At 41.4% G+C, this 72089-nt stretch overlaps 1 protein-coding gene and 2 pseudogenes across 3 annotated transcripts; all 3 read right to left on the bottom strand.

Moving 5' to 3' along the window:
* Positions 1-12213: 12213 nt before the first annotated feature.
* Positions 12214-13035, bottom strand: LOC308261891 (large ribosomal subunit protein uL15-like; annotated as a pseudogene). Its single transcript has 2 exons — positions 12886-13035; positions 12214-12500 (listed from the first exon to the last, which is right to left on the bottom strand). The product of its transcript is annotated as a large ribosomal subunit protein uL15-like (transcript).
* Positions 13036-24906: 11871 nt separating this feature from the next.
* Positions 24907-25450, bottom strand: LOC308261691 (large ribosomal subunit protein uL5-like; annotated as a pseudogene). Its single transcript has one exon. The product of its transcript is annotated as a large ribosomal subunit protein uL5-like (transcript).
* Positions 25451-69086: 43636 nt separating this feature from the next.
* LOC308262170 (U6 snRNA-associated Sm-like protein LSm6) lies at positions 69087-69284 on the bottom strand (the record flags this gene model as incomplete). Its single annotated transcript, XM_080694589.1, has 1 exon — positions 69087-69284. The coding sequence occupies one exon, from the start codon at positions 69282-69284 to the stop codon at positions 69087-69089; it is 198 nt and encodes a 65-aa protein (XP_080550715.1).
* Between the last annotated feature and the right edge of the window lie 2805 nt (positions 69285-72089).

Raw genomic sequence — 72089 nt, 5'->3', positions numbered from 1 at the left:
CAACATCTTTGTAGGCAAGAACCAGTGAGCCACATTTCCACTATGCTGCCCAATAAGGCATTCTACCTTTTTTCTAATGTGACAGTTACATTTCATTCATGTATAACTGACATGAATAAGAGGCTAACCTTCAACCTAAAGTGCAAGGATTTTAACTCATGTAGATAGACAGCTGTGTGTACTCAACAGAAACTACTCACAGGAGATAACAGAACCCTAATTCTTGAAGAAGATAATACTGAAATTGGCCTACAGGTATGAAATGATGAGGGCCTGATCTCATGGTAATGAGGACCAAATCACATAATAAAGATAAAAAAAAAAGACAACTGGAACATGTTGAGGGACAATTCACAAAACTTGGTGATGAATGAGATGAAAACGGAAAAGGAATCTAGAAGGACCCTCAAATGTTTGGATTTTAAAAAACACTAAATGAATAATGCACTCGTTAGCCAAGAGAAGAGAAAAAGAAGCAAACAGAATAAAAGCAAAAAAAAAAAAACGATAAGCAAAATTATGGACATGTTTTCTTCAAATTGCTGGTAAACATGCAAGTGAAGATGTTCAGTACCTAGTTGGAATAGGAGTCAAGAATGAGAACTGCAGCCAAAAGGCCAAACCAATAGTGCCAAGATTGCCAGGCACACAAATGCAGTCCAGCAAAGTAGGGTTTATTTAGTTTGTTGCAAGAAGAGGGAGCATGCACATGAGAGACCATGGGCATCTAGATCAGAAGGAACTTTTTATAGGACCAGGGCTTGTTCTTAATTTTTTTTTTTTTTTTTGGAGTGACTAGGAGAAATGGAGATCTGCTCTGAAATTGGAAGCTGTCTGAAATGAGGGCAATAGTAAGTGGGTATCTCATTAGCTTTGTTCAGGAAGCAGAAGAAATGGAGGGGGGCTTAGGAGTGATCAGTCAGGAACCAGTAATCACTCAAAAAAAGTGGGGCTGTTACAGCATCTTCTATCTGCAGTGTGACCTTGGGAGAAATAAAGTTTCTTGTTAATTTTGCAGTTAGCTCTATATATGTGCCTATTTCTACAGCCTGATTATTAGCAGGGTTCATGTTAACTCTCTCAGCTCAGGTCAGGCATTTGGTTTTCTAGACCTTTAGTGATTATCAATTTGTACTTGATAAACTCTAGAAGTCGGTGAGATATCCAGCAGAGTACTAAGTGTAGGACTCAGGCTCACCTTGCTCTCACTTAGCCACATTGCCCGTCTTTAATAAAGCAAATGACCTTTTCTCAGGCTAAAGTACACAGTTTTGACCCACCTACCCATTCTCTTTTGCCCAGATAAGAAAGTTGCTTCTATATAGAAATTCTGAAACTGAAAAATAATTTTTAAAAAAAAAACAGAATCTGAGAATACCCTCAGAAGAGATAGGTAAAGAAGTTGAAGATGAAGGTGTGTGATGTCACAAATACAAGAAGAGAATGGCTTAAAAATGAGGGCACAGCAAGAGAATCAGATGCTGCAGAAATAAAAACAAAAACCAATTCCTACTGAGTAGGAATAGGTCACTTAGGAAATCATTTGCAAAAACAAAAGCTAGATTTCTGGGTTGTGCTGCTATAAACATGGATATGCACGTATCACTGTAGTATTCTGACTTTAACTCTTTTTTTTTTTTTTGCGGATCTGGGGATGGAACTCAGAGATGTTTGATCTCCAAGCTACACCCCCTGCCCAATTTTTTATTCTTTATTTTGAAACAGGGTTTCACTGAGTTGCAAAGAGCCTCACTAAGTAGCTGAGGCTGTCCACGAACCACGATCCTCCGGTCTCAGCCTCACGAATGCTGAGATTACAAGCGTGCGCCACCACGCCCCGCTGAACATTTTTCCTTAAGTCATTGGACATTTCTATTTCTTCTTTTGAGAAGTGACTATTCAGTTTAGCTGCCCAATTTTATTATGTTATTTGTTTTTATAGACAAATTATGGAACTAATTTGGTTGTCCAAGAGAAGATTAATCAATAAATAAAATGTGACACCTATAATCTCAGTACTTGGGAGGCTAAGACAGGAAGATTGCAGGTTTGAGGCCAGCCTCAGCAACTTTGCAAGTCACTAAGCAATTTTGTGAAACCCTAATTCAAAATATAAAAACATAGGACTTGGGGTGTGGCTTGGAGGTAGAATGCCCCTGAGTTCAATCCCCAGTACCAAAAGAGGAGGTAGAGGAGGAAGAAGAGGAGGAGGAAGAGATAAAATGTGGTGCATGCACACAGTGGAATTTTACTCAGCCCTAAAGAACAAAATACTCTATTTGCAAGAAAATCGATGGAACTAGAGAATATTATGCTAAGTGATATCATCCAGTCTCAGAAGGTCAAGGGTCATATGTTTTCTCTCATATGTGGAAGACAGAACAAAAATAGGAGACAAAAGGGATTTCAGATAAATTTGGAGAGAGACTAGCAGAATTGTGGAAGGAAATTAGGAGAGGGAGGTGGGGAGGAGAAAAGGAAGGGCTGAGGAAGGAAATAGTTCAAATGATAATATGTTCGCACATGAAGGTATCACTACCAATCTCACTAATGTACACATGGAGGAGGAGTGGGGAGTGGGGGGTTGCAGAGAGAGATACACCAAGTGATGTGTGCATCTTTTCTATCACTTTTAACCTCAATATAATGTATAATTACCATGCATCAATAAAGGGATTTTTTTAAAGCTAGATTTTTATAGAAAGTGAAAGAAAGACTGAAAATGTAACCAAGGTCTGAAGGGCAATCCTGTAATGTAAAAGAAAAAGAGGAGTAGTTAGTTGTGGCCAGAGGTTAGAAAAGGCTTTTTGCTCATATCTCCAGACAAAGGGAAGGTGGACTTTATGTTGAATAGAAAAGAGCTAATAGAGAGACAGAGAGTGGAGATCCAGGGGAGAGAGATCATGAAAGATGCAAGTTCGGGAAGAGATCGAGGGGAGTCACCAGTGCACAGGCAGAGAGCAAGCTGTTGAGACCAAAGGGAAGATAAGATGTAGTGTGGACTTGAGCCAGTAGTGGGCAGGAGCTTGGAAGAGTTCCCAAGATTAGCTCTATTTTCCCTTGGAAGAACAAGCCAGGTTATCCGCTGCCCTTGAGGAACTTGGGTGTAAAATAATGACTCAGAAATAACAGTATTGGTGATATTAGATACACGTTATAATAGCAATAAGAGTGACTGTACAGTATTAAGCCACCATCAATTTCCATCATTATCCAAACCTTGATATAAAGAAGCTTTGAATAAACTTTATGTAAATTATTTAGATTATCTTATAATCAAATTGGTATTTCTCTGACTTCCCGCCCATGCTTTGGGCTGTACAGCCTTAATGTCCCAGTGATGTTTTGGGGCAAGAAACACTACAGAGGTCACAAAAGCTTGAACCACAGGGCCCACGCCAGCCCAGCGCTTCACAGCAGGAAAGGCGCTCTCTGGCTCAGATGCACCTGGCTCAGCCTCTGGCTCCCTCCCAGGGCTGCAGAGCAAAAACTCCCACTTCTGCTTTGCCAACTGGTTCGTCTCTCTTTTCTTTTCCTAGCTTCCAGGTCTATCTTTTTTTTAAATTAGAACCATCAGGCGTGACAGGAAACTCCTATGAATCAGTATTCATATGAGCTTATATAAAATGAGAACTGAAAGACTCACAGTTGCAGGACAATTTTATGAAATTAAATTCACAGGTACAGCTAGACATGGTGGCACACTCCTGTAATCTCAGACTTGGGAGGCTGAGACAGGAGAATCGCAGGTTTGAGGCCATCCTCAGCAACTTAGCAAACCCTATTTTAAAATAAATAAAAAGAGCTAGGGGTTGTGGCTTGAAGTAGAATGTTCCTGGGGTCAATTTTCAATACCAAAAAAAAAAAAATGATAGATGGTAAATAGGTAGAAGATCCACAGTAGAAATACTTCAGGAGAGGAGTATTACTGTAAATGCAAGCCAGGGATTCAAACACAGAATAGAGAAAGGAATAGAGAGAATCAAAGGAAAGAAGAAGAAACAGAATCCGTCCCTCTCTTTAAGCATTCCTGAAAGGTGCTTTTCTACCACACATAATACACATAGATTCCAAGGGGAGAAAAGAAGAAGGAAAATGTTCTCAGAGATTTGTTTTTCCTGTTAAAATCCTGGTTTTTTGCGAAGAGCAACCATGCTACTGTGTCTTCCAGCAAGATTAAGCAATCTGGTGGAAATCCACCAGATCCCAAGATCCCTACAGACATCAGCGACCCCTGTGGAGATCTAGCACAGAAGCCAGAGGGCACACCCAGTCACATCAACAAAGCCCACCTGCACCGCTGGGCAGAGCCCAGGGCAGAGCAAGGGGACTTACAGGAGGAAAAAAGAGCCTGGACAGGTGCTGTAGCAGTCCAATGAATGTTCGCGAACCCCATGTGCACCTCTGATGGGTGGAGAAACTGAGTCCAAATAATTTACCCAAGCTCATGCCCAGTCTATTTAACCTTTTAACCTTCAGGCTTTATAATAGCACCAACTATGCTGGTGAACAGCTTAAAATAAGGAATAACCTGAGTCTTCCCAAGCATGTGCTCTGTCCCAGGGAAGCTTTCCATTAAGCAAAGATTTGAACCATGAAGCCTAACTTTGGCATTACCTTACATTACAAAATTGAAATTTAATTCAACATTAAACAGCAACTTTTTAAGTCGCCTTTTTAGACAGTGAAACATGAAATTATCCTTGAAAAGGAAAATTTATTTCTTTCCTTCTATACACAGATTTCTCAAATCACTTTGAGGAAGGCTAAAAAAGTTTCATGGTGAATGAATACTACTCCAGATCACTACCATTGAACACGAATGGGGACAGGATGAAGATGAGTGTCTTAAAATGCTTCAGACGGAGAAGAGGAGAGGTCGGCTCCTCACAAGCTGCCTGGTGAAATGGAAGTCGACCAAGGAAACTAAAATCAGCCCAAGTCACCCGGCCAGGGGGTGCACAGTGCCCTGCTCAGGCTGCCTTTGTTTTATACAAACTAGTGGGACTTGAGGTGATACCGTCACACATGCACACACATAATTTGGTCCATTTCATTCCCCCACATGCACACACATAATTTGGTCCATTTCATTCCCCCACGTCCCCCTTCCTCTCCCCGCCTCCCTCCCCTGAACCCCTGCCTCTAGCTCCTGGTCTCTCTTCTGTTTTCACGAGGCTCCTTCCTTTGCTTTTTCATCTCTAGCTTCAACATATAAGACCTCAACATTCTGAGCCTGGTCTGCCTTCTGACCCCTTCCCAAGTAAGCTCTGTATCGGGGGGACTGACTATTTTTCAGCTGGAGGACAGGGCATGGCCTGCAGTGACCTCTGCGTTGGACTCTACCTAGCTCTCGTCTGGCCCTTCACTTGGCCCTGGGGTCCCATGGGGTGTTAATCATGGAGCTGCCCTTAATGCCAAGGTGAGATTTCTGCTTCTCTCTCTTGTCCTCAGATTTCTGTCTCCACCTTCCAATTTCACACTCTTCCTTGATATTGCAACAGCCTCTGGGATGACTAAATTAGATAGTGGCTCAGCTATAAGGAAGATCCAGTTGAAGTGCACTTATGGCTAAAACAGACAGAAGTCCAGGGTCAAAGAGACCTCGGCTGGTATGACAGCTCTCTTTGGGTAATGGAGCCCATCTGGACAAAAACTATAAAATAAATAGTAACATCAGTTATTCAGCAGATGCTACATGCCAGGCCCTGTTCTAAACACTTTACTGATATATTTAATCTTAGTTAACTCTCTCATCATCCCTCTGAAGCAGGTGTTATTACTCTTCCCATTTCACAAATGTGGAACCTGAGGATCAGCATGGTTTAAAAAAAAAAAAAGGTATGGGATTTAGAATTTGAACCCAGACTGAGGTCTTAACTAACTTCATTACTCTGCTACTACAGTAAATTGCACCCTTGAGTTGAGATCTCTACAAAAGTTGAAATCCCCTAAACATACTCAAATCAAAATATTTTTAAATTCTGTGCTAGCAAACCTAGATTCAGCAGTCAATGATAATTTGCCATTATTTGTTTTTTCTGTTAGATACAGAAACATAGTTCTTGGTGAAACACTTACAGATGTCATGGCATCTTACCTACCATGCCTAAATACTGCAGCCTGCACCTCCTAAGACAAAAGAAAATCCTCCTCCTCCTACATATCCACAGTACCATATCATACCTGAGAAAATTAACAATTCAACCTGGGCATGGTGTGCACGCTTGTCATCTCAGTACTTGGAGGCTGAGACAGGAGGATCGCAGGCTCGCTGTCAGCCTCGGCTACTTAAGCCCTCCACAACTTAGTGAGAGACCCTGATTCAAAATAAAGAATAGCCGGGCATGGTGGCGCATGCTTGTAATCCCTGCACTTGGGAGGCTGAGACAGGAGGATCGCACAGGTTAGAAGCCAGCCTCAGCTACTTAGTGAGGCTCTCAGCAACTTAGTGAGATCCTGTTTCCAAATAAAGTATAAAATAGGTCTGGGAGTATAGCCCAGAGGTAGAAAGCCCCTCGGTTCCACCCCCAGTACCATCAAAAAAAAAGAATAAAAAATAGGGCTGGGGATGTAGTTCAAAGGTAGAATGCCCTGGGTTCCATCCCCAAAACCACTAAAAGAAAAAAGAAAAAGGAAAATTAAAAATTCCTTGATAGCATTCAAATCATCTAAAGTTTGCCTAAATTGAAACAAACATTTTGCTAAATTGAAGACCTAATCAAAGTTCACGTGTTGCTGTTTGTTGTTTCTAATCTTTTTTAATCTCTTTTTTATTACATTGACATTTTGGAAAAAGGTAAACCTACTGTCTTATAGAATGACCTACATTCTGAATGTGGTATTATTGAGTTTGTTTGCTATCATTCCTTTTTTCTGCAAACTAGAAGTTAGGTCAGGATTAGAACCTTCGTTAGATTCAAGTGAAAGATTCTTGGCAAAAGCATCACAGGCCATCTGGGTGTTCTGTATTTTGTTACCTCGGCAGCAGTATGTCACATTATCCCATTCTCAGGGACAAAGATTGGGATCACTCAATGAGGGTGGTATCCACCAAAGATGTTTCCATGTTTTCACTTCTAAAGTACATTTTCCTTAGCAATTAGCAAGAATGTGGGTTGGTATCCCCATACTGTGCACATACCCTTTTTCACTTAAAGGTTTTAGCACCATTCGTGATCTTTGCTTTAATCAAGTACTTCATAGAAGATTGCAAAACAGCAGCTTTCTGTTTGCACCAGTATCACATCGCAACCTGCATCCTTCCTCAAAGAGAGCATTCCCTCCACGACTGAAAGAACCGCGGGTCCTTCTGAAAGGTCCGGGCAAATACTCAATACTTCACCTCTGATGATAATTCTAGAGTAAAACCTCACAATAATAATAATATCTGTGTGTGTGTGTGTGTGTGTGTGTGTGTGTGTGTGTGTGTGTAATACTAGGGATTAAACCCAGGGGCTTTCTACCTCTTAACCACACCCTCACTCCTATTTTATTTTGAAACAGGTTCTAGCTATATTGCCAAGGCTGGTCTCAAACCTGTCATCCTCCTGTCTCAGCCTGGGATTACAGAGGTGTGCCACCATGCCTGGCTTGCTTCTTATATTTCTAAAGCAAAAATATAATTAAATGTCCTCCAAAGCAGTCAATACGAACTAATACTTTACCAGATTACTGTAAAATAATTTCCTACTTTATTAACTAAGGTGCTGGTTGGATTTATATTATCAAAAATACATATTTGAAGTAGTAATTGTTTTTATTTTGTCTCTGATTTCTTTTTTTATTAATGCATTGTAGTCATACATCTTAATGGGGTACAAGATGGTAGAGGCATACATGCACACATCACTCAATTAGCCCTTCCCCTATTCCCACCCCATTTCCTCCCTCTCCCTCCTTCTCATGTTTGGCTTAGTGATTGACTTTGATATGTTTGTGAATGTACATCATGTACATTAGAAAATTTTCCTCTTACCCCCTCCCATCCACCTCAATTAGGTTGCCTTATTTGCTCATCTATGGTTTCTCCTTCATCTAGAGATCCTCCTGTGACCCTTTTTCTCCCTAGCATCCACATATTAAGGAGAGTATCTGATTTTTTTACTTTTTGTGACTGGCTAATCTCACTTAGCATAATGTTCTCCAGTTCCATCCATTTCCCCAAAAATGACAATTTTGTTCTTCTTTATGGCTGAGTAGAATTCCATTGTGTACATACCCCATAGTTTTGTAATCCATTCATCTGTTGATGGACATCTTGGCTAATTCCATAGTTTTGTGAGCTGTGCAGCTATGAACATAGTTACATATCCATTAGTTTGGTTTCCATTCTTTTGGGAAGATACCCAAAAGTGGATCATATGGTAGTTTCCTTCCCATTCTTCTGAGGATCCTCCATACTGTTTTTTGAAGTGGTTACTTTAATTTGCAGTCCCACAAACAATGTCTTAGAGTCCCCACTTTGCTACATCCTCGCCAGCATTTGTTGTTGTTTGTGTTTTGAATGATTGTCATTCGAATTGGAGTTAGGTGAAATCTCAGAGTAGTTTTGATTTGCGTCTCTCTGATTACTAATGATGATGAACATTTTTTCATTTGAATTTAGTTCACTTGCCCATTTTTTGACTGGGTTATTTGTTTTTTTAGTGCTGAGTTTCTCTTTTTAATTGTTTTATTGGTGCATTGTATTCATACATCTTAATGGGATACAAGATGGTGGAGACATACATAAACACATCACCCAATTAGCCCTTTCGCAGTTCCCACCCCATTCCCTCCTCTCTGTCCTTCTCATGTTTGCCTTAGTGATTGACAATGATATGTTTGTTAAAGTACACCATGTGTATTAGAGAGTTTCCCTCTTCCCCCTCCCATCCCCTCACTTAGGTCACCTTATTTGCTCATCTATAGAATCTCCTTCATCTAGAGTTCCTCCTTTGACCCATTTCTTCCTAACTTTTACATATTGGGGAAAACATCTGATTTCTTATTTTTTATGACTGACTAATCTCACTTAGCATAATATCCTCCAGTTCATTTACTCTAAGCCCTATTTTTTTTTTATTCTTTATTTTGAAACAGGGTCTCACTGAGTTGCAAAGGACCTCACTAAGTAGCCGAGGCTGGCTGCGAACCCAGATCCTCCTGTCTCAGCCTCCCAAATTCGGAGACTACAAGTGTAATTCTCAGTGGAAGTGTTTTCTGGGTTTCTTTTTCAGTGGATTTATGCTTTGCTGAATTTGTTGATCAGTTGTAGAAGCTTTTTGGTTGAGTTTGTTGGGTCTTCTTAGTATCACATCATCTACAAATAGGGATAATTTTAGTTCTTCTTTACCTATCTTTACTCCTTTGATTTCCTTTTCTTGCCTTATTGCTCTTGCTAGAGTCTCCAGTACTATAGTAGTGATAATGGACATACTCGTCTTGTTTCTGTTTTTAGGGGAAATTCTCACAGTTTTTCTCCATTTAATATGATGTTGGCTGTGGGCCTATTTTATAATACCTTTATGATATTGAGATATGTTCCTTCTATTCCAATTTTCTGCAGTGCTTTTAGCATGAATGAATGGGTGTTAGATTTTGTCCAATCCTTTTCAGCATCTATTGAAATGATCATGTGATTTTGTCTTTTTTTCTGTTTATGTGATGAATAACATATACTGTTTTTCATATGTTGAATCAGCCTTGCATCCCTGGGATGAACCCTACTTAGTCATAGTGTATGAATTTTATGAGGTGGTTTTCAATGAGTGTTGCTAGTATTTGTTTACCAGTTTTGCATCTAAGTTCATCAACCATATAAGCCTATAGTTTTCTTTTCTTGAGATGTCTTTATTTGGTTTTGGGAGAAAAGTAATGTTGGCTTGACAGAATGTATTTGAAAGAGTCCCATTTCTTTCTATTTCAGGGAATAGGTTGAGGAGTATTGGGATTAACTTTTCTGTTAGCTCTTCCACTAGCTCTTCTTTGGGATTTATAAAATCCACTTGGGAAACCATCTGGGCCTGGGCTTTTGTTTGATGTTAAGTTCTTTATTGCTGCCTCAAACTCTTTGCTTGCTTTTGGTTGGTTTAAATCTTCTTTATTTCTTGACTCCATTTGGGAAGGTTGTATGTATCTAGAAATTTGTCAGTTTCTTCTAGATTTTCCATTTTGTTGGAGTATAATTTTTCAAAATAGTTTCTGATCGTCCTCTGAATTTCCATGCTGTCAGTGGTAACACTTTTTCATATCTTATTTTAGTAATTTGGATTGGTTTTCTTTTTTTTTTTTTTTTTTGGTTAGGTTGGCTAATGGTTTATCTATCTTGTTGTTTTTGGTTTTGGTTTTGTTTTTCAAAAAACCAGCTTTTGGTTTTGTGGATCTTCTGTATTTTTCTCTATTTCATTGATTTTTGCTCACATTTTAATAATTTTCTGTTTTCCACTGGCTTTGGGGTTAGACTGTTCCTGTTTTTCAAGGACTTTAAAGCATCATTAGGTTAGCCAGGCATGGTGGCGCATGCTTATTAATCCCAGAGCTTGGGAGGCTGAGACAGAAGGATCGCACAGGTTCAAAGCCAGCCTCAGGTACTTAGTGAGCCTCTCAGCAACTTAGTGAGAGCCTGTTTCCAAATAAAGTATAAAATAGGTCTGAGAGTATAGCCTGGAGGGAAAAAAAAGCCCCTGGGTTCCACTGCTAATACCACAAAAATAAATAAAGTGTCATTAGGTTATTTATTTGGTGATTTTCTGTTCTTATGTGGGCACTCAGTTCTATGAATTTTCCTCTTAATTACTGCCTTAGAGGTGTCCCAGAGGTTTTGATATGTTATGCCTCTATTTTCATTTGTTTCTAGGAATTTTTTTAATTTGAGTTCTTCCTTCTTCTATGCCCCATTCCTCATTAAGCAGTTTGGTGTTCAGTCTCCACATGTTTATGTGGTTACTCTGGATCTTCTTATAGTTGATTTCTAGTTTCATTCATTGTGGTCTGAAAAGACACAGGGAAGTATGTCACATTTTTTGAATTTGCTAGTGCTCCTTTGTATCCTGGGATGTTGGGATGTGGTCTATTTTGGTGAAGGTTCCATGAGCAGCTGAGAAAAAAATGTAAACTCTGTTGTAGTTGGGTGGAATATTCTGTATGTGACTAATAGGCCCATTTAGTTTATTGTATTATTTAGGTCTGAGGCATCTTAACTGACCTGTTTTTTAGAAAATTGGTCTAGTGATGTGAGAGGGGTGTTGAAGTCTCCTAGTAGTGTTGTATTGAGATCTATGTGTGATTTAATGTCACAAAGAGTTTGTTTTAGAAAGTGGCTGCACCTACATTTGGGCATATCTATGTTGGCTATCTTTATTTCCTTTAGATGGATTGTTCCTTTTACCAGTTTAAAAAAAAAAAAAAAGTAACCTGCTTTGTCTCTTCTAATCAGTTTGGGTTTGAAGTCTAACTTGTCTGATATCATAGTTGCTACTCCTGCTTATCTTCGAGTTCCATTGGCAAGAATTACCTTGCTCCAGCCTTTCATCTTTAGTTTGTGGCTATCCTTACTTGTAAGATGTGTTTCTTGCAGGCAGCAGATAGATGGATTCTGGTGTTGTTGTTGTTGTTGTTGTTGTTGTTGTTGTTGTTGTTGTGTGTGGTACTGGGGTTCCTGGAAGCCCTTCTACCTCTGAGCTACACTCCCAGACCTATTTTATACTTTTTTATTTTTGGAAACAGGGTTTCTTAAGCCAGCACAGCTGGCTTCAAACCTGCGCGATCCTCCTGTCTCCATCTCCCAAGCGCGGTGATTACAAGCGCGATGATTACAAGCGTGCGCCACCACGCCCAGCTGGATTCTGGTTTTTAATACATTTTGCCACTTTTATTGGGGAGTTGAGGCCATTTATGTTCAGCATGATTATTGAAAGATGATTCTTAATTCCTAACATTTTGAGTTTTAACTTCTATTTGTGGTAGTGTTAGTTATTCTTTGCTTATTCCTTATTTGCAGTTAATCTCTTTGAATATTTTTATCTAATGCTGGTTTGTGAGACATAAATTTGTGAAAGATTATTTCCCCATTGAATATGAGAGATAATTTTGCTAGGTAAGAAATTTGGTGCTACAAGTTGTTTTCTTTCAGAGTTTTGAATATGTTGCACCAGGCCCTCCTGGCTTTCATGACTTGGTTTTGGAAATCTATTTGTTAGCATTTAATGAACTTCTGGAACTGTGTGGTTTTCAAGCCACCAGAACACAGCCACCCCCAACACCCTTAATCTCCTCAGCTCTTCTGCTGAAGAATTTGGCCTTGACAATGACAGGCTCCTTTGGGAGCTTTCCTTTCCCAAAAACTTTGTAGTAACCCAATTGTACTGCATCAATAACAGGAGCGGCTCCAATCTTGGCAGCATTTACTTGTGTCTGCTCACTGACCAGTGTCCACAGTTTATCAAGGTGGACAGTTGGGCAGAAGCTTTGGTTCCTCTTTAAGTGGTAATGCCTCATACCAACTTTCCCAAAGTAACCTGGGTGTCCCGTCCCTAAGGCTCCGACCTGCAGAGCCTTAGGAAAGAAGACACAAACGCCGAGTCTGCTGATGATACTTCTTCTTTAATGCTTCCTTCTTCAATCTCCTTCAGTGCGTACAGCAAGCAAAATATATATCAGCATCATAGCCCCTCCCTGGGCATGCACCTTTCTAACCCTCTCATAGGCAGGCTGGTGGTAGCACGAGGCACTGCATCACTGATCATCCTACAGGCATGTAATATGACACACTGCGCATGCTCAAGGAGACATCAGTCTTGTGAGTGAGTCTTATGACTTGGCAGCAATCCAAGGCGCCATCTTGAGTCAACGCTGGCAACAAGCCTAGACACCATCTCGGTCCAGCCGAGTGGGCCCCGACACCTGGGTGATAATTGTCAAAGTTGATCCTGTAGTGATGCATGCCACCACCATTACCCTGGCCTCCTGGGTGCTTCCAATACTTGCCAATGCAGGCTGGCCATAACTCACATAGCCCCGAAGTTTCTGCATCTTTCTGGGTCTGAATGACATGTTGACGGCCAGGACGAAAGAGCAATAACAAATTTTTATCTTCACTAAACTCATGGCTCCCTAAGGAGCCAAAGAAGTGATGGGTGAGTAAACCTGAACATGAGAATTTGATCCTCATGTAGAGAGCCAGGTTCATTTCATAACTTTATAGGCAGCCAAAGCACCAAGTCTTAATCTGATAGAGTCTTTCCCAGAAGACATATAAGTAAAATTTAATTTATTAGCTTGGTAACTGCTTTTTGCTGTCACCACTATTAAATCATGACATATTTATCACATTAACTCTTCTAAATCCTGACAGGACTTTGCTCTAATCCTACTCTATGCCCAACATATGTACACTGAAAAAAAAAATAAAAACAAAGCTGGTTACACAAACCAGAAAGTTCCACTTTGCCTCAAAATAAAGTTTTCATAAATCCCTAGAATTTCCCCAAAGACAAAACCTTCTAAGCATCTCTGAAAAATAGTCACATAGTAACTTAAAGCCAAGTTCACTTTGCATTAACTTATAAAGTGACAATTCTCTGAATAACCAAATTATTTAGAACATATTTAGGAAGCAATTGAATTTTGCAATCAAATCAAATGTAGGTTTGAATCCCAACTCAAACAATATGATATCTGAGTCCCAAGTAGAGTTCTTAAATTTCTTTATGCTCCAGTCTCCTCATTTCTTAAGTGGGTTTTTGTGGAATCTAAATAAGATAACTCAAAAATACATACGATGAAACCTGATCAGTCAGTATTGCTATTATTGGCTTTATTTTATTTCCTGTAATGACTACAATTACCTGTGCCATCTGTATCAGTCATATTAGGCAAAATGATGTTTCATTGACAAATTACTCCAAAATCTCATCATTAGAAATCAGTGCTCCAATCTACAGATTCAACGCAATACCCATTAAATTACCAAGATCATTCCTCACAGACATGGAAAAATCAGTCCTTAAATTCATTTGGAACAACAAAATACCCACAATAGCCAAAGTAGTTCTCAGCAACAAAAAAACAAAAACAAAAACCATGTAAAAGGAATCACAATATCTGACTTTAAACTATACTACAAAGCCATAGTAATAAAAACAGCATGGTACTGGCATAAAACAGATACATAGACCAATGGAACAGAATAGAATACTCAGAAACAAATCCACACAATTGATTTTTAACAAAGGGGCCAAAAACATACACTGGGGAAAAGATAGCCTGTTCAACAAATGATGTTGGCAAAACTGGTTAATCATATGCAAAAAAATGCATATGATTTCTCACTCTGCACAAGAGTCAATTCAAGATGGATCAAAGACTTGGAAATTAAACCAGAGACCTTGAGGCTCCTTGAAGAGACCATAGGTCCAATACTTCAACACACAGGCACAGATAAACACTTTCTCAACAAGACCCCAAGGCACAAAAAAACTAAAAGGCAAATCAATATGTGGGATTGCATGAAATTGAAGAGCTTCTGTACAACAAAGGAAACTGTCAAGCACCTCAACGGAGAGCCAACAGAATGGGAGAAGATTTTTGCCAACTATTCCTCCGATAGAGAACTAATATCTAGAATATACAAAGAACTCAAGAAACTCAGCATTAAATAAAAATAACCCAATCAGAAATAGTCAAGTGAAATAAATAGACACTTCACGAAGGAAGAAATCAAATGGCCAATAAATGCATGAAAAAATGCTCAACATCACTGGCAATCAGAGAGATGCAAATCAAAACTACTCTGGGATTTCACCTAACTCCAATTAGAATGGCAATCATTCAAAACATAAACAACAACAAATGCTGGCAAGGATGTGGAGAAGTGGGAACTCTAAAACATTGTTGGTGGGATTGCAAATTAGTGCAACCACTTTGGAAAACAGTATGGAGGATCCTCAGAAGAATGGGAATGAACCTACCATATGATCCAGCAATACCACTTCTGGGTATCTACTCAAAAGAAAGGAAACCAAACTACCAAACTAATGCATGTATATCTATGTTCATAGCTGCATAATTCACCATAGCCAAACTATGGAACCAGCCAAGATGTCCATCAACAGATGAATGGATTACAAAACTGTGGGATATGTACACAATGGAATTTTACTCAGCCATAAAGAAAAACACAATTACATAATTTACAGCGAAATGGATGGAACTGAAGGACAGTATGCTAAGTGAGATTAGTCAGTCACAAAAAATAAGAAATCAGATGCTTTCCCTAATATGTGAGAGTTATGGAACAATGGGTCATAGGAGGAACTCTAGATGAAGAAGATTCTATAAATGAGCAAATAAGGTGATGTGAGAGGATGGGAGGGGGAAGAGGGAAATTCTCTAATGCACGTGAAGTACTTTAACAAACATATTAAAGTCAATCACTAAGCCAAGCTTGAGAAAGAGGGAGGGGGAGGGAATGGAGTAGGAATTGAGTAAGGGCTAACTGGGTGATGTGTGCATGTATGCCTCTACCATCTTGTATTCCATTAAGATGTATGACTACAACTCACCCATTAAAAAAAAAAAAAAAAAAAGAAATGAGTGCTCAGGAAAAAGATGGAATTTTCAGATAGAGATTTGCATTAACATAAAGGTAGCGGCTGAGTGGAATAGAGAGGGAAATGGTCAAAGGAGGAGTGAAGGCTGAGGTCAGAGCTGTCACTTAAGGCATGGGTAGAACAATGGGCATTAACAAAGACTCTTAGGAGACACAGTGAGCCATTTATCCCTGGGCTCATAACTGCTACATGACTTACCAAACCCGTCCAGGCATGAGGCATGAGGAGGATCTTTGAATTCAGATCTTCTCTGCATAGTTACATGCCCCCCGACCCTAAGCCCAGTGATTATTCATTTTACCCTAAAAAAGGTCAAGGCCCAGGATTGTTCTTCATGCATCATAGCGTCACAAGAAATTATTCAATTGTCTCATCTAAGCTATTTTTTTCAGGTTAAAAAAAAAATGAAGCACCAGGTGACTTTGCAATGGGTCAGATTTCAACTCATGATAAAGTCTGGCCTTCAGCTCTCCAACATACAGCTGCATACAGGGAGAATTTTGTGTAGGAAATTGGAATGCATAGCCAACTCTTCTTCCCATTTTGACTTTGATGTGCTCCTGGAGGAGCATTTGCACTAAGGTTTCTCAACCTCAGCACCATCCCCGATATTTTGATCTAAATAATTCTTTGTTGTGGGAAGCTGTTGTTCTACCTTAGATGTTTAGAACACACCCTCTACTCACTAGATGCAAAAGAAGAATTAATCCCAGCCCAGCTGTGACAGACAAAAACACCACCAGCCATTGGCCACGTATCTTCTGGCACCATGGGGTTGGGCCACTTCTGAGGGGAAAAAATTGCCCCAGGTCAAGAAGTATTGTTATAACTGATTACAAGTTACTTTTCTTCATTAAATTATAAACTCACCCCAAGCCCCAGGTTATAAAGTACATGCTTGGATTAATAAAATAAAAATATGTTTTCATTTGGCTGGTGATCTTAGAATGACTATATGTGTCCTCCCACCAGGAATGGAGGAATTAGAGATTAGGTATCTTAAATCTCTTATTTGTGTGTGTGTGGCACTGGGGATGGAACCCACGGCCTTTCTACCTCGGGGCTACACTCCCAGACCTATTTTATATTTTATTTGGAAACAGGTTCTCACTAAGTAGCTGAAGCTGGCTTCGGACCTGCATGCTCCTCCTGTCTCAGTCTCCCAAGTACTGGGATTACAAGCATGTGCCACCATGCCCGGCTGGTATCTTAAATCTTAAGAGCCATTTTATAGCCACGTGTGGTGTCATATACTTGTAATCCTAGTACTTGGTAGGCTGAGACAGGAGAATCACAGGTTCACAGCCAGCCTCAGCTACTTAGTGAGGCCCTCCACAACTTAGTGAGACCCTGTTTCAAAATGAAGAATAAAAGATAGGGCTGCCATATGGCTCGGAGGTAGAATGCCCCTGAGTTTAATTCCCAATACTATAAAATAAAATAAAATAAAATAAAATAAAATAAAATAAAATAAAATAAAAATAAAGCCTAGGTTTTCTAATCCTCCTATGCCGGTGTTTTCCGAAATGTGTTTCACAAAGTCCTAGTTCCAAAATATATTAATAGGTGTTCAGTAGAAAAAGAGAAAGAGCTCTATAGTGAAGAAAGTTTGGGAAATGGTGGGTTAAAGTTAAATGATTCTTTTTCACACATAACTCATCAGAGCTTTTAAAATATTTATAAGCAGTGTAAATCTTCAAGAAGTACATGCAAGGTGAGCAGTTTCCCCATCTTATCTGGCTATGCAATGTCTTTCTGCCTGCTTCTCTCTTTATGGTTCTGGGGATGAATCCAGGGATATTCTACGTTTGCTCTGCATCCCAGCCCATTCTTCTGCCGTTTTATTTTGAAACAGGGTCTCACTAGGTTGCTGAGAGTCTTGCTAAGTGCCGAGGCTGTCCTTAAACCTGCTGTTCTTCCATCTTAGCCTTCCAAGTACTGGATTCCAGGCATGCACCACCAAGTCCAGCTGCAGTGTCTTTGTATACGTCTCTCAATGAATTAATGTTCCTCAAAATACTTTGGGAAGCACTGTGCCACCTCTCACTGCCTTACTTCCTCTCTGATCACCTTGAGCTCTGGCTGCATGGACCACACCATGTAGACCCAGAGGGTGCCCAAATTCCAACCAGGGAGGAGCCCGCAGGTTAGTACTGACCATTTAAAGCCATAAATGGAGAGCTTCTTTCTCTTGTGCAAAAACCACCACAATAAGTTTGCTAAGTCTGTTGTTGTTTTAATGATAAGCAATGGGACAGATCCTGCAATATTAAACAAATAAGAAAGGCTCTTTGGGAAATATTCTAAGGTGTCAGAGTTTTAAAAGGAAGCCCTAAACACCATAATCACAGGAAACACAGGAAGCTGTATCACTCCAGGCACCTGAGAAGTGATTTAGGGATGACTGCTGTGGCTCTGGCCAAAGATGAACCATTCCACACACTTCTCCCTGAGTATATGCCCTGAAAACTCAAAATTCCAGAAAAAGATGTTGACAGTTTAGCTTGGGTCAGTACCTACCACCTGTTCCCCATTTCCACTGGTCATAAGTGAAGTCCACTGGTCAACACAGAGAAGAAAAAGGATAATTCCTCCAAAATATGGACACTGGGAAGAAAAATAAGAAATGCACCTTAAACTTTCTAAGAAAAATAGGCATGTACTTTGCTCCTTCCACTACTCCTGGCTCTTCCAGTCAGTGTGTTGTATTTCTTGCACATGGCACTAAAGCATTCCAAATGGGCAGGTGTCAATCACCATCATCATCAGGAAAGCCTGTCTTTCACAGAACTCAAAGAAGTCCTCTGGGGCATTGATAACTAATGATTCCCAAGGAAACATCATAGCCTTTAATTATTAATTAAACTCATTCATTCATTTTGTGAGTGTGTGTGTGTGTGTGTGTGTGTGTGTGTGTGTGTTCCTAGGAATCAATCCCAGGGTCATTCTATCTTCAAGATACACTCCCACCCCTATTTTATTTTTTTTTAATTTGGAAACAGGGTTTCACTAAGTTGCTGAGGACCAAGTTGCTGAGTCTGATCTCAAATCTGAAATCCTCCATCTCAGCCTCCCAAGTACTGGGATAACAGGCATGTGTCATCACATCTGGTTCTCATTCTTTTTTTTTTTTAGTACTGGGGTTCCTGGAAGCCCTTCTACCTCCGGGCTACACTCCCAGACCTATTTTATACTTTTTTTTTTTTAAAAAAAACAGTGTCTCTTAAGCCAGAGAGGCTGGCTTCAAACCTGCATGATCCTCCTGTCTCTTCCTCCCAAGTGCGGGGATTACAAGCATACGCCACCACGTCTGAGGCTCTCAGCGACTTAGTGAGACCCTGTTTCCAAATAAAATATTTTTAAAAATAGGTCTGGGGGTATAGCCCGGAGGTAGAAAGCCCCTGGGTTCCACTCCCAATACCACCAAAAAAAATACTTATATATGGCTATGTGAGAAGGAGAGAAGAAGAGAGCTTAAAGACAAATATAAAAAATCGATTCTTCACAACCTCCAAGTAAAGGAATAAAATTAAGCATCTGCCTTTCCCCTATCCTCAGATCTATTTGCCATAAGTTTTTCTTAGTAATTCTAAAATTCATCTGTCAATTTCTGTAAAAACAGAATGAAGTCCATTGCGTGATTTTTTTTTTTTTTTTAAATCTCGGGCAAAGACTGCATTCCTAATTCCTTACACCAAAAGGGGTTTCTGGAGATCCACACCTTTGATTAAGAATCTGTTGTCAGCATATCATGTCTTGCTAAGCAAAGAAAAAAAAATTCTACACAGAGATGTTAGATTTTTACTTTATTTATATCCATCTTTTTTAATTTATGGGAAAAATTTTTATTGAAAAGTTCCTATTTGGGTTTAATTATTTGCTTCTTGTCTTTATTATAACACAAGTTTAATTAAAAAGAATGAAATTTTGAAATCATGATATTTTGGATACTGGGGTTGAACCTAGTGATATTCTACTTTTGAGTTACACCTCTATCCCTTTATAAATTGCTAGGTGTCTCAGCCTCCCAAGTACTGAGACTGCAGATGTACACCACCACATCCAGTGGAAAATTATGACTTTAAACCAAGATTTATTACCGCATTCTTTTTGTTGTGGTGGTGGTGGTACTGGGAGTGGAACCCAGAAGCTTTCTACCTCTGGGCCACACTCTTAGACCTATTTTATATTTTATTTGGAAACAGGGTCTCACTAAGTTGCTGAGAGCCTCACTAAGTAGCTGAGGCTGGCTTCGAACCTGTGCGATCCTCCTGTCTCAGCCTCCCAAGAGCAGGGATTACAAGCGTGCGCCACCACGCCCAGCTTACTGCATTCATTTTTATGAAATATGGCCTCCAGGCCACTGTCTTATAGGGCAAAGTAAGTTATATAATCTTTATTTACTTTTTATTTTATTTATTTACATTTTATTGCACAGAAAAATCACAGTCGAGGGCTGAAGATGTAGCTCAGCAGTAGAGCACTTACCTAGCATGGGCGAGGGTCTAGGTTCAATTCCCAGAACTACAAAAAAAGTAAAATTCAAATAAGACCAAACCGTGAGGCGACGACATGCAGCACATCTTATATTCACTTCTTGAAAAAGAAACATTTTACTTAGTATTCAAACCGCCAAGACAGCAAGTAAAATAGAACAATCCCACATCCAATTATAAAGAGACGAGACAACAGGATGCAGGCTCTGTGCTTTTATTTTTATTTTCTCCGCCTGTTTCTTCTAAGAACACAAAGACTGTGTACTTCAGGAGGAAGGGGCTCTGTGAAAAGAACACTCACCTTCTCACAGTTGTGAGAGCTGCTGTCTACAAACCCACTTGCCACCATTTACTCAAAAGGTGAAGAGAGAGAAAGGAGGATATAAACCAGAAACTGCCCACACCCAGCACTGACACTGCCTCCGGCGCACATGGACCTACCGAGTAATAGCTGAAGACAAGACTTGCAGAGGCATTTATCTTTGAAATAGATTTGATTAGATTTGATTTTTTTAATCTACTTTTTTTTTTTTTTTTTTTTTTTTTTTGCAGGTATGGGGATTGAACCCAGGGGCATTCTACCTCCCAACTACACCCCTGTCTTATTTTTTATTTTTATTTTGAAACACAGTCTCACTAAGTTGCAGAGGGCCTCACGAGGTAGCTGAGGCTGGCCGCAGACCACGAGCCTCCTGTCTCGGCCTCCCGAATGCTGGGATTACAAGTGTGTGCCACCACGCCTGCCTTTAATCTACTTTAAAATTTGTACTGAGCGGGGCGTGGAGCGCTTGTAATCCCCGCACTTGGGAGGCGGAGACAGGAGGATCGCACAGGCTTGAAGCCAGCAGTGCTGGCTTAAGAGACCCTGTTTCAAAAAAAAAAAAAGGTCTGAGAGTGTAGCCCGGAGCTAGAAGGGCTTCCAGGAACCCCAGTACCACCAAAAATAATAATAATAATAATTTTTTTTTGTACTGAGTAACCCTTGCAGAGCAAATCTCAAACTAGGAAGAGAGGTCACTTACATTCAAGGAGACAGAATCAGTTACTTACAACTAAAAAATTACAGCTCTGCTAGGCATACATTTTAAGTTGAACTGCTGTCTAGGGCATTGTTCTTCCAAACAATTATGAAACGAACCTATATACAGAAAGTCACCCTCTATGGTTTTCTTTTTAAGCCTTGGAGCATATTAATAGCAATCCTCTTTTATCATCCTCTGGATGTCCTAACAGCATAGCAAATTAAAGACAAAGTTTTTCTGGTACTTAGTAAACATCATGTGACTTTGGCAATGGTGAAATCCACAGTAATGAGTTGGAAATAATAGTTGAGTCTGCCAGTAGGGGGAGTGCAAGTCAAATTTAACAAGAGAACTCCAGAAATGTAGGAAAGGATTCCAGAATCAAAGGAAGGACTGGCTGATTGGAGAGTGTAATGAGGTGAAGAGTGAAGGCTCACTGCTCGTGGTCAGGCTTGTGCTGGTGCAGATGCACAGGTCTCAAACGCTCAGGGAGGACCCCGTGGAAGGTTGGGTGTGGTGCACAGCGGATGCCCGGCCACGTCCGTATCACATTTTATTCCCATACACACTCCATTCTTGTTATTGTTTTGATTTTGTTTGCTCTTGGTGGCACTCACAGTGCTGGGATTTCAGTCTAGTAGGAAGTTACTCATTTCTCTCTTCGACCTATATGTCACAAATCCTACAAATGTTTGGCCTCCATCTGATAATATCTGATTAACCCTTGCAGATCTTGATAAAGATATTTTTCTACCCAAATCATCTAAGTTTTGCTTTAAGGAACACGCCTTCTGTATTCTACTCTAGTGCAAATATACCTGCCTTTCCCTCAGGATATGCTCAAACTTTAGTCTAATCCAAAAAATAATAATAATAACCTCCCCCTTTCCTCTCTACAAGTTACAGATCCATCTATTTTAAGAGAGTCCTTCAAAATTCTATACCAGCTTTTCCCCCTATAAACAACAGGTCTTGGTCTCTTAAAATAGTATTGTACATGAAGGAAGATGAGGATTATGCCAAATGCTACTTTCAAAAACTCTTTTTGCATAACTGAGAAAACAGTTTTAAGGATTGAGGCTTTTTTAAATGTTACAGTATTTGTCTTTTGTCAAGCCAGGGAAGAACCCTTCAGAAGCAATGGCTTAGAGCCTCCAAAACTCCTAGATTCAAATCCTGTTTAATATACTGACTACATGACTTTGGAAGAGTAATCTTAACTCTCTAAACCTATTTCTTTATTTTTAAAAAATGGAGTAAAAATAACTACTTTTCAGAGTTGTTCAGGAGAAAGTGATAATATATATCATGTCTATGGCATACAGACAAATACTCAGTAAATGGTTATTATTCTTCATAAAATGAGAGCTAAAGCCTGATGTGGTGGTACACAGCTGTAATCCCAGTACTTGGGAGGCTGAGAAAGTAGGATGTCAGGTTTGAGGCCAGCCTGCAGTCAAGTAACTTACCAAAACTCTTTTTCAAAATGAAAAAGGTCTGGGGGTATAGCTCAGAGGCAGAATGCCCCTGGGTTCAATCCCCAGTATCACAAAGATAAATAAATTAAATTAAAAATAAAGAGATAGCTATATCTTATCATCATAGATGTAGATCTCCAACTCCTTCTAAGAAAAAAATGTCAACTAACATGTTCCCACTGTGAAAATGATAATGGACTTGCTCTAAAGAGAGTTAGGCTGCCAGAATTAATGTACTTCCAGCCAGCCAGTCCTTTCCCCAAGCACACAGAGCTGGCTTCAGTGACAGAGATCTGTAAAGCTGCCCTCTAACTGCAGTAAGGGATTAGGCTGGAGAGAATGGTGTGCGCATGCAGGGGCTGGCCAGAGAACTAAGGCCGAGAAGAGGAACAAGACAGATCAAGACAAGACAAGATCCCAAAGGACACAGAAGCAACACGAGATATACAAGGAAGAGAGCCTTTGGGGTTTTGTTTTATTTGTGATGCTGGGAGTACCTCTGAGCTACACCCCCAGCCTTATTTTATTTTTGTTTTCTTAAACAAGGTCTTACTAGGTTGATAAGTCTCTACTTGCTTACTAGGTCTTACTAGGTTGATACGTCTCTACTTGCTGAGGTTGTTCTGAGACTGCAATCTTCCTGTCTCAGCCTCTCAAGTACTGGGATTATAGGCATGCACCACCAAGCCCAGTTTAGGATACTTTGTTTTAATGCTTGTGAATATTCACAGAGAAAACAGGAAATGCATATGTGTATGACCCTATGCAGAGAGAGAGAGAGAGAGAGAGAGAGAGAGAGAGAGAGAGAGACTTATGTGAAAAAGAAGCAGAGAACAACAGTAAATTCACGTGACATTCTTCAGTTCTGTCAGGAATGCAGTTAGTCTGAAAGACATAGTCAAGGTCATTAATGTGAGCAAAGATGAGACACATGGAGGGAGGATCAGTCCATAAAGTCCAAAAAAACAAGAGTTACAGAAGAGAGGACAGAGACCATGGACGCCTGACTGAAGGAAGGCTTTAGCCTTAGGACTGGGCATGGTGGTGTACGTCTGTATTCCCAATATTTGGGAGGCTGAGACAGGAGGATCACAGGTTTGAGGACAGCCTCAGCAACCAGTATTGGGAATGGCCTAGGAAGATTGGAGAAAGCTCTGATTATTAAAAATATATTTCAAAAATTGGGTGAGGGGCAGATCTGTGAAAGGACTTGGTTTCTGCCAAGAAGCAGGCAACTATTCCAATGTAAATTAACCTAGCTAAAGGTAATTAGCAAGTCAATCGGAGAGGGGAACTAGGACTTCCTCATCCTCATTCTAACAACAGGTTTACATAATTGGATAATCTAGCTAGGATAATCTCCTTCCTGAAAGGAGACACCTTGGTGGGAAAGGGGAGGAATCTTACAGGTACTTTTACTACGTCAGAATTACATGAAACAAGATGGAGGATGTCATGTATAAAAAGTCTTCCGTGTTTTGTACTTCGGTGATTTTGTTCAAAGCACCCCCTCATGTTACCATGAGGGGTAACATGAGGCTGTAATTATCTTCTGTATTTCTATCTTTTAATAAACTTCTTTAAATCTTCATTCAGCAAGAGTCTGGGCTATTGCATATCTATCCTTAGCTCAGGACAAGAACCCGTGCTTTTTATGTTTTTGTGTGCTTTTTTTTTGGGGGGGGGATTATTCCCAGGGGTCTAACAAAGGTCCCTAGGGACAGTTTCCCCCAGACAGTAACAGTCACAGTCCAAACCGTAACACTGGGGTTGGAACCCAGGGGCATTCTACCTCTGAGCTATGTCCTAGCCCTATTTTTTGTTCTTTATTTTGAAACAGGGTCTCACTGAGTTGCAAAGGGCCTCACTAAGTAGCTGAGGCTGTCCGTGAACCCGGATCTTCTTGTCTCAGCCTCCCAAGTACTAGGATTACAAGCATGCACCAACACTCCCAGCATTGATTTTTTAAATAAAGGCTCACACACAATCCAAAAATTAAAATGCTTAAAACTTTTTAAAACATTGTATAGGCTTTCAGAAAATTATTACCTCCAGAAGAATAAGAATCCCACTAGTATCTAACTTCTTATCAGAATCACTTGATGCTAGGAGACAGTGAAAAATGTTTTTGGAATTCAGAAGAACTTTTTTTTTAACTTACAAATCTATGCTAAGCCAAACTATCCATCAACTGTGACTATAAAATAGATACTTTCAGACACGCAAGACTTCAGAAAATTTCATTCCCATGAACCCATTTTTTTTAATTGCATTTCACTGAAAATATTTTATTGGCCTTTTGGACAGAAACAGGAATTTATTTGCCAGGAAGGATGATCCCATCATACTTCTGCTGGAACCAGCACATGGCCTCCTCTTTGCTAATTCTGTGTTCGGCCCCAATGCAGCCTGTCCTGTGCTTCTTGTCTGTAATGCTGAAACCTGGCCTACCCAGCACCACATACAAGTCCAGGCTGTACATACCAATGCTTGGGTCATATTTGATGCCTAGATCGATGTGTTCCTGGATCCCAAATCTAAAGCTGCCAGTATCTAAGAAGCTTTTTTTTTTTTTTTCTTAACTCATACTCTCGCACCTTCAGACCTTTCTCCAGGATTTCTTCTGCCTTGGCCCCACAAACTGCGTAATGGACAGCAATCTTTTCATTTCTCCTGATGCCAAAGGATCTGACAGTGTGCCTTGCTTTGGAAAACACAGGAGCCTGGCCTGTGAGCTGCTCCAACTCCTTGGCTACCCGGGTCAGTCTGTCTCCACTCTCCCCGACACAGATGTTGAGGCAGAGCTTGGGGATGTGAAGTTCCCGCGTGGGCTTCTCCTTTTCACCCTGATCCTGCGCCATGATGGAGAACAGGAAGGTCCCATGAACCCATTTTAAAAGTTGTCCATATGAGGACGTACAGCAGCAAAACCCAAAAGGGATTGAAAAGTGAAAGAAAGAAAAAAAAGTGGAATGAGCTAACCCAAAAGGACCACTGAAAAAAATCCTGTGCATCAGGATGGAAAACGAATTACTCTAGATTAGAACAGGAAGCCAGAGTTCTGTGAAGAATGTCATTAGGCTGAGAAAGAACTCCATTACACAAATGTATGATTAAGAACCAGAAAGTTCTTAGAGATAAAATGAAGGCATTGCATCCTTTATATAAAGCAGAAAGGAAAGGCAGTTAGAAACACCAGGGAAAATAAACTATTATATAAAAAAAGCCATTGGGCAAATGTGATGCAAACTAAAATGTAATGCATCTTGAGCTCTCGGCTGGCTTTGAAAGAGAAAAGCAGAAAGAAATCCATTTGCGTTATTTTCTTTTGTGTACTTTTATTGCTGGTTCAAGCACTCGGTTTTGCAGTAGGCATTTACAGCGAATAGTTACATCGTGTAAGTGTTGTTTCAAGGCTTTAAATTTTTAAAGCCAAGCTATACTCAAAGAATGAAAGAGCAAGTATACCTATAGAACAGGATGTAAATATTATTAACCTCATAAAATAAAGGAATGCTATAGCTGAGAGAAGCCAAAAGTAAGGAGAGGAGGTAAAGGAAATATTGTTAAGTTTCTCATGTATATAGAAAGCCACATTGACTGGGCGATGCATATCAGAACCACCCAGCTAACCCACTGCCAAATGCCTAATCCTCGGAAACCGTGGGAGATCAGAAAGGTTTGTGGTTTTAAACTTCTACGGGGCAGAATGATTTGTTATACAGCAATGGAAAACAATGCAGCCCTCTATCCCCGGAGAAATAAAAGCAACTGAAGAACCATCTTTGCATGGGTCGCAAGGTAAAAGTAGAAGCTTTAACGCAGGTTCTAGCCTCCAGAAAGCTCTGTCTAGCAACACCACAGATATACTCACTGGGCTTTCTGTGACCAAGAGTCGGGTCTGCTGCCTCAAACTCAGCATAACCCATCCTGAGCTCGGCACCTTGCCTCTCATCTGTAGTGTCTCATTCTTCCCCATGGGCCCACCATCCTCCCATCCACCAGCCTGACATGTTTCTTATGGTATGAATCTGCTCTGTCCTCATCAAAACTCCTGCTGAAGGCTAAGGCACCACTGGAGCAATCTTGAATGAGAGGCTTTTAAGAGGGATTCATGTCGTTCTCACAAGAGTGGATTAGTTCTTAAATGAATTCGTTCTGCAGCAAGCAAGCGGCTAAATGCAAATGAACTCCTTTGACCCCTCGCTCTCTGGAACACACGGGCCTTCCATAAGGAGCTGCTTCCTCTTCCACTTTTCTGCCACGTGTGGAGCAGAAGGCCCTCACCAGAGGCCAAGAGGATGGCAGTGCCATGCTCTTGGACTTCCAAAACCACAAAGCCAAAATAAACCTCCTTTTTAAAATATAAATTACAGTCAGTCCTTCGTGCTTTCCACACCTGCAGGTAGATTCAACCAAACTTAACTGAAAATACTCAGAGGAAGCTGGGCATGGTGCACATGCCTATAGTTCCAGGAGGCTAAGACAGGAGGATCGCAGGTTTGTGGCTAGCTTCTGCACTTTAGACTCTCAGCAACCTAGTGTCACTTTGTTTTGAAAAAAATATAAAAGGGTTGGGGTTGCAGAAGTAAAATTGCCTCTGGGTCCAATACCCAGTAACTAACACACGTACACACCCGGGAAAAATTTTCCATTTATACTGAACATGTACAGACTTTTTTGTCATCATTCCCTAAATGATATAGTAGAACAGTTATTTGCATAGTATTTACATCGGTTTAGGCATTATAAGTAATCTAGAGATGACTTAAAGTATGGTGGAGGCTGTGCATAGGTTATATGCAAATGGAATGGCATTTTGTATAAGGGACTTGAGCATGCAAAGATTTTGGTATCCAAAGGAAGATGCTGAAGGATACAGTTATCCTCAGGTATGTTGTGCTATAGCTGCAGAAAATAAGACTAGTCTGGGCATGGTGGCGCACGCCTGTAATCCCAGTACTCGGGAGGTTGACACAGAAGGATCTCAGGTTCAAGAACGGCCTCCGCAAGTGTGAGACTCTCATCAACCTGTCTCAAAGTAAAAATAAAATAGGGCTGGGACTGGAGCTCGGAGATAGACTGCCACCGGGTTCAATCCCCAGTGGGAGGGGAAAAAAGAAGGAAGGAAAAAAGGAAGGAAGTCTAAGCTTGGGTTATCCCCAAAGCAGAGCCAGAGATGATAGCTCACACTTGAAGAGTTTGGTGGTGGGATCCCAGAGTCAGAAGTGAGACACTGGAGAGTGAGACAGGAGAGAAAAGAAAAATCCCAGCAAGGATGCAAGACCAAGTCGGCTAGCGCTGCTAACTGCCAGTGCTCCACCCACCACCTGCAGAATCTGTCTCAGGACTCCTCCTGGAAAAGGAAAGGAGCCTGTGTCCTCTGGCCACCAGCACGATGAGTCAAGAGCTCTCCCACAGGGCGCCACCTCCCCAGCACTCCACCGTTCTGAGTACTGAGTTCTCAGCAGGTCCTCCAGGGCCAAAGGCCAAGGCGGGAGGTGAGAAGTTCACAGTCCCAGGCTGAGTGTTGTCAGGTTAAAACTGCATGAAAGTGCTCAAAACTGGAGAGGGGCTGGTTGCCAAGATTCTCACTGAAGAAAAGATGAGGTCTATAGGATTTGAAATTTGTGTAAGATATGTTCAAGCAGAGTGTGGTGGCACATGCCTGTAACCTCAGTACTTGGGAGGCTAGACAGAAGGATTGCAGGCTCAAGGCCAGCCTCAGCAATGTAGGATTAGCAAGGCCCTCAGCAACTTAGTGAGACTCTGTTTCACCCACTACACCCAGATCCATCCTTTCTATTTTACAAACAGATCTCACCCATTTCTTCCCCTATGCTCCATTTTCATAGTGAATTTCTTAATTCAATCTCTCACTGCCTTATTATTTTTTTTTATTTTATTATTTTTGATCCTGGAGATTTAACCCAAGGGCACTCTACCCCTGAGCTATACCCCCAGCACTTTTTATTTTTAACTTTGAGACAGGGTCTTGCTAAATTGTCCAGGCTGGCCTCAAATTTGCAATCATCCCACCTCAGCCTCCCCAGTACCTGGGGTTACAGGCATGCGCTGCCATACTTGGTTTCATTGTTTCTTACAACATCCATCCAGCTGGGGTTTCCTGAAGAACAGATGCTCAAGTGGAATAACTCCCAATGTTGGTTCTCTTTCATCAGATAATTTCAATTACTCCAGTTCAGAAAGGAACAATGGCAGTGCCCCCCAGCACCTCCCAGTGGCACAACCCATGGGTGGGCTGGGCTGGTCACCAAAAGCCCTGGCAAGACAAAGGCCTCCCTCCACTGGAGCAGCCTGTCAACAGACGGAACCACGAGAACCCATCTGGAGCCCCATCTGTGGCCATAAGGGTGGAGCTGGTAAATACTCTGGAGATAGAAAAGGAGGCTGTGGTGAATGCAGATCAGTCGGAGAATATCTCTCACTGTTATTCACTTTGACTCTCAAAAGTACTCCAGCATTTCAAAAAAATAATAATCTATAACTCTGCTGCTAATTGATTCCTTTGTTCAGATTTCCTGGCTGGATCCCTGCTTATATTTCAAACATGTTCATGGAACATGAGGAAATTAGACTCTGGTTTCAAAGGTTGCTGTTCTATGCATACGACAAACTAATGTACCTTAGTTACTTATAATTAGTTGTATTGTAAACTCAAATCTGTTTAATTGGTTTTGATTAGCCTCATCATAAAACAAGCAGTTGATTGTTACAGGTTGTCTTGTTATGCTCATGGAGAACACCTGGAATGGATAATTAGGTCCTTCAACAACAAATTAACTTGGACTCCAAGCTGTCATTAGTAAGTATCCCTCTCCTCTTTCTGGAAGAAGCCAGAGATTAACATCATAACATGGAGTCAGAATAATTGTTCCTTTCTGACTTGGAATCAGTTTAGCCAGGTGTGGTGGTGCATGCCTGTAGTCCCAGTATTTGACAGGCTGAGACAGAAGGTCACAGGTTCAAGATCAGCCTCAGCAACTTAGCGAGACCCTGTTTCAAAATAAAAGATAAAAATAAAAAGGTCTGGGGGTGTAGCCCCTGGGTTCAATCCCCAGTATCACACAAAGAAAGTTAAGATGATTCTTAAAAATAGTAAAAAATAAATAGTAAAAATGTAACATGGTATATGTCTATTTTATCGCAAGTCTTTCTGTAAAGTGGTGTGAGTCTCTGTGTGAGTATGGATGTGTATAAATGCAACATCTAGCCATATAGGTACATTCATATATGAACGTATATTCATATGTAAATGTATATATGCGCACACATTTTATACATTTCTTAACTCCAACCATTATCTTTTTTGCAAACAAACCTAAGATGAAAAACAGAAGTTTATTGGCATATTTAATAAAGCATTACTCAGGGACAGACTAGACCACTAAAGAGGCATTTTTTCCCATAACCCTGCAGTGAATGGATTTTTTTCCTTTCTGAGAATGAGCTTCCTTGGAGACACAGACTTCCTTTCTGGGCAAATTTTGGCCACTGAAAGTTCACAGAGGGAAAGCCGACATTATAATGTTAAGTGGAAAATGCAGGGCACAGAACTGGATTAACAGCACAATCCCCACCATATAAATAATATGTGGGAGAAACTGGAAAGAAATATGCCAAAATGATAACAGCGCCTTTTTCTGAGTGACTCTTTCTTCTGTCCACATTTACAGTTTCCAAATCTTTAGACGATGATCTTGCATTAATTTTAGCATTGGAAAATTCAACTTTAAGAAAAAAGATCCATGGAAATCTAGATTATAGAGAAACACACTAAAAAGCCACCTTGACCAGGCAGCAAATGCTACGGTTACTGCAAAGAACTGTTCTTTACCTCAGGGCGAAAAACTGGAAATTGAATTTGTTTTGCTAGACTTTGGTTTGGGAAACTTAAGCAGTGGAATCTGAAATCCTATTTGAAAGATAAGCAGACAGAATAAAAGTGCTTTGAGCCTCTGCAGAAAGATATTTTTCAGCAATGATGATGTCATTTCATATCGGTGACCATCTTTGGAGATTGTAAAGAGCTTTTCGCAGCATAAGATACTGTGAAAAGCCTTAGTTTGGGACCCAGAAAACTTCAGTAGTAGTCTGGTTCCCCTCTATGAGGGTGACAATGATTAACTTCAAAGTGTTTTAGAAAATTAGAAAGCTCTAAAGTTTTTGTTTGGCTTTGTGTTATAGGTTTTTTGCTTTGTATTTGTTTTTGGTTTTTTTGTGTGTGGTACTGGGGATTGAACCTAAGGACATTTTACCTCTGAGCTATACCTCCAGCCCTATTTTATGTTTTTTGTCGTATTGTTTTGTTTTGTTTGCAGGTCTAGGGATGGAACCCAGAATCATTTGACCTTCGAGCTATACCCCCTGCCAATTTTTTATTCTTTATTTTGAAACATGGTCTCACTAAGTTGTGAAGAGCATCAATAAGTAGCTGAGGCTGGCTTCGAACCTGTGTGACCTTGTCTCAGAGTCCCAAGCGCTGGGATTACAAGCGTGCACCACCACGCCTGGCACTTATGTTTCATTTTGAAATAGGGTCTCACTAAGTTGCAGTCTCGCTAAATTGCTAAAACTGGTCTCAAACCTGAAATTGTCCTGTCTCAGCCTCCCAAGTACTGGGATTACAAGCATGTGCCACCACACTCAGCTTTCACAAAGGTTTTGATTTTATTTTATAAAGGAGAAAGACCAAGGCAAACAAAAACTACTATTGAGGAGGTAGAAGGAAATAGGCAGATAGGGAAGAGGCCTTGGTAGAAAAAAAGTCAATTTCCTGAGGGGCGAGGAATACTAACTTCCAAGGCTTTTGAGATCAGCTATTCCAAGGTTCAGAGATAAGAAGGACCAAAGCTTCACAAAGCCATCAGTTTACTAATCAACAAACCCAGGAGCCATCACCAGAGCAAGTCTGACACTTTACTGAGAGGAGACTCTTCAAAGGACATGCAAATTCTGAGAGCTGCTTCCCAGAATTCCCCAAATCCCAAACTCACCACAACCAAAAAGAGGACATGCAGATATTGGCAAAAACTTAGGCCGGCCACCAGGATGGTTACCCACTCTGGGAACCCCTCCCTGTTAGGGAGTTTCTCTCTCTCTTGCAGGTCGTGTTAGCCTTGAGAGAAGGTGGAGTGTAATAGACAGCACGTGGCCCGGGCTACTCTCAGGTAGTGACCTGAAGGCCTCTGCTGGACATCAAGGCCGACCAGGACCCCTAGGGGTGACCTGCTCCTCTTTTCTGGCAGATCACATGGACTGTAGAAGAAAGCCGCCTGTAATTGAAGGCATTCGGCTTGGGCTACTCCCAAGTAATGTCCTGAAGGCAGTGGCTGGACACTAGAGACCCGACAGCCCGAGAGGTGTTCTGCCACTTTCCCTATTCCTTTCTGGCAGATCACGTGGACTCTGGAAGAAGGCAGCCTGTAATTGAAGGCATTCGGCTTGGGCTACTCACAAGTAATGTCCTGAAGGCAGCTGCTGGACCCCAAAGTTCCAACAGCCCCTTTTGGGTGTTCAGCCATCTTTCCTTACTCCCTGCTGCTTCCAATACACCATTTACTCCCCTTTCTGCAGTCTGCGGGTGTCATTCTTCACTCACCGTAGACAAGAACCCGATAAGGAAACGTCAAGTTTCTTCTCAAGAAATTCTGTTTCACCTCAAAGAAACGCCAGATTTCTTTTCAAGAAACCCCCATTTCACTATGATTGGAGTACTAATTGTAATTTAAAAAGAAACTTGAAGAAACCTATATACCCATCATTAAGAAAGAGAGTAAATAAGAGGATGAAATGAACTAGAACATAGACCAAGAAGAATATACCACGCAAATGAAATTTTGAAGCAAAAAAATGCAGTTTTAAAATAATACATGGAACATATCATGTTTGTTTGAGAGTCGTGGGGAGTACTGAAGATTGAACCCAAGGGCATTCTACTTCTAAGCTTACCCCCCAAAACCCTTTTTTAATTTTTTTTAAATTTTGAAACAGGATTTTGCTCAAGTACTGAGAGTCTCATTAAGTTGCTGAGGCGGTCCTCGAGCCTGCGTTCTTCCTGTCTCCGGCTCCCAATCACTAGAATTATAGGCATGTACCACTACATCTGGCTTGTCATCATTTTTTTTTTTTTCGGTACTGGGGATGGAAGCCAGGGGTATTCTACCTCTGAGCTATGCCCTCAGCCCTATATTTTATTCTTTTTTTGGAAACAGGATCTCACTGAGTTGCAAAGGGCCTCATTAAGTAACTGAGGCTGTCTGCAAACCGCTATCCTCCTATCTCAGCCTCCCAAATGCTGGGATTACAAGTGTGTGCCACCATGCCCAGCTCGCATCATGTTTTAAAACATCTAAACAATATTATTTTTGTGTATGTGGTACAAGGGGCGGAACCCAGGGGCTTTCGACCTCCGGGCTATAACCCTGACCTATTTTTTATATTTGGAAACAGGGTCTCACTGAGCCGCTGAGAGCCTCACCAAATAGCTGTGGCCGTCTTCAAACCTGTACGATCCTCCTTTTGCAGCCTTCCAAGCACCGGAACCACAAGAGCAGGCCATCAAGCCTGGCTCATCTAATCAATATTCTACCCATCATTTTTAGTAAAAAATATAAAGACATTCATGGGAACATAAGCACCAATACTAGGTTGTGTTTACCTAGGGGAAGAAGAACGTCAGAGAAGAATGTCACAGACGCTTTATGTTACTGTAATTATACTGAGAGTTGAGTGCACTGGGGTTTCTTGTATCATTCACTGTACCTTCTCTACATGTGATGTATTTTGTATTATTATGATGATTATTATCATTGACCACTTACTATTTTCTAGCATTATGCAGCTTAGTAATCTTGCACTATTTCATCCTCACAAAAGCCCTCTATGGAAGGCCTGGCTATCCCATTTTAAGAGCAGAGGATGCCAGCTCAGTCCTGGAATCCCATGCCTATGATGACCAAACTGGCATGCGGCAAAGAGAGACCTGGGATATATTTCCATCCTCTAGTGCTGCCCTCAAACATCCTAGACACCAAGGACTCCAAAGCCCAGGAATGTGGCTTGGGAAAAGGCTTCAGGATAAAACTGTGGCATTTTCTAGAGCAAGCAGCTGACTCAAATGTTCCTGCTCCACACATGGGCATTCTGTTATAAACATCACCTCAGAAGGACCTGTGGCTCTTTTTCCCAGTTCATTCCCATTTATCTTTTCAACAAAGAAGAAAGAAAATCCCGATGCCCCAGCACTCACTGGTTTCCCCCTGAAGTTCCCAGCTCCCCAAGAGAGCCCCTTGCCCTGCAGCATCTCATGGCACTGCTGGGCCTCTGCTCAGGAAGCAAATGTTTCTGCAAGATGGTCACGGCTTTCTCACTTCTGGGTCAAGGATTTTTCTTTTTCTTTTCACACTGCTCCATCTGTGGTTTTCATTTTGGTTTTGTTTGGATGGGAGGAATGAATAACTGGCACTGAATGGGAAATGCATAGACTGCAGGACACAAAGCCTGAGTTTCACGACCAGTTCGTGAGCTCAGCCTGGATTTTGTTGCACTTCCAAGAACAACAGAGTTTAGGGGACTGTCATCACAAAGCCGAACTTCCCGAAGGCCAGCAAATTTCTAATTCTTCCCCAACCAATGGATTTGCCACCTCGGCCAGCAATAGGCGGCCCCTTGAAAGACACAGAGAGCGGGGTCTGTATTTTGCTGTGGCTACAATACTACAGCTTAGAGGGACTGTGGTAGAAAGAAAAGGATTCTGTCCTGAGAACTGGGTTCTTCTAATAGTTTCTGATCCCTTTTTTTTTTTTTTTTTTTTTTTTAATTGCTGAGCTAACAGGCCTGGCTTAAAAAAAAATCCAGTTTAAAGTTGTGCCTTCACATGCCCAGTGTTGAAAAGGAACCTATTGCTGGATATGGTGGTGCACGCTTGTAATCCAGTACTTGGGAAGCTGAGACAGGAGGATCAAAGGTTTGAGGCCAGCATCAGCTACTTAAAAAGGCCCTCCTCAACTTAGTGAGAACTTGTTTCGAAATGAAGAATAAAAAATAGGGTTGGAGGTGTAGCTCAGAGGTAGAATGCCCTGAGCTTTCATCCCTAGTACGAAAAAAAGAAAAAGAAAAGGGACCTAGAGCATTACAACCCAAATGTCTGTTACCATGTTCTTGGCTTGCTCCCTATGGTTGGTTACAAGATGGAAAGATGGTAGCCTACAGATAGGTAAGTTAGTCCCAGGTATATATATGCACGCACACACACACACACACACACACACACACACACACACACACACACTTATGGTACATTATAGTCTCCCATCATAATGCAGTTCATATAAGGACATGCACACACAGCACTTGGTGGGCTTAGCCCCAGATCCCTCTCCACTCCCCTCCCCTATACATGATGTTGAAATTGGCATTGCTAATTTTACACATGTACATAGCACCAGTCGAACCCTTCCCTAGACCATCTCCCTCTTCCCATTATCTGAAGTTCCTCTTGTATCCTGATTACTCCCTAGCTTCTGCATATGAGAGAAAACATAAGACCCTTCACTTTCTGTGACTGGGTAATATCATTTAATAAATGAGCATTGATGGCTTGGGGATCCCTGTTACATGCTAAGTTCCAGGCTGGGCAGATCTGAAACACAGTGAATTAAGTCAGCGAGTACAGTGAGCTCGCAGGAGAGACACACTAAATGTCAGACGAGACTGACTTTAGGACAGGTTTCTCATTCTAGTGGCCTTTGGAGGTCAAGGTGCAAGGCAGAGAGGTGCACATACTCCAGTTCCTAGAGTAGAAAAGTGTTCAAGACAGAATAATCAGTGTGCTCAAATACTCCCTCAAAGATCCTCTCTCCAAGGGCCCAGCCCTCCTCCCTAAGGAATTTTCTGACTGCCCAAGGGGTCTTATACCTGTGGGTCTGACCTGTGCCTCTGGGACAGCGACCCATCCTATCACAAACATTCCTATCACTAGCATTTCTGAGCCCCTGTGGAGCGACGGTCCTCCATGTTTTCTTAAAGTGTTCCTAATTCCCACCAAGTCTTTCACCTCTCTTCAACACAGAAAATAAGAACAAACATCATGCCTGGTGTTATGGTTTGATATAAAATGTCCCCTGAAGGGCTCATTTATTAATATGCATGGTTGATGTAGTGAAGTCATGAGGGTTGTAATCCCAGCATGTAACTCCCATTACATGGATTTACCTGGTGGTACCAGTAGACAGGTAAGGAGTGGCTAGAGAGGTGGTCCCTAGGGGTGTAACCTTGGGGATTATATTGGATCCTCCTCCCCCGCTTACTCTTTTGCTTCCAGCCTCCATGATGTGGGGATCACAGCCCATGTGCTCTCCCTTTTACTGCTTCCTGTCAAAACACCCTGAGATCCACCATCTTTGGTCTCACATTGACTGAACCCAAAACCGTAAGAAGTTAATCTTTTTTTCTCTGAATTACATGGTCAGTCTTTTAAATTGTAGCTGCAAGAATGCTGATGTATACACCAGGTAGGGTGGCACTTGCAATCCCACTAACTGGGAGGCTGAGACAGAAGGCCAGCCTCTCAGGTTCAAGGCCAGCCTCAGCAACTCAGAAGGTTCTCTACAACTTAGTGAAAACTTGTTTCAAAATAAAAAGTCAAACAGGGCTGAGAGTGTAGCTCAAAGATAGAATGAATGCTCCTGGGTTCAATTCCCAGGACCATGAACAAAAAAAAATCTTAAAGATATTGGTCGTTTATCTTTATGGAACTGGGGATTGAACCCAGGGGAATTTATTCTACATCTGAGCTATATCCTCAGCCCTATTTTTATTCTTTAATTTGAAACAAGGCCCCACTACATTACAGAAGGCCTCATTAAGTAACTGAGGCTGGGCATGAACCCACGATCCTCCTGTCTCAGCCTCATAATTACTGAGATTGCAAGCGTGCACCATCATGCCTGGCTACATTTTTCTCTTATAAAATATATAAATGGCCCTACTTTTTTTGGTGAAGACAAGTGGCCATCAGGTAAGCTTTATTCAAAATAATTTTTTTGCTTAATCTATTTCTTCAAGTTACATTGTTTCCATAACAAGAAAGTAACTGCTTTGTAAAAAAAAAAAAAAAAAAAAAAAAAACAAGAAACAAACTCATGTAACAGAGAGAGCATTTTCAAAATTGAAGCAGAGATTTTTACCTATTAAAATTCTCATATCTGCATGCTTAAACTTGAGGACAAAATTTTTCAACCTGTGAAGTAATCTTTCAATTGAAGAAATTCAAAAGCACTGAGTAGTCCATTTGCTTAAAAAAATACATATTATGCCATTTTCTAATTAGTTTGAAAATGACTGAGAGCCACCAAGAATATGAAAATGTACTAAGAAAAATATTTTATAAAAAGGTATTTTTGATGTATGGAATTAAAAACCAACTGTGAGGACTCAGTACAGTTAATGACACACCCCTGCCATTTGACTCTGTGAGGTTTTCTTTCTTTCATGTATATGAGGTATTAAACCTAAATATTAACTAAAACCAAATATTAACTAAGCCTAGATCAGGAGTTTCTCTACCACAAAATATTCTACTAAGAGTTTCATGAATGAAACATAGACAATCTCACTGCTTTCACTAAATAATAGGTAGTATTAAATAACTTATTGTTTGATTCAATGACATAGTTACTTATTTTAGTAATTACTAATTTAAAATGTCACCAATAGTAAAAGAATTTTGCAACTATGAAGTAAAAGAAAGCTTATTGGAAACATATTGCTTATGACACTTTTTCCTCATTTTTATAATTTTTTTCTCTATATGATTTTTATTTCCTATAATAGAGTAATATAGGAACCCATGTATAATTTAAAAATAGATATATACTTTGAGTTGTGATAAAAGGTTTCCCTGACCTGGATAAGTGATTTGGTGACGAATAGAAGTTTGAAACAGGAAGACAGATCTGAGAGAGAACTGGAAGTGACCTGGGATCACAGAGAAGAAAAAGATTAATTCCCTGAAGGCAGTAAGGTGGAGTAAGTATAGAACAAGCCACATTTCCACCTTGTTTTGTTTTCAAAGAGAAAGAGGTGGAAAATCCCTGTTGGGCAAGGCCACAGAGACCAGTGTCTCTGACAAGCAGTTTCTTCCTCTACAAAATGATGTTATTACTTTTTTTTCCCTTTATCTTCTTCTATTTTTGCTTTTGTTTTGTTTTGTATTTCTTGTAGTACTAGGATTTGAACCCAGGGGCATTCTACCTCTTAGCTATACTCCAGCCCTATTTTATCTTTTTATTTTGAAACTAAGTGGTGGAGGGCCACACTAAGGTGCTGAGGCTGGCCGCGAACCTACAATCCTCCTATCTCAGCCTTCCAGGTACTGGAATTACAGGCTCCACCATGCCTGGCTAAGATTTGTTTTGTTTTGTTTGTGGTACTGGGGATTGATAAGAGTAGTTTTTAATCTTAAATTTTTAGTTTAAATTGTCACAAAATAACCACCAAATCTGTTACACAAAAATCTTTCAAAGCCATTCCCAACTTCATTATAAAGGTCCCATTCTTATATTAACCTTGTTGATAATATGTAGCAGCACACACCAAAATACGCAATTAGGCAGAACATCCCCAAAAGCAAACAAAAGTGAAGACATCATGCTCAGTACCAGTATTAAGGAATTCCCCTTCACCTGTTCCCTGCGCCACAGATTATTAGCAATATATATATATATATATATATATATATATATATATATATATATATATATATATATATATATATATATCAGACTTCTTATATTTTATGCAGCTAATTCCCACTCAACGTCTGAAAATCAACTGCCACACTAGACTGTGAGAAGCCTCAGCAGACACCAGGTCTCCTCTGTACTGCCTCCCCTAAGGCAGGGCTTTACAGCACAAGGGATATGGTGTAGATGCCCCAGCCTCCTGCTGCTGTCTTCTGTTGGCCAGACCTTCCTAGAAGACACCAGCAGCAAAACAGAGGAGATATAGTTGGGAAAGGTCAGCCTCCTGGACACCGAGAGGGCAGGGCGAGCACTGCTTGATGAGGGAGGACAAGTAAGCAAAGCAAATAGAAAACACCCAGGCCAGACGGGAGTCCTGATCTTTAATATTGGCTTGGAGCCTTCAGATGAGCCCTGACCACACTGTAGGGTAGCATCCTTCTCCAACTGGGATTGGGTGGGGTGGAGGTGTCCTCTTTCTACTTATTCAGATACTTTCCTTCAAACTACATATTTTCTATGTCCACTGAGAATTACTCACACTTTAGCCAACCTGTCCTATCTGGGTAAACTGAAAATATAAATATTATAGTACTCATGGACCTTTTCTTTTTCAATCTTGACTTTTTCTATACTTGAATTTCACCTATTCTCCGGAAAGCAACTCTTCCAGATTGGTTTGCAAAGGTGAGTATCTGTTAAAACAGGAGCCGATTGTAGTGACTTTGAAGTCCTACTGAGTGCTCAGATGTTCTCAGCCCAACACCACCGGCATTTCTGGAGCAGCCTGTCACCTGCAGGCATCATGAGGATGGTCTCTCCACATTCCCCAATCCAACCAGGGAGGGCACAAATGTCTGTCTAAAGACAGACTATGGTGAATGTGCTCATGAAGATTAATTCTGGACTCAGAGATGGCCTCGAGGAGCTTATTAGAATCTAGAAAGATAAGTAGAACTTGATTGGTGGAGTTTGAGGGGAGAGGAGGTACAGAGATATATCATGCTGTGGTTTGAATGTTTGTCCCTTTCAAAACTTACCTTAAAATTTGATTGTAATGTGACAGTATCAGAAGGTGGAAACTTTGATTGGTGCTTGAGCCATGGAATTAGGACCTTGTGAGTGCATTAGATCTGTTATCTCAGGGTTGGGTTCCTGATCATGGGAAGAGGTTCATTATAAAAGGTCAAATTTAGTCCCCTTTTGTACTCAGGTTATTTCTTCTCCTCTTCTTCTTCTTCTTCTTCTTCTTCTTCTTCTTCTTCTTCTTCTTCTTTTCTTCTTTTCTTCTTCTTTCTCTCTTTCTCTCTTTCTCTCTTTTCTCTCTCTTTCTCTCTTCTCTCCCTCTTCTCTCCCTCTTCTCTCCCTCTTCTCTCCCTCTTCTCTCCCTCTTCTCTCCCTCTTCTCTCTCTCTTCTCTCTCTCTTCTCTCTCTCTTCTCTCTCTCTTCTCTCTCTCTCTCTCTCTCTCTCTCTCTCTCTCTCTCTCTCTCTCTCTCTCTCTCTCATCTTTCTCTGCCATATGGTATGATAACACAGCAAGAATGACCTTGGCTTCTCAGTCTCCAGAGTTGTAAACCAATAAATTTATGTTAATTATAAATCACCCAGTCTGTGTGCAGTATTCTGTTATAGCAACACAAATGGACTGAGACATTCAGGTGAAAAAATAATTTTACTTACTCAGACCAAGGACTTGTGAAGTCAGTGACTTTAACTGGTAAAGACTGTGGAGGGAAAATGATAGTGAATGCTAACCTCTGATTGTTTGAAACTAGCTTAAATTAATAAATAAACATCTCCCCAGCCAAAGTGCAATTACACCTCAGATTCAGAGTCTCTCTTCTACACAATCTCAATACCAGTTGAGAGACAGTTTTGAACTGTTTTGAAGCTTCTAGAAACTCCTGAGACAAAACTTTTACAAGTGTGCCAAAGGAAGAAACTGGGCAGTTACACTTGTTTCAACTCCAACTCAGCACTACTCCAGAGAGCGAAATTGCAAAGATATAGTGAGAACTGAATTCTCTTTGATGGTTGTCAATCTGTCATAAGAATTTATGTTAGAGTAAAAATTATTAAAGCCAAAGGGAGCCATTTAGAGGGTGGAATCGCTATTTCATTTTGTGGTTGTATTTTATTTATTTATTTATTTATTTATTTATTTTGCAGCACTGGAGATAGAACCCAGGGACATTTTACTGCTGAGCTATACTCCCAGCCCTGTTTTTATTCTTTATTTTGAAAAGGGCCGCACTAAGTTGCGGAATGTCCTCACTAAGTAGCTGAGGCTGGCTACAAACCTGCGATCCTCCTGTCTCAGCCTCCCAAGTACTGGGATTACAAGCGTGGGCCACCACACCTGGTTTGAGGTTGTATTTTTAAAGATAATACCACCAGGCGTGGTGGCGCAAGCTTGTAATCCCCGTGCTTGGGAAGCAGAGACAGGAGGATCACATAGGTTTGAAGCCAGCCTCGCTGGCTTAAGAGACCCTGTTTCCAAATAAAAAATATAAAATAGGTCTGGGAGTGTAGCCCAGAGAAGGGTTCCATCCCCAGTACCACCAAATATAATAATAATAATAATAATAATAATAATAATAATAATAACAACAACAATAACAACAACAACAACAACAACAACAACACCGCCAAATAATTTGGGAGGCTGAGACAGGCTGATCACAGGTTCCAAACCAGCCTCAGCAATTTAGCGAGACACTGTTTCCAAATAAAGAATAAAATGGACTAGAGGTGTAACTTGAAGGTAGAATTCCCTTGGGTTCAATACCCAGCACCAAAAACAAATTTTTCTTGAGTCCTCAGTATTAATGATTCTAAACATTACCACCAGAACCTGGCATAACTAGACACAACCCCTTCTGAATGGTAGCAATTACTATTTACATAGAGTACTTACTCTGAGCCAGTCATTGTTCTACATGCTCATAAAAATCCATTTAATTCATCATTTAACAGATGAGAAAACTGAAACCCAGGAAAGTAAATCACTTGCTTAAGGTCAAACAGCTACTAGGCTAGTAGAATTGTCAGACAAAGAAGAATGTCCCACTCGTTTGCATTTCAGATAAACAACAAATAGCATTTCAATATAAGTATGTCCCATGCAATATTTAGAAACTAGTTATACTACAAAGAAAATATTTATTACTTAAAATTCAAATTTAACGGGTGGCCTATATTTTTATCTGCTAAATCTGGCAGCTCATAACTGGTAACTGAGGAACTCGAAGAACGAGTGAATGATACTACATTGAGTAGTTTCTGAGCTCAAGAATTATCAGCATGTTTGTGGTATTGATTTCTTTTTGAACATAAGAATGACTATAGATTACTGAGCACTTTCTTAAGGCTCTGTAGTAAGCACTTAACAGAGATGATCTCACTTGACTCTCGGGAGGATTCTGCATTATTAGGCCTTTTCAAACGTGAGATTAAAAGACTTATGTCATAAACTTGTAAGCAATGGAGCCTGATCCAAACAGAGGCTGACTATATCAACTCCATGCCACTCGATAAAACCCGCTCTGTGCTACGAAGCTGGAATCAAGTTGTGTCCAAACAGATGTGGTTCAGAGATTTCAAAAGATCACTAATACATCAGGTATGATGGTGCACACCTGTAATTCCAGTACTTGGGAAGCTGAGATAGGAGAATCGCCTCCTCCTGTCTGTTTTTCTTAAGAAGAAGAAAATGAAGATGAAGAAAAGATAATTAAATGTTTCTAAACCAGGAGCTCCTACTAATAGATGCCTGCCACTTGCACATGCTACTAGCCAAGATGCTGCTTTAAATCAGTTTCCTCTACAGGTAGTATTATCCACCAGTTCCCCACAGGTTGGCTTCCACCATCTGAAGCATCCAGTCCCGGGCCCTATTATGTTTTCTCTGTCTGATAGTCTTCACTCTCCCCGATACTGATAGAATCCGCTCTGCCCTCTCTTGGTTCACATGGCATGTGCATTCTAGATGCAACCTTGGCCAACAGTGGCCAGTCCTTGGATGGATCCTTGGTACAGGCCATGAACTTCCACTTTTCTTTTTATACAATCTTTCTGCTGCCTCTTTCCTTTAGTGTCCTTCCCTTATTACTTACATCCTCTCAAAATCATGTACAAAACTATCTCTGTCAGTTATCCAGCATTCTTTCAATTTTCTATAGACTGGAGACCTCAGAATTTATTTCTGGCTGTACTCTGTCATCCCTGTGGCCAAATCTTCCCTTCAATCCTGCTGCTTCTCTCTTCCAGGTATCTCCCAGATGTGTTCTATCCTCCCTGTTCCCGTTGCTATTATCTTCATCCTGGTGCAGATTATTTCAACAGGATTAGCCTGTCTCTGTGCTGTCCACACCCTCTAAATTCTATTGATTCCGTACATCACCCCCAAATCTCCCCTGAATCTTTGCATTGCTCATGTGATCCCCTAATCAGAACTAGCTGTGGCCTCATCATCACTACCCTCCACAAAATATCTACTAAATACCTCCTGTGGATGCTTGAACACATGGAAACCAAATTTACTCCAGAAGTTTCTGATACCATTGTGGACAACGTAGAAAATCACAAGGTAATGCAAGGTATCGAATTAATGGGACAAATCTGGGCATGGTGGCACATGCTTGTAATCCCAGCATTTGGGAGGCTGACAAAGGAGGATTGAGGTTCGCGGACAGCCTCAGCTACTTAGTGATGAGCAGCGAGGCAAGGGAGGAAGGGAGTCTATAGAGCGGGCAGCATAAGCAAACATCAGAGGTCCTCATCACATTTTCAGGAAAGCTGGGGAGATCAGGCTGGTAAAGATGGAGGAGAGGGTAGGAACCATCAGAGAGGAAGGAACGTACCCAGTGTGTTTGAGGAAGAGTGATAAATATCCCCGTTAGTCTATACCATGGTTTGTAAAAGAGTGCCAGAAGATGTAGTAGGAATCTGCTTGGGAAACCAGTGGTCATGGGGAGCTGCTAAAGGCTTTGGAACAGCTAAGGGGGGGGCAACGAAGTGGTGTTTTAGGGCTCTGAGGACAAGCTCCACCCAGCCTTTGCATGCTAACGTAGTGACAGGCACATCAGAAGTACTAAATCCTGCTCATGGATTGACTGCCAGGGCACTCATCAACGAGGAATGTGTTCTTTAAAAGAAGAGCTAAGGTGAAACCAAGGGTCATCAGGAGTAAAAGAGAAGACCGCACAGGAAGTGCTACTGCCGCATTCTGTATTTATACCCAAGACTGTTCTGCGGGCAGGATAACATGAGAGCACAAGCTTGCGGGCGGGAGTATGCAGCCATAATAATACTAATAGTATTCAGACATCTAAAATAAAAACAGAGCCAGGCATGGTGGCACATGCTTGTAATCCCAGTACTTGGGAGGCTGAGACAAGAGGATCATGCAGGTTCGAAGCCAGCTTCAGCTACTTAGTAAGGCTCTCAGCAATTTAGTAAGACCCTGTTTCCAAATAATATATAAAATAGGTCTGGGAGTATAGCCTGGAGGTAGAAAGCCCCTGGGTTCCACCCTCAGTACCACTAAAAAAAAAAAAAAAAAAAAAAATTAAAGACTAAAAAATAGGGCTGGGAGTGTAGCTCAGAGGTAGAATGTCCCTAGGTTCCATTCCTGGTACTGAAAAAAAAATTATATATATATATATATATATATATATCGGCATGCTAGCTAGCACACACATTAGGAAATAGCTGGTACACTGAGACCCTTAGGGAGTGCCTACTGTCCTGATTACCCACACTCCTCTCCTACAAGCTCCTATGTCCCCTTCCCCCAGAAACTAAAAGCTCAGAAAGGGACTTCGAGGGCCCTTCTCCAATGTTACAGTCTGTGCCTTTTCTTTTTTTATACTTTATTGTTGCATTGTATTTATACACTGCAGGGAGATTCAAAGTGAGACATTCATACGTGCACACATCACCCAGTGTGTTTCCCTCCTCATCCTGCGCCATCCCCGTCCTCCCTCCCGGAGCATGTCAGTGAGAGTAGTAGTGATTTACACTGGAGACTGTGGGGCCTGTGGTTGAACAGACTGATCACACCAAATAAATCAACAAGGGAAATATGATTTCCAGAAACTTCCTGTTCTAACAGGTCAGAGAAAGCTGTTAAGAATGTCAGGCTCCTTAGTCCACAGTCCACATAAAACACTAAGCAAAATCCCGAGCTTCTGCAGAGGGAAGCTGTTCCTTCAGTGGTGACGTTTAGAGTGAACCGTTACATCTCCATCCAGCAGAAAAACTCAAATTCTTTTCTTCTCTCCTTAAGTTTAACGGATCCCATCCCAGATGCTATGCTTATTTGCCTCAAGCTTCCAAAACAAAAGGAAACCAACCACCATCTGTTACAGCCCGCTGCCCTGTGAGGAGGTCGGCTGCCTTCCCTATTGTCTCCATATTTCAAAAGTTAACCATACAGAAAGAGGTTTATTTAGTAGAAACTCCTGAGCTGCTTCTGGTTGGAAATGAAAGATCAGAAAACAAGACTCAGTTTAGATTGCCATAATGCAAGACTAAGAATGTAGCCAGGAAGTTAAAAAAAATAACAAAAACCTAAAAAAAAATAAGGAAGCCTTAATATGGGGGCAATGCAGAAAATAAGGAATTTTTAAAAACTGACTGGTAGCCGGGCGTGGTGGCGCACGCTTGTCATCCTCGCACTTGGGAGGCTGAGACGGGAGGATCGCGCAGGTTTGAAGCCAGCCTTGCTGGCTTAAGAGACCCTGTTTCCAAATATAAAAAAATATAAAATAGGTCTGGGAGTGTAGCCCTGAGGTAGAAGGGCTTCCAGGAACCCCAGTACCACCAAAAAAAATAAATAAAAATAAAAATTTAAAAAACTGACTGGTAAATCCAACAGTAGCTTATACCGAGAAAAAATACGCAGGTGGACAAATAATTATACAAATATTCTTCTTTGTTGTTTCAATAGGTCAGTATGGAAATTGCTCAGTAGTTCATCTGAGCATTTCAGAGGACCTGCAAAGGCACTGAAGAAAATGCCGCATTTATTTTTTCCTATTTATTTATTTATATTCATTTATTTACTGTCGGCACTGGGGATTGAACCCACGGGCAATCTACCTCCGAGCTACACCCCCAGCCCTATTTTTATTATTTATTGTGAAACAGAGTCTCACTAAGTTGCAGAGGGCTTTATGAAGTAGCTGAGGATGGCCTCAAACCTGCTATCCTCCTGTTTCGGCCTCCCAAGAAATAGGATTACAAGCATGTGCCACCACACCTAGCTTTTCCTGCTTTCTTAGATAGGAGATAATATATATACATAGAGAAATATCTAGAAGGATGCTCATCAAAATACTAACAGTATTTGTCTCTGGGTGACAGAATTTGGAGCTGTTTTTCTTTCTTCTTTATATTTCTCTGTATTTCTTGAATTGTTTATAATGATCATTTATCATTTTTATAGTCAGAATAAAAGCTCTAAAGCCTTTTCATTTTCCCAACTGTCTCCAACATGATTGAATGTGAAATATAATATATGGGGAAACACATATAATAATGTGGGACAAATCGTGGTTGTATTTGCTTCATGACAATATATGTATCACACATTTTATATCATAATAGCAAAGAGACAGATCTCGTGAAATGACATACTACTCTCCAATCAGATTACATCCACCACACAGTCATCATTACCCCCACAGTGGGCCCATCCCAGTGAGTGGGAGAGCCAATCGAGAGATTCATCCAAGGGCTGGATCAAGTCAGAGGCTGGGCTCCAGCCAATCCTAGTAGACCTTCACTTTGACATTGCCATTCTAGCACCTAAAACAGAGCTAATGACTACTAATTTTGCATTAACTATATATAGAATAAGTCTGTATATTGATTTTTTTTTTTTTTTTTGGTGGTACTGGGGTTCCTGGAAGCCCTTCTACCTCCGGGCTACACTCCCAGACCTATTTTTACATTTTTATTTGGAAACAGGGTCTCCTAAGCCGGCGCACGCGGCTGGCTTCGAACCTGCGCGATCCTCCTGTCTCTGCCTCCCGAGCGCGGGGATTACCAGCGTGCGCCACCACGCCCGGCCTATATTGATTTTATATAGAGTAAGTCTGCTATTGTTCAGACCTTCGATGATCTCTACAGGTCCATTAAAAGATTTTATCCCCAGAGTGATGATACTGAGAGGTAGTGGAGCCTTTAAGAGATGGAGCCTAGTGGCTCGTTGGGAGCATGCACTTAAAGTGTATTTGGGGGCCCTGGTCCCTTCCCTCTCTGCTCCCTGTTGAGGAGCTAAGCGATTTTGTTCTACCACGTACTCCAGATGTGAGTGCTGACTTACCACGGGCCTGACAGCAACAGAGCCAGCTGAGCGTGGACTGGGACCTCCACAACCGTGAGCCATAACAAACCTTTTCTTAGCCAAGCCTAGTGGTGCATGCTTATAATCCCATTACTTGGGGAGCTGAGACAGGAGGATCACAGGTTCGAAGCCAGCGTTGACACATTAGCAAGGACCTCCACCAATTACTGAGACCCTATTTCCAAATAAGAAATAAAATCAGGCTAGGGGTTTAGCTCAGAGGTAAAATGACAATGTGTCCTTTCATTAGGTGATGATGATATAAAAAGAAATCCTGATGCAGCATAGGTTTAAAAAAGAGAGTTTGTGACACCGAGGAGGAGAAAACCCAGGTAGCTTCCCAGAATCTCGGATTTCAGAAGTTTTCAGGTGGAGATGAGGAGAGGGGACAGGAGGTGGGACAAGGTCCCAATGGAGCCAGAGGAAGCACACTTAGAAACAAGTTTAACTGGGAGACTTAACAAAGTTCTCTGGTTTCAGTTCAGGCGTTGCAAACTGGCAGTCCTGGAACTGAATTTTGGCCCATAGAAATATGTTGTTTGGTCTGCACTCATTTCTTTAAAATTCTTTCAGAACTTTGCATTTGAATGTCATGCGCTGGGAATAATACTGGCTGCAGCAGGTACTTCTTTAAATGCTTTGCATATTTGAATCCATTAATCTGCTAGAGAACATTTGTTGAGTGCTTGCAATATGCTCAGCACTATTTCAAGTACTTTCTGTATATTAACCCCCAAAATGCTTCAACAAGCCTACCTCCACATTACCTGTGGGAAAACAGAAGCAGAAAGAATTGAGTGATTTGCCTGACTGAGGTCATGCAGTGAGGATGTGGCAAAGCCAGGATTTCCACGTGAGCCGTCCAGCCCTGAGTCTGGCCAGGTAGCCACACTGCCGTGGTTCTCCCCCAGTGCTGTTTCGCACTCATCCAATGCAATGCCACACTTGGGTATTTCCTGCTGGGTCCTTGGTGCTGAGGGGTGTGGATCATTGACCTGAGAATAAGGTGACCATCTTCTGTTAGGTTTTAGGCAGCCTCCTTTGCATGAGCAGGTAAGAGGTCCTTCTACCGCCCCAGGAGCAGAACTCAGTATATCCTTGCCTAGGGATCATAGCAATAGAGCCGTCACCTCTGTTCATGACCTCTGACACGTCACAGTGCTCAGAGTCACCATCCTACTGGACCCTTAAAAAGCATGAAGCATTGTGCACACAACAAGTGAAAACATACATGGGGTTTTGTGAAAATTAAAAGCATTTGCCGGACGTGGTGGCGCACGCTTGTAATCCCAGTACTTGGGAGGCTGAGACAGGAGGATCGCTCAAAGCCAGCCTCAGCTACTTAGTGAGGCTCTCAGCAACTTAGTGAGACCCTGTTTCCAAATAAAATAGAAATAGGTCTGGGAGTGTAGCACGGAGATAGAAAGCTCCTGGGTTCCATCTCCAGTACTACCAAAAAAAAAAAAAAAAAAAAAAATTTAAAGCTTTTGAGTCAGCTATGATGGCCCACGCCTATAATCCCAGTACTTGGGAGGCTAAGACAGGAGGATCGCAGGTTTAAGGCTAGTCTTAGCCACTTGGCAAAGACCCTGTTTCAAAGTAAAAAAGAAAGATAAAATTAAAAAGGGCTGGGGGTATAGCTCAGAGATAGAGCACCTCTGGGTTCAATCTCTAGTACCACACACAAAATAAATGATAGGTAGATAGATAAATTTAAATGCTTTTGTGCATCAAAAGAGTATAAAATGAGTGAAAAAATAACTCACAGAATAGAAAAAAATATTTGTACAGTCTGTTATCTGGTAAGGAATTAATGTAAAGAATACATAAATAATTTCTGTAACTCGACAACATAAAAATGGCCACAGAAAATAAAAATAAGCTAAGAACTTGAATAGACATTTCTCCAGTGGAAATATACAAATGGCCTATAAGCACGTGAAAAGATGCTGAGCATCACAAGTCACTGGGGACATCCCATCAGAACCACATGAGATGTCCAAAAGAATTGAAAGCAGGAACTCAGACAGATACCTGGATGCCAGCATTCATAGGAGCTTAATTCATAATTGCCCAAAGGAAGAAACAACTCGAATGTCTATTGACAGATGAATAGAAAGCAAAATGTGATATATACATACAATCAAGTATTATTCAGGCTTAAAAAGCCATGAAATTCTTTTTGTGCTCATTGGAATAAATCAGACACAAAAGGAAGAATATTGTATGGTTCCACTTATGTGAGAAAGCTAGAATGGTCAAAACCATAGAGATAAGGAAATGAAATAGAGGTTACCAGTGGCTAAGGGAAAGGGTAACAAATGGAAAATTACCTTTCAGTGGGTACAGAGTTTCTGTCTGGGATTATAAAAATGTTCTTTAAATGATTAATGACAGCTGTGCAACACTGTGAATGTATTTAATGCCACTGAATTATACACTTAAAAATTATTAGAATGGGCCGGGTGTGGTGGCGCACGCTTGTAATCCCAGCGCTTGGGAGGCTGAGACAGGAGGATCGCACAGATTCAAAGCCAGCCTCAGCTACTTAGTGAGGCTCTCAGCAACTTAGTGAGACCCTGTTTCCAAATAAAATATAAAATAGGTCTGGGAGTATAGCCTGGAGGTAGAAAAGTCCTTGGGTTCCACCCCCAGTACCACCAAAAAAAAATTATTAGAATGATAGCTTTCATATTATATAATATATATATAATATAAAAAGTGAATCTTTAAGATGTAATAAAGTTAGACAAAAAACTAGACCCTTGACCACTCAAAATCAAATAGTAAAGTTAGAAAAGGACTAGGGAAATAAGAAGTAAAGAATCAAGTTAGCCAAAGGACAGAGAAAAAAATTAGAAAATGCCAGAAAAAAATCTTTAGAGGACATGATGCACAAAACCTTTTTTAAAAGAGAAAAATAAAAATAAATAGAGAAAAATACCCTCAAATTTTTATAAAAAAACTAAATGTAATAATGTGTATCAATTAGATATATGTTCACAATGACATTTGCCAAGATGATAAATATTCAAAATCTCAGATACTAGACAGTAAAGTTTAAGTGTCTTTATTTCATGTGAGTCTGAGTGAAGAATAGAGCCCCCCTAAATTTCAATTACAACAAAAGCCTACTGGAATAATTAAGATGTCCTTGGGAGCTTTCAATCCTTTCTAATAGAATGACACACACGTTTTAGTATATATATGTCTACCATTAAGCTATTCATTAGAGACTGGCATATTTTAAACAAAATTAGCTGCAATTTCCACACTTATAAAGCAAGGTCAGGGAGTTATAAATTGCTCTGCAGTTCTCTGGCTCTTTAGTCAAAGCATTTTGGATTCTCCCAAACCTTTAACTTGGTCCATGTTAAAGTTTAATGAGGGACATATGAGTCATACACAGTAGGAATACAAGTGTTTTGAAGAGGAAAATCAATTCATTCCCAGGATGTGCCATCTAGTTGTTGACTGACCTTGGACAAGTCATTCGACCTGAGTACCCATTTCCTTTGTGAAATAAAGATTGGACAAAATGACCTCTGAAGTCTCTTTAACACACTACACGTCACATCTCATTCTGTCTTTTCTTCCAGTGCTAGCTCTTTGCTCCTCTTAACCAAAAATATCAGTGTTCAAGTGGAAAGAAGTGGTGTCATAAATTTCCTGAAACTATGACTTTCATTCAGTCCCTCCAAACTTACTGTCTTTTTATGTCCCAGCTGCCCACACCCTGGGATGATTAGAGAAACTCCCATCCTTCCCTTTTGCTTTTGTGTACACATCTTCGGTTCATAAAGGATTTAAGATTGTCTAATTCCACTTGTAAAATTTTCCAAAATTCTCTTGCACATATACTGTGCATAATCTTATTTTAAGACAAAATTATTTAAAGATAAGAAAAAGAAGAATCCATGCTTAACAATGTTTACTTGGCTTTTTTCCCCTGCATTAAAACAGGAGAGTCACACATGCATGGAGAAGGAGGCTGAAGACCGGCAGAATGGTTACAGGCCGCTGCCCCGCTCTCCTGGCCTGTGGCTGATCGCCAGAACGCATTCCAGAGCTGTTCTTGCTCCCATGTATCTCATTTGAGAATGATTTTATTTCTGTTTCAAGTCATCCCATTTGGGGAAACGTCGATCCCATCAACAACAGCTTGAGAACAGAATGGAAAGGAGGAGAAAATTAAAATAATCTTTCCTCAGTCTAAGTCCAAAGAGGAAACTCTCGTCTCTCAGCATGCAGTTATTCTATGCAGGAAAGATGCCATTCTGTTCTTTATTAAGTAACCAAACAGCGCAATGGCATTAATTTGTCTATAGTCAGGAACGCAACATCACAACTCCATTGTTGATATCTTTGCATTGGCACACCACAGATCCTGGCAGGGTTGTCAGAAAAATCGACATGTCTCCTAAGACACCTGTCATGTGTATCTGGAATCTTCTCAATGTAGATGGAATTTGTGTTTTGCAGAATTTTCAAAATGGGATGACTCCAGATTTTCCATATACCAACATCTATATTTGATATGAAATGTCTTAAATTGATTTTCTCATAATATTCTAAATAATAAAAACAGCAGAACCAGATCAATGGAAAGCAATATATGAACCAACCAATTAAGACCTGAGCCAAAGTGGGCCCCAAGAGCCAAAGGAGAAGCCAGTCATGTGATCACTCACATATTCATCAAATGCAGATTGAGTGGCTCCCAGCAACTGTCCTAGGCCCCCGCAGGGATCTGAAAAGCCCGCGGTGGGAAAGTGCTGCTGGCGAGACCTGAAGACAGCCTCTGTTCCCACTGAGGAGACCATTACAAGGTTCTGGGAACCTGAGGAATAGAGGGGAGGCCACGGCTTCTTTAAGCACCTTAGAAGAGCAGGCTTCATAAGACCTTCACCCCAAAGACAATGGAGGACACCGATTCCTCCCAATGACAGCAGCCTGGGTGAGCGGCTGGAGGGAGCGTGAGGGAGCGTGAGCCTCCCCAGGGCAGATGGGACCTCTGGGTGTGGAGCCGGCTCAGCTGTGAGCCCCATCTGCCGTAGATTTCCAGGAGCTGGGAGGCATGATACCTCAGAGAAGCCATTACTGAAACAGAGAGGCCTATAAAAACAAGAAGGAAGTCTTACAAATGAAAATCATCTTCCCTCAGCCTAAGTCAGGAAATGGTAATGTAAATCTCAAGGGTAGGAAGAAGGAGAAGTGTAAACAAACCCAGAACTAGAAGAAAGGGGGGCAAGGCTTTTAGACAAGCGGAAGAGAAGGAAGAAGTAACAAAGTGAGCCCACCTGCCAGAAAATTCTATTTTGAGCTGCAGGAAGAAATATATACATCAGGGGAAAGAATGGCCCACATTGCTGGTGAGTGACCAAGAGAAAAAATTACCTGGGAAGCCAACAACAGGAGGTGGACTCTCAAGCAAAGTCTTGATATGATTGAGCTCACAGGCTCACTTACCCCTCAGAGTCAACTTGGGCTGAAGCCACCTCTTCATGTGACAATGTGCAATTGCTCTTTTGGGGTAAAAAATGTGCCCAGAATTTCATCTCCAGCCAGAACAGACAGATGTTTCATAGACACTGGCAGAAGAAAGGATTTCAACAGGAAGCAAGAAGTGACCCCAAATCCAACTCCTAGAACCTGTGAGCACAGAAGTCTTGCTCTCAAGAGAGGGAGATTAAAAGAGGTTGGGAGTGAAGGACTCACCAGCTGGCTGTCTGGAGTGGGCCAGCACAGAGACACCAGAAGCACCAGGCCCGGAGCTTCTGACTGTGGAGCAGAAGAAACACTGGAAGGGAGCCGGGCATGGTGGCACACACCTGTGATCTCAGAATTGGGGAGGCTGAGACAGGAGGATTACATGTTCAAAGCCAGCCTCAGCAACTTAGTACAATCCTGTTTCAAAATAAAAATAAAAAGGAAAGCCGGACATGGTGGTGGACACTTGTAATTCCAGTATTTGGGAGGCTGAGACAGGAGGATCACAGGTTCAAAGCCAGTCTTGGCAATGTAGCAAGGCTCTCAGAAATGTAGTGAGACCCTTTTTCCAAATAAAGAAATTTAAAAAAAAATTAGACTGGAGGTATAGCTTGGAGTTAGAATGCCTCTAGGTTCAATCCCCAGTGCATACAAATAAAAAATAAATTAAAATGGCTGGAGGTGTAGAGGTATAGCTTAGAGGCAGAATGCCCCTGAATTCAAACCCCAGTAATAGAAAGGAAAAAAAGGAAGGGAAGGAGGGAGAGAGAGGAGGAGGAAAGGAGGGAGGGAGGGAGGGAGGGAGGGAGAGAGAGGTAGAGAGGGAGGGAGGGAGGGAAGGAGGGAGGGAGGAAGGAAGGTTAAAAGCATGACTCAGACAAGTAAAAAATGAATTATTATCAAAGGTGTTATTCAGTTCATTAGTTAGGGAGAGCTAACAAAACAATGAGGCTCAAAGAGTGTTTTGAAGCTTAAGGTCTGCTTACGCATTTGGAACAATGCTAGGAGGAGATTGCTAGGTTACATACAAAACCGGTTAAAGAATACAGAGCAACAGACCCCAGCCTTAGGGTTATCTTTTCTACTAAACAAAAATTATTTGAAAATTATACAGGTTAACATGTAACTTCGCTAAGTCTGGGAACGTTCATTAATGATAATGAGTGGGTCATTAAGTATTCCTTGGACAGGCCTGCCGAACCATGGCCCCAAATAATTTTGAGGAGTACTGGGGACCATACTGGGCCTTTTACATGCTAAACACACAATCCCACTGAGCTACACTCCCAGCCCTCCTCATGAAATTAAAAAGACACCCTGCCCACATTTTTGTCCTTTTTTAACCCAGCAGCATTAGACCTCTGAGCTGCACCCTACCCCTATTTTATTTTTTATCTTAAAACAGAGTCTCACCAGGCACAGTGGCACAGGCCTGTAATCGCAGTATTTGGGAGGCAGAAACAGGAGGATCATGAGTTGAGGACAGCGTCAGCTAGTAGTGAGGCTCTCGTCAACCTAGCAAGACCGTTTCAAAATAAAAATTAAAAATATGGCTGGGCAGCCAGACGTGGTGGCACATGCTTGTAATCCCAATACTTGGGAGGCTGAGACAGGAAGACTGCAGGTTCAAGGCCAGCCTCAACTACTGAGACAGGAAGACTACAGGTTCAAGGCCAGCCTCAACTACTTAACGAGGCCCTCCAAAACTTAGTGAGACCCTGTTTCAAAATAGAGAATAGAACATAGGGCTGGGGGGATAGCTTAGAAGTAGAATGTCCTCTGGGTTCAATCCCTAGTACCACAGAATAAATAAAAAATTGTGTTTTTTAAACTCCTCAATTCTTAATTTTCTAATCGAGTTGAGTAAATGTCTTTCATGACAAAAACTGGAGGAACACTTCTGATAATTTTTTGAAAACTGGACCATCTGTCGACACTATTGACATTGGCTTTGACCTATTAGCATGAGGAATGGCGTGTGAGGGAAGAGAAGAAATTCCCAATTAGAAAGTTCACGCAGATGGCAATGGGAAGGCTAGCCCTCGCCGGCCCCAGCCATCTGCTGGCCTGGCAGACCTGGCGAGCGCGTCACACTGAGGTCTGTGTTCACCTCTCTCTGAGTCAAATGAACCGCCTGAGTGGGGAGGGAACCCCCAATTTACAATCCAAACGCATTTCCTGCAGAAATAGCAGGCTCTTGGGTGGGTGGGGCACTCTGAATGGAGCACAAAAAAATAACTTCAAGGTGCCTTCGGCAAGTGGCTGGAACGGTTGGTGTAGCCCTTGGGGTAAAGACTATCCAAGAACAGGCAGTTGGTACACCCAGGGAGGGGCCCAGCTTCTTACAATGGGTGCTCGTGGAAACCAAAACAGTTCCCTTCTTTTTTTTTTTTTTTTTTTTGTGGTACTGGGGTTCCTGGAAGCCATTCTACCTCCAGGCTACACTCCCAGACCTATTTTATATTTTTGAAACAGGGTCTCTTACGCCAGCACGGCTGGCTTCGAACCTGTCCGCCTCCCAAGCGCGGGGATTACAAGCGTGCGCCACCACACCCAGCCAACATTTCCCTTCTTTATTCTTGGTTTTCATACACTCTCTTTGCACTATCTGCTAGGAAAGCTCAAATGTCTTCTTGTGTGGAAGACATTCTCACACAAATGCAGAGTCGTACCTTGGGAACAGCACTGAGCCAAGCATGAATGTAAGTGGCCGGGCATAGAAACAAAGGGAACGAAACCAGGTTGCAGGTCCAAAATGACTTTACCAAAGAGCTTACCTGGATATGAGTGTCAGCACGGATGTAGAGAAATCGGGTACCCTTACACATTGCTGGTGGGAATTTAAAATGGTGCAGGTGCTGTGGGAAATTGCCAAAGCCAACTGGCAAAAATACGGGTTCTGAAGAGAGGCGTGAGGATGAAGAATTTTTAATTCTAACATGGGGGAGCCGCCAGCCTACTATCTCTACTGGCCGACCCCTGTTCCCGGGTCAATATTTCCTACTGGTCGACGACTACGCCTGGGTCAGTATTCTTTATTGTGCCACTGCCGACGCTCGTTTCTGGGTCAATCTCTATTGCACCGACGCTGGGTTTTTCCAGAGGTATTTATACAGTCACAAGTCAATCAACAGCCACGTGCTATCACCACCGGAATACAATACAGACCAATACAAAACACATACATTACAGATAGGTTAATCAGTACCCTCGTGCCATCACCACCTGATCTTCTCCCCAAACCTTGTTGACTCTGGGCGAAGGACAGTCAGCTGAGTCAGAGACATTAATTTAGGAGAAAGCCTTAATGGCTCCCCACAGGAAATCAAGTTGGTGGTCTGTCTCTCGAGAAGTTAAACATAAAGCTGACGTAGTGGTATATTCCTACAATCCTAGTGCTTGGGAGGCTAAGACAGGAGGAGCATAGGTTCGAGGACACCCTCAGCAATGTAGCAAGGCCCTCAGAAATTTAGTGAGACCTTGTTTCAAACAGTAAAAATTAATTAATTAATTAATTTTAAAAAATAGAACTAGGATGTAGATTGGAGGTAGAATATTTCTGAGTTCAATCTCCAGTACCAAAAAAAATAAATTGAAAAAAATAAAAAGTTCAGCCGGGCATGGTGGTGCACGCTTATAATCCCAGTATTTGGGAGGCTGATGCAGAAGGATCCGGTTTTGCAGCTAGCCTCAGCTACTCAGTGAGGCCCTATGCAACTCAGGGAGACCCTGTTTCAAAATAAAGAATAAAAAATAGGGCTGTGGGTGTAGCTTGAAGGTAGAGTGCCCTGGGTTCAATCCCCAGTGCCGCAAAAAAAAATAATAAGTTGGACATAAAGTTAGCATATAAATAAGCAATTCCACTCCTAGGTATATACCCACTTGAAAGCAAGTACTCAAAACAAATAAATGCTCATAGCAGCGCTATTCACAATAGCCCAAAGATGGAAACAAATCCAAGATACATAACAAATGAGTGGATGTACAAATTGTGATACAAATATATTATTGAAGAGACTATTATTCAGCTATGAAGGAAGGAAATAATCCCAGGCATGGTAACTCATGCCTCCAATCCCAGTACTTGGGAAAGCTGAGACAGGAAGATCATAGGTATGTAGCCAGCCTCAGCAATTTAGCAAGGTCCTCAGCAACTTAATAAGATCCTCTTTCAAAATAAAAAATAAAATAGGACTGGAGGTGTATCTCAGAGGTAGAATGCCCCTGGGTTCAATCCCTAGGGAAAAAAAAAAGGAATTAAATACTGACTCATACCTACACCTAGATGAACCTAAAAAAAAAAAAAAAAAAAAAAAAAGCTAAGTAAAATAACCCAGACAGAAAGGGTCACATTTTATATGGTTTTATTTACATGAAATACCAAAAAAGCAAATCCATAGATGCAGAAAGCAGATTGTGTGGAGCTGCGAGGAGGCAGGAGTAGGAAGTAGCTGGTTGTTGGGCACAGGTTTTTACCCTGGGATGACTCGAATATCTCAGAACATGATAGAGACACATGCACAGCACTGTGACTGCACTAAATGCCATGGGATTGTACACGAAGAACGCCTAACTCTATGTGATGTGAACTTCACCTCAATAAAGAGAGATGAGGCAGAAACTATCAATAATAGCGCGGGTGTTGTTGTGGTGGTGGTACTGGGGATAGAACCCAGGGGCTCACTACCTTTGGGGAAGACTCCCAGATCTATTTTATATTTTTATTTGGAAACAGGGTCTCATTAATTTGCTGAGAGCCTTACTAAGTAGCTGAAGCTGGCTTCGAACCTATATGATCCTCCTATCTCAGCCTCCCAAGCACAGGGATTACAAGCGTACACCACCACGTCCAGCCTTAACATGGCTTTTAAACAGTAAAGCCCCAGGTTTTCACAATGGCCTTCAAAATGTGAGAGAAAAAAAAAAAACTATAGAAAGCCAAAGTTTGGACAGAAGAGGGAGCAAGAAACACAGAGATATATAGAATTTATTTTAAAAAATACTCAAAAATATATTGATTGTTTTGTATATTAGGATTATGTCTCCAATCATCTTCATAGATGAGGTATCATCTTTAGAAACAGGAGATACTTGGGAGGCTGAGACAGGAAGATGGAAGGTTTGCAGCCATCTACAATTTAGGGAAACCCTGGTTCAAATAAAAATAAAATAGGGCTGGGGCAAAACTCAGAAGTAGAATGCCCCTGGGTTCTATCCACAGTATTACAAAAGGTGTTGAACCTAGGGACCTTGCTAAGTAGCTGAGGCTGTCCTCAAACCTGTAATCCTCCTGTCGCAGCTTCCCAAATACTGGGACTACAAGCCTGCGCCACCATGCCTGGTGAGAATAACTAAGCCCTCAGCACTAACACAGAAATATTGAGGAATCAGGATTTTCAGCATGGAGGCCTCTTCCAAGATGCTTTTCCCAAGCTCTCAGGGCAGGGCTGGGACCAGCAGCAGCCTGGGGTTGGTGGGGACTGTGCTTTCTGAGACAGAGGCTCCAACTGTGTTCTCTGTGGCTTTTGTCTGTGTTTTGTTTGGTTTCTCTTGCATCATGTAGCTCAAATGCTTCCAGGCCTGCAGCAATTCAGTGTCTGCCACACCCTCCTCAGCTTTTCCTCAGAGCCAAGGGAAAGAATAAAAAATGGGTCTAGGGGTGTAGCTTAGAGGTAGAATGCCCCTGGGTTCAACCGCTAGTTCTGAAGAAAGGAAAGGAAGAGAGGAAGAAAGAAAGGAGAGAGAGAGAGAGAGAGAGAGAGAGAGAGAGAGAGAGAGAGAAAAGAAAGAAAGAAAGAAGAAAGAAAGAAAGAAAGAAAGAAAGAAAGAAAGAAAGAAAGAAAGAAAGAAAGAAAGAAAGAAAGAAGGAAGGAAGGAAAGAAGGAAGGGGGAAAAAAGCAGGTCCGAGGTAGATGCTCTGCAGATATCTCAGATATCTTACTCAACAGGTTAAAATGCAGGTGAGTTTCTATTTCAGCCAGAACCACTTCCTGCAGTGAGAGGGTTACCACAGACTGAATGCCAGAACTTCATACATCACCATGAATTTTTCTAAAAGGGGCCGCTTGTCTTCATTAAATTTTCAAACTTTTAGCTTCTAAAATGAACTTTTCATATTACATCTGGACTTAGGTCAATGTGTTAGCCACAAGGAGCAATTTATGAAGCAAAATGTCATGCCAGAGGACTCTCTCTCCTAACTAATTAATTTCATATAAACCTGGAAAGGTGTGAGCTCTGGGATTTGACTTCATGTTCAGACTGTGGCATCGCTATTATGTGTGTGGTCTTGGGTACTGAATTAACCTCCCTGGACCTCAGTTTATTCATCTACAAAATGAACATAGCAGTGAGCACCTGGCTCTTACCATCACTGTGAGGTAGAAAATAAAGACATTTGAGACACACATGAGTTCTAGCACATTCTACAAGCTCAGTCTATGTGAGCTACTGTTGTGCTCCTACCATGGAAAAGGACCTGTTCTCAGTCAAGAGTGGACCACTGGTAATATTTTTGGGCAACTGATCTTTAGGAACATCTCATGCTCTGGCCTGTTTTGTTGAATTCCTTTAAGCTCCAAGGGATTCATGAGTTGGAAGGACCTGACCTAGAGTCTTATCAGAAAACTCTCTGTGTCAGGCGTGGTGGTGCACGCTTATAATCCCAGCATTTAAGAGGCTGAGACAGGAGGATCACAGTTCGCAGCCAGCCTCAGCTACTTAGGCCCTTTGTAACTCAGTGAGACCCTGTTTCAAAATAAAGAATAAAAAATAAGGCAGGGAGTGTAGCTCAGAGGTGAATGCCCCTGGGTTCCATCCCCAGACCCGCAAAAAAATAAAGAAAGAAAAAACAAAAAATAGGGCTGGGGGTGTAGCTCAGAGTAGAATTCCCCTGGGTTCCATCCCCAGTACTTCAAATAAAAAATAAAGAAAAAAAGAAAGGAAGGAAGGGAGGGAGGGAGGAAAAGAAAAGAAAAGAAAACTCTCTGTCTGAATTTCTCTAACAACAGGAGTCTCATTCCTTCCCCAAGCTGTCATGTTTCTGGGTGCCATGAGACTGCAGACTCCTACTGGCTCTATCTTCTTCCAGTGGGTGTCTAGCAGAAGTCCCCACATACACTCTCTTCCCACTGGCTTGGTCCTTCAAACCTGTCAAGACACTATCATGTTTCTGGTATTGAGCACCATCAGATTACCTCTTCTTGGCTTCTGCTTAGGGACACTTGCCAGTCTGTGTTGGCAAAGGTAAAGGTGAGTCTTTTAATGTCTCTAATACATAACTGATAAGATACCAAACCACAGCTCATCACTTCTAATCTGTGACCTTCGCACCAGATGGTGCTTGGGGGACCTAGCAACCAGAATAACCCAGGAAACCAATGCAAACAACACAGACTCCAAGCCTCAGTAGATGCACACACAGCCCCTGGTTCTAGCACCTAAAGGTCTCCCAGACAGTGGGAAAACAATGGCCCCAGAAGACAGAGGAAATGAAAAATATTCCTACATGAAGAGAATTGGAAGGGACCCTCAAGTTCAGCCCATCATCTCTCCATGAAGAAATCCCCTCAAAAAACCCTGACAAATGGATGTCACTAGAGATGTCTGATTGAATACCTGCAGAGATGGTGAATGCATTGCCTTTTGGGCAGCTGACGTCATCATTAAACTCATACACAGATTGGAATTCTACTCAGCCACGAAGAAGAACAAAAATGTTGTTTGCAGGAAAATGGATGAAACTAGAGAATATTATGCTAAATGAGATCAGTCCGTTACCAAAAAATGAAGGGCCATATATTTTCCCTCATATGTAGAACCTAGGGAGAAATTGGGGTTAAAAAAAATAAAAAGACTCGCCGGGCGTGGTGGCGCACGCTTATAATCCCCGCGCTTGGGAGGCTGAGACAGGAGGATCGCACAGGTTTGAAGCCAGCCTCAGCTACTTAGTGAGACCCCGTTTCCAAATAAAATAGAAAATAGGTCTGGGAGTATAGCCCGGAGGTAGAAAGCCCCTGGGTTCCACCCCCAGTACCACCAAAAAAAAGGACTCCAGACAAAGGAGGAGAAATGCTAGTGGAGGGATAGATGAGGTCTAAGGGAGGGCACGGGTTAGGAGAGGGAGATCTGATGATGGAAACACTTCAGCCACTCATATGATGTTCCTATACAGAATTACCAATGCCAGTCTCAATAATGTGTGCACAGGAGAGGGAACCATTGGCGAAGTGTAAAAGAGAATGAGCAATACCCCCAGGGGTGTTACTACCTAGGCTTGAATGGGCAATAAAAGCAGTTAGCAATCTTAACTGCCTGGCTGGTGCCTGGCGGGAGCAATAAACTTCAGGCTGCAGATTCACCTTCCAGGGAAGGGACAGGTGAAGTCAGTACCCCTCCTCACGCTTCTCCTTCGCCTCAATCTGCCAGAGCACTCCACCAACCAAAGGCAATCGGAAGCTGGAGGGAAAGGAAGCCCATCAATGCAACTCATTTTTATTTTATTTTATTATTTATGTGCATTTTTTTTTTATACTGGGGGACTGAACCCAGGGGAATTCTACTCCTGAGCTATGCCCCCAGCACATTTTATTTTTTATTTTGCAACAGGGTGTCACTAAGTTGCTGAGCCGGGCCTTGAAACTGCAATCTTCCTGTCTTGGCCTCCCAAGTACTAGGAGTACAGGCAAGTGCCACTGAGCCGGGCCATCGATTAATGCAGTTTTAAGCTGGGTGTGGTGGCACACGCCTGTAATCCCAGCACTTGAGAGGCTGAGACAGGAGGATCACAATTTCCAGGATAGTCTCAGGAAGTAGTGAGACTCTCTCATCAACCTAGCAAGACTCTGTTTTAATATAAAACTAAAATAGCTGGGGGTGGAGCTCAGAGGTAAAATGTTCCTGGGTTTAATCCCCAGTACCATAAATAAATAAATAAATAAATGCAATTTATAAGAGCCAGGCATGGTGGAACATACTTACAATTCTTTTACTTGAGAGGCTGAGACAGGAGTTTCACAGGTTCATAGCCAGCCTCAACAATATAGCAAGATTCTCAAAAAAAAATACAATTTATACAAGTATCCCTGTGATACAAAAAAAAGGGCAGTGAGCAGACCCAAAAAAAAAAAAAAATAGAAAATATCCAGCACAGAGGACATCTCTTGTCTTTGCCCAGCCTGCATTTCTCCTATTCTGATGACAATACTCAATTTCCTTCTGAGAACCACTTCTCCACTATCCTGCCAAATCTTTTATTGGGTTGATTACATCTCTGACTTTGGGAGAAGCCACATGACTCAGGCCCGTCCAATCAGAGCATCACAAGCCTCTGATCACAGTGATTGGTCCAGAGATAAACATATAACCCCATTAGGGACAATGAGAAGCAAGCTCTGTACTTCTGCCAGAAGAGCCATGATAGCCTTTCCTCTGAATGGGAGAATATCAGCTTAGAGATGCTGGAAACCACACTGGCCCCCAAGGGAAGAAAGAGCCTGGAAAAAGAGAACATCAACTGAAGAAGGTAGCACCAGACAGGAGAAAGGCTAGAAAGACTGCTTGAGTTCCTGGATCTGACTGTGCCTTCAACCTGCAGTGTCTATCCTAGCTAAAACTGAAATGTCAAACATGTAGAATTCTGTATTATAAAAGACAAAAGTTGAAAGTAAATTCAGACTCTGGCTCTATCACCTGCTACCTGCAAAACATCTAACTATGATCTTCAAGAACTTTGACTTTAAAACAGGAACCATAACACCACGCCATCCTTACAGGCTTATTGTGAGCACTTAGCAAGATCACGTGGTTAAAAGTCCCCTGCAAACTGTAAGGCATTGTACAAATGTCACAGACTCTTCCTTGGGTCATTCCCACCTTCAGATGTACCACCATCAGGACACAGTGTTCCAGAGTCAGGGCACACAACATTCTAAAATTACTTCCAAGGCTGAGTAATGACATATTGAATAGCAGCTGTCAAGAGTGGTGGCAATCTCAACATTGCCAGATAGAAAAGGGAGAAAGAAAGAAATTGACAAAAATGGCTTTCTTTTAAAGAGACAGGCTGGAACTGGCATCTAAGAAAGAGAATAATGAGAAAAAAAAAAAGGTTGCTGAATTTAAAAATTATATCTGAAACAATGTCAGGGCAGAGAAAGATGAGAAACAGGCAAAACTAGAGAAAAGCAGCCCATGCCCTGGGCGTTTTGATTCACACTGAAGTAGTCACAGCTGGGGAGCAGGAGGCAAGATGGAAAGCCAGGCACAAGATGGAGTGCTTCCCCGAGGACAGAGAACTGTTGAAAGGAAAAGCTCATGTGTTGTGACCACAAAATATTGGGAAAGAACAAAGGCGAGGAAGCCTGTGAGAGGGGCGGGGAAGTCGGGCTCAGAGAAACAGGACGATATCAAAGATCTCACAGCTGACGCCGACCAGAGTGAGCAGAGACTCAGCAGTTCACCAAGTGGCCAAATCCCATGTGGAAATTTCGCAACTGGAATGGGAAAAATCCAAAGCACAGCTAGGAAAATGTCTTACTGCAGAAGCAAAAGAGAAAAACATGTGCAAAATGTTTCCATGTGTTCCTCAGTAGCTCTCGCCTCCCAGATAGGAAATCCAGGGCCGGATGAACTCGAGCTTTTTTTTTTTTTTTTTTTTGCCGCCCCCTTCCCATACTTGGTTTGAGATTGGCATTGGTGTTCTCATATAATCTCACTTAGCATAACATTCTCCAGGTCCTATTTTAATTTTATTGTTTTGAATCGGGGTCTCACTAAGTTGTTGAGGGCCTCGCTAAGTTGCTGAGTTTGTCCTTTAACCCGTGATCCACCTGTCTCAGCCTCCCAAATCAAGTACAATTATGTGCCACCATACCTGGCTGAGACCTTATTTCCAAATTTAAAAAATTGGGCCAAGTGAGGTGGCATACACTTGTAACCCCAGTACTTGGGAGGCTGAGACAGAGGTTCACAGGCCAGGACAGCTTTAGCAACCAACAAGTGAGACTGTTACCAACCCAGTGAAACCCTGTTTCCAATCAAAATAAAATAGGGCTGGGGTGCAGCTTGGAGAACCTGAGCTTTATACTGGTCCCACGATTTACTTACTTAGTTACGTATGTATGTATGTATTAGTACTGAGGGTTGAACCCAAGGGTGTTCTTCCTCCAAGCTACATCTCAGCTCTATTTTTTTCCCCTTGAAACAGTCTCCGTAAGTTGCTGAGGGCCTCACTAAATTGCTGAGGCTGGCCTTGAACCTGCAATCCCCCCATCTCAGCTTCCCAAGTACTGGAATTACATGCATGTGCCACCATGCCCCACTCCACAACTCAATTGCATCACAGACTAAAATCAAAAAGCAAATGAAAAGTTAACGCAAAGGTGTCATTGATATACCAAATATACTGTAACTTACCAATGGGCTAAAAACTGAAAGACACAATTAGAAGAAAATAGTCTTTTTTGTCCAAACTGAAGAAAAAATACACATTTTATGAAGTGTTCAAAAGAAGTGTCTTTCAAAAATGAATTTCAGTATCTGCTTTGGGCCCAGAACTGTACAGAATGCCACCTATGAAGGGAGATGGGAGCGGTGCAGTCTTTTCTCTCGCATAACTGTTCATCTGGTTGAAAAGGAAAACCCACTGGCCCAAGAGAACCCAGCGTGGACTTCATGAGGGATGCACCAAGCTTAGGCCTCTGTGGAGCAAGAGAAAACCACAAAAGAAAGAGGGACTTGTGACAGCTGTCCTCCCCCATGTAAATGGATAGAGGAAATGAATAAATCAACTGGAAAGGACTTGTGGGTACACTCCACACCCTCCCCACCACCCCTCACCAAGCCCTCCTGCTTCAGCCTCCAGACTGGATCGTGAGTCTGGCCGCTTGCCTCTATCCCCAAGGCTCCTACTTTCTTCCAGACCCCTGTCATCTCTGGCCTGGACTGCTCCTGATTGATATTTTGAAACAGGGTCTCACTGAGTTGCAGAGGGCCTCCCTAAGTAGCTGAGCTGTCTGTGAACCATGATCCCCCTGTCTCAGCCTCCCGAATGCTGATTACAGGCGTGCACCACCACGCCTGCCACCATCTCTCCCTTGTAATTGTCCTCCACCCAGAATCCAGAGTAATGTTTTAAGAGCAAACTAGATCAAAGCCCTTCCATGAATGCCAAGACTCAAATGCGATCTTCCTGTACTCTCAGTACTCAGGAGGCTGAGACGGGAAGACCGCAGGTTCAAGTCCAGCCTCCACAAATTAGGGAGACGCTGCTTCAAAATAAAAAGTAAAAAGAGCTGAAAGTGTAGCGTAGCCTAGAGGTAGAATGCCTCTGGGTTCGCTTCACGGTACCACAAAATGAATAAATAAGTCTCAAAACACCCTCTGCTTCCCCTTATCATGGTTGATAATTTTATGTTGATTTTGTTTAATGTCCACCTCCCCACAATAATAAACAGTGAAAAACTTTTCTGCTCGTCCTCCACCATCACCCACCAAATAGCACAACTCTTGACATTAGGTAGGGACTCAGAAAATTATTGTTTAATAAAGGCATATGCTCAGTGCTAGTGTGGTGTACAGTCCTATCCTCATTCTTCAAGGTACTTTGAATCTAATGGTCACGAGTCACTAGGAAACAGAAAAGCAGACAAAAATCTACTATAGAACAGATTGCATGACACATGTCATTGAGTAAGACTCTAATGGAAATGAAAAAAAAAAAAACAATAATCCAATGGCCTACAAAACACAATACAACAGAAAAAATGAACACTCCAAGCCAGTGGGCTGTTTTATGTAGTCATCCAGCGGTCCAGGTTCCCTCTCCACCACCCTTCATAGTACTGTCTTCTCCTACATAGTCGAAGCTAAGAAAAGGCACAACTAAGTTCTGACTCACAAGAAGGAGAAAGGCATGGAGACTATTCAAGCAAGATTTTACAACTCAAGACAGCACATACAGAAATCCCCTCTACCCACATTCCCTTGGTGTGAATGTCGGCTCACAGCTGCTAGGCGAGGCTGAGAAAGGCAGTCCCTCCCTGGATAGGCAACAACATCCCCATGACAATACAACCACTGTAAAAGAGTGAAAACGTCAATTTGGGTGGACAAGGGTAGTCTTCATACCCTTGACTGAGATCATAAAAACAAAATCCAGCTAAAAGGTTGAAACAAGAAGTCGGAAAAGATGTCTAAGACATAAGTTAGTCAAAAGTAATTTAAGGTGGGAATTTTAATATCAGACATAATGAAATTAATGTGAAGAGTCTAAAGAGGACATGACATAATTATTTTTAAAAATCATCTATGCTTTTAAAATCTCCCAGCCAGGCGTGGTGGCACACACTTAGTAATCCCAGCATTTGGGAGGCTGAGACAGGAGGATCACGGTTCGTGGCCAGCCTCAGCTACTTAGGCCCTTTGCAACTCAGTAAAACTGTTTCAAAAATAAAAAAATAAAAAATTGGGCTGGGAGTGTAGCTCGGAGGTAGAATGCCCCTGAGTTTCATCGCCAGTACCACTAAATAAATAAATAAATAAATAAATAAATAAATAAATAAATAAATTCTCCCTAAACTATATCCTTAACTGGATTAGTTTGTCATGTTGTTTATGTAAAATACCAGTACGAATACCTCTAAAAAGTTGTCTGAATTCTGTCCAAGCAAAAAGAAAACAGAAAATAATTAAAAATCAAGCTATACTGTCCAATGTAGGTTGAAATGTGGCCTACAGGTCTAAACAGAGTTGGATGTGGCTAGGTCCTCTACAGTGAATGCTATGCTCCCATTATGCCTGAAAACTGCGGCCATCCTCTCACCTGGTAGCACCTACGTCATCTTGACGGCCAGCAGCCTTATCAGAGTAAATGGAGACCAAATGATCTTTATTTTTATTTTATTTTATTTATTTACTTCTGTGTGGTGGTGGTGGTGGTGGTGCTGGTGCTGAGGATTGCACCCAGAGGCAATCTACCTCCAACTTATACCCCCAGACCTTTTTATTCTTTATTTTGAGACAGGGGCTCACTAGGTCACTGAGAGTCTCACTATGTTGCTGAGGCCGTTCTCAACCTGTGATCCTCCTGTCTCAGCCTCTCAAGTACAGGGATTACAGGTGTACACATCACCACACCCGGCCCCAGTGATTTTTTTTTTTTTTTTTTTTTTTTGCAGGTCTGGAGATGGAACTCAGGGGCATTCGACCTCCAAGCTACACTCCCTGCCCTATTTTTTATTCTTTATTTTGAAGCAGGGTCTCACTAAGTTGTGAAGGGCCTCACTAAGTAGCTGAGACTGTCCACAAACCGCGATCCTCTGGTCTCGGCCTCCCAAATGCTGGAATTCCAAGTGTGCGCCACCACGCCCTGCTGCCCAGTGATCTTTTTTTTTTTTTTTTTTTTTTTTTTTTGGTGGTACTGGGGATGGAACCCAGGAACTTCTACCTCCGGGCTATATCCCAGACCTATTTTATATTTTATTTGGAAACAGGGTCTCTTAAACCAGGTGAGGCTGGCTTCGAACCTGAGTGATCCTCCTGTCTCAGCCTCCCAAGCGCTGGGATTACAAGCGTGCGCCACCACGCCCGACTTGCCCAGTGATCTTTAAAGGATTTCTTGACAGTGTTTCACTAATGATCAGCTCTCTGCCCTTTGATCAGCCCTCTGCACTTACAAAAAGAGTTATCATCATCATCTTATAATCACTTGTTTACTGTCCGTGTGGGTGGACTGAGCCACTGTTCCCTGGTTCCGATTCATCTTCACCTTGTATTTCAAGAATGGGAATATGTTTTTGGCTCCTGCTCTTTTCCTATCTGAGGTTGGTTGGTTGGTTGGTTGGTTGAACTGGGGATTAACCCCAGAGACATTTGACCTCCAAGCTACATCCCCTGCCCAATTTTTTACTCTTTATTTTGAAACTGGGTCTCACTGAGTTGCGGAGGGCCGCGCTAAGTAGCTAAGGCTGTCCACAAACCGCGATCCTCCAGTCTTAGCCTCCCAATACAAACTTATTTTTTATTCTTAATTTGAAACAGGGTCTCACTAAGTTGCAGAGGGCCTCATTAAGTAGCTGAGACTGGCATGCACCTTCAGTCCTCGTATCTCAGACTTCCAAGTATGAGGATTACAAGTGTGTGCCACCATACCCAGCTTTTATTTTATTTTTTATTAATTTTTCTATAAATTCTTTTTTTCAAAATGCCTGCAAACAGATTAAAATTACTGATGTGTTAGATGATTTCAGCTGTTCCCTTTATAGTCAGTGCTTAGAAAAGACTTTGTGTGTGTGTGTGTGTGTGTGTGTGTGTGTGTGTGTGTGTGTGTGGTGCTGGGGATGGAACCCAGAGGCTTTCTACCTTTGAGCTACACTCCCAGATCTATTTTGTATTTTATTTGGAAACAAGGTCTCATTAAGTTGCTGAGAGCCTCACTAAGTAGCTGAAGCTGGCTTCGAACCTGTGCGATCCTCCTGTCTCAGCCTCCCAAGGGCTGGGATTACAAATGTGCACCATCACTCCCAGCCTTAGCATGGCTTTTAAACAGTAAAGCCCCAGGTTTGCACAATGGCCTTCAAAGTGTGAGAAAAAAAATAAAAACTAGAGTAAGCCAAAGTTTGGACAGAAGAGGGAGCAAGAAACACAGAGATATATAAATGTATTTAAAAACAAAAAGTACTCAAAAATATGTTCATTGTTTTGTATACTAGGATTATGTCTCCAATCATCTTCTTAGATGAGGGATCATCTTTAGAAACAGGAGATACTTGGGAGGCGGAGACAGGAGGATGGAAGGTTTGCAGCCATCTACAAATTAGAGAGACCCTGGTTCAAATAAAGATAAAATAGGGCTGGGGGCAAAACTCAGAAGTAGAATGCCCCTGGGTTCTATCCACAGTATCAGAAAAAAGAAAAAAAGAAAAGAGAAATGGAGAGATGGGGAAGGTGTAAAGCAGGAGAGGGCAACTACTGGGGGTTGAACCCAGGGGCATTCTGCCTCCAAGCTATACCTCCAGCTTCTTCTTCTTTTTTTTTTTTTTTTTTTTTTTTTTTTAATTTGGTAAAAGGGTCTCTTTAAATTGCTGAAAGCCTTGCTAAGTTACTGAGGCTGGCTTTGGATCTATGATCCTCTTCTCTCAACTACCTGAGTACAGGAATGACAGGTATACACCACCACTCCCAGCTTTTTATTTTTAATTTTGAAATAGAACCTTGCTAAATTGCTACATATCTCCCTAAATTGTTGAAGCTGGCCTCAAACCTGCGATCCTCCTATCTCAGCCTCAGCATAATGTCCTTCAGTTCCACCCATTTCTCTGTAAATGAGATAATTTTGTTCTTCTTTATGGCTAAGTCAAATTCCATTGTGTACTTATCCCATAGTTTTGTGATCCATTCATCTGTCGATGGACATCTTGGCTGGTTTCATAGTTTGGCAATTGTGAATTGTGCAGCTATGAACATAGATACAAACACATTTGTTTGGTAGTTTGGTTTCCTTCCTTTTGGGTAGATACCCAGAAGTGGTATTGCTGGATCAAATGGTAGATTTGTTCCCATTCTTCTGAGGATTCTCCATACTGCTTCCCAAAGTGGTTGCACTAATTTGCAATCCCACCAACAATGTCTTAGAGTTCCCACTTCTCCACATCCTCGCCAGCGTCTGTTGTTGTTTGTGCTTTTTTTTTTAATTCACAATTTCATATATTTGTCTTACTCATATGTCAGTGAAAAATCACCAACTATTATGAAAAGAGAATACTTTTATCACAAAAGAAGCAAAAATTAGGAAAAAATTATAAAAAACATATTCAGCTATGAGAGGAAGTGTTCCCTTGGTGTCTTCACATCCTTCTCTTCTGCGTGATATAGTACAACACATTGTTTCCTCAGATAAAGGCATCCCCATACTTATTCTTCAGTTGTCCGTTTACATATTCTTCTGTCTGCTCCAGGGCTATGTTCACGTAGCCATCCAGACAAGCCAGGACCCCTCGATAATCCACTCCAGAATTTAATTTTACTACAACTGGCCGTCCGATGATTTGCTTTAAGAAGTCTCTAGCGGTTTGCTTCCGCAGACTCATTTTAAAAATCCTCGCCGCCGGGATCCACAAACCTGACTTCCGGCGCCCCACGAGCCGTTGTTTGTGTTTTGAATGATTACCATTCTAGTTGGAGTTAGGTGAAATCTCAGGGTAGTTTTGATTTGCATCTCTCTGATTGCCAGTGATGTTGAGCATTTTTTTCATACATTTATTGGCCATTTGAATTTCTTCTTTTGTGAAGTGTCTATTTAGTTCACTTGTCCATTTTTTGATTGGGTTATTTGTTTTCTTAGCACTGAGTTTCTTAAGTTCTCTGTATATTCTAGATATTAGTCCTCTATCAGAGGAATAGTTGGCAAAGCACAATTTGTAATTGCAAGGGTTATTTAATGTGTTAGTGTTGGCCACTCCATGAAATAGACATTGTTACTATACACAATGACAGATGGTGAACCCAAGCTGAAAGAGTCCTCATTGAACAATAAAGCCAACGTTCAGAAGGGTATGTAACCCGCCATGGTCTGAGTTCCTCATGATGGATGACGGCAGAATCCCTGAGCAAACCTCAGAACCTAGGCTTCCAGATATGAAAACAATATTTATATATTTGTTAACATTAGTCATAGACCTTTAAATCGCTTTTTATTAGTTTGCTATCTTATCTTGAAGTTATTTCTAATTTACCTCAAGGAAATAATCATGGGCACTTTTGAGAATTTAGCTACAAAATATTCAGGACAGTTTAAAAGTAGGTTAAAGCTGGATTTTTTTCTCCTTCTGCTTATCTTGATGTCCTGTAAACATAATTAAAAAGTAATATAAACATGTCTTACTTCGGTCTTATAAATGGGTTTTTAATATTAGAAATGGATGGAAAACATATTAAATATCATTTCATGTTCTAGAATCCTATACCTCTACACAAGGCAAATATTGAATTTTAAGTCACACTAAATCTCAAGTTAACTCAGGCCATTTAAATGCATTAGAAATTGAATTTTAAAAAATTATTAGAGACTGGCATGGTGGCACATGCTTGTAATCCCAGCATTTGGGAGGCTGAGACAGGATGATCGCGGTTCATGGACAGCCTCAGCTACTTAGCGAGGCCCTTTGCAACTCAGTGAGACCATTTCAAAATAAAGACTAGATCTGGGAGTGTAGCTCATAGGTAGAATGCCCCTGGGTTTCATCCCCAATACTTCAAAAGAGTAAAAATTTTAAAAAGTAAAAAGTAAAAATTATTAGAATCTACAGTCATGACTTTCTCACTGTCCAGTCTGTTAATTACAAAGAAAAAAGACAAATTAGCCCTTGGCCTATTGTGAGATTTTTTGGGAGGGGGATATTTTTGTTTGTCTTCATTTGTTTTGTTTTGGGTACTGGGAATTAAACCAGGAGTGCTTTACCTCTGAGCTACAACCCATTTTTATTTTTTATTTTGAAACAAGGTCTTGCTAAGAGGAGGGTCTTCCTAAATTGCTAAGGCTGGCCCTAAAGTGTGATCCTCCTATCTCAGCCTTCCACGTACAGGAATTACAGGTATGTGCCACTGCACTTAGCTTGGTCTGGTTTTATAGTTGTCTCCTGAGTTTCTCCAGGATCCTAGTCACAGCTGAATCTTAGCCCCTGGCAACACTGCATGTATTGGTTTACCCATCTGCCAATGAGAGCTGAGGGAGCCTCACTAATTCCCAAAAATCTTTTTATTCCTGAGTCCTAGCACAGCGTGTGCATGAATGAAAGATAAATCAGACACTCTTTAACAATCAACAGAAGATATATCTTAATAATTACCATTACCACAAACAACACAAGTCATTTTTTAGGTCTTCACGGTCAAGTTTTTAAATCTCCTTTGCATTTCAGATCATTTCTAGATCGATTTCTTTTAAGTTGCAAAATAGTTTTTTGACATTTCCTGAACACTCTAAGCCAGTGGGGAAAATGTGTGCCCTCACTGTGGGTTTTTACCTGACTGCAGTACAGCTTAATATTGTTTTGAAAAATTTATCTGCAGCTGTCCTAGTTGCATTCATTGTGCTAACGGAAATACTCTACATGGATTCTCTGTTTTCAAAGTTAATTGAAACATCTGCTCCAAGAAAATGATCCAGATGGTTTCTGGCAAGTAGCAATAATAAATAAGTGGTTCTTTTCACCTGTTGCACAGTGTGTTGCCATAGTTTTCCATTAAAGTGATGTGGTTTTTAAGGGACATCCCCCCCCCCAAAATAGCTTAATTTCGTGGTCACCAAAGGCACACAGAAACATATGTGACTTGTGTCTAAACGCCAGACCACTCTTTGTAGATTCAGATGAGGTCACATTGCCAGAAAGACCTCATGTGTAAGCCAGGCGTGGTGGCGCACGCTTGTAATCCCAGTACTTGGAAGGCTGAGACAGGAGGATCTGAATTTGCGGCCAGCCTCAGCTACTTAGTGAGGTCCTGTTTCAAAATAAAGAATAAAAAAATAAGCCATGCGTGGTGGCCCACAATTGCAATCCCAGCATTCGGGAGGCTGAAACCGGAGAATGGCGGTTCGTGGACAGCCTCAGCTACTTAGTGAGGCCCTCTGCAACTCAGTGAGACCCAGTTTCAAAATAAAGAATAAAAAGAAATAGGGCAGGGGGTGTAGCTCGGAGGTTCCATCCCCGACCAACAAAAAATAAATAAATGAATAAATAAATAAATAAATAAATAAAAGAATAAAAAATAGGGCTGGGGGGTGTATCTAGAAGGTAGAATGTCCCTGGGTTCAATTCCCAGCACTACAAAAAAAAGAGACCTCATGTGTTACCCACCCGTGTCCCTTTCTGATCTTTTATTATCACCAAACACAT

The sequence above is a fragment of the Muscardinus avellanarius genome, assembly GCF_963383645.1.
Source record: "Muscardinus avellanarius genome assembly, chromosome: 4".
In the NCBI taxonomy this organism is placed as follows: Eukaryota; Metazoa; Chordata; class Mammalia; order Rodentia; family Gliridae; genus Muscardinus; species Muscardinus avellanarius.
This window is presented reverse-complemented; position numbering and strand designations above follow the sequence as displayed.